Source organism: Carya illinoinensis, chromosome 1 (assembly GCF_018687715.1).
Source record: "Carya illinoinensis cultivar Pawnee chromosome 1, C.illinoinensisPawnee_v1, whole genome shotgun sequence".
NCBI classification, from domain to species: domain Eukaryota; kingdom Viridiplantae; phylum Streptophyta; class Magnoliopsida; order Fagales; family Juglandaceae; genus Carya; species Carya illinoinensis.
Window position 1 is genome coordinate 31,393,962 of NC_056752.1, and position 72,089 is coordinate 31,466,050.

Consider the following 72,089-nt stretch of genomic DNA (forward strand, 5'->3'; position numbering starts at 1 on the left):
TTCTGATGGTCGTTCTAGAATTCCTATTGCCTCTTGCTTCAACACAGAAGTTCTCAACCACTTTGTAATCATTTACTAAAGATGACACATTGCATCCTTCAATTACCAAAATTGAAAAAATACGACTGTCCAGTTTTGATTGTAAAGATCAATAAATAAAATAAAATAAATAAATAAAAAGTGATATGACATAATTGACAGCCGGATCTTAAAAAGTAGTGCACATATCAAATTTTTGGTAGTTTCGGGGAAATGTATCTGTTTTAGCAGTTTAAGGTACACATGATCATGGAGAAAGAAGACCCAAATATTCAAAATATAATGAACATAAAAATAATTCAAAATGTTTGCATTAATGAGAGGAAAAGAAATGAGTGACAAAAAAGCGAGTGTGGTAGATAGGTATCCCTACAATGGTTCACTTAGATAAGCGATTATCAGCTTAAAATATCCCTTCTAGTAGGACTCTCCTACATTAATGGAGAACTGTCTTCTATTCATGCACAGTGATGGACCAAAGTCATTGGGGCTTGGTGGGCTCAGTCCAGTTGGTTGTGTTGGCTTGTGGCCATTTCTTTCTATTTCAAGTTAAGCTAAAGTTGGGCCATGACCCATTTAGGGTTGTTAGAGTTGTTGAATTGTCCTCATTTTACAATCTTGTTAAGATGACATATGGCCCATTAGTAAGTGAGAAGAGTAACAATATATGTAGTGGAAGGAGCGACTTGTATGGTTATCCATAAGTTTAATAGAGCATATTTTTCAGTTTCTCTCTTATTCTTTTGGAGACAAGGTCAACCTCGAATTTGACTAATTTTCTTGCACTTTCTCACATTTTCTGCTCACCCAAACACCAACCATCAGGTGTGTTACAAATTAGTATAAAAAAGACACCGATCTCTGTGCTATTATGGAAGAAATCTTTGTATCCCTCAACAAAATTAGAAAGTTAGTGGAACAAATACAAGAAAATCTTGAAATTCTCCATTAGCAAGTAATTGATGGCAGGAAGGATTTTGAAGAAAAAGTTAACCATCTAGAGCAGTAGCTTCATGTGTTGCAAGAAGAGGAATTGCAGGAAGAGGAAGAATGAGCTAAGTATTATCCTAATGAGATTACTCTTTCTTTCTTTTGCTCCCATAAATTCCTTTAGAAATCATAAATCAATTTCTCAATTCTCAGAATTCCCTCTTCGACTCTCGTTTCCTTTCTTTCCTCTTAAAAATTATTTCCTCTTTCCTTCATATTCATCGGTCATCCCTAGCAACAACTACACACTAACCGTAAAAAGAGAAGGCCTAACCAGTAGATGGAAGTTTGAACCCTAGTGGTCTCTACTTCACACCCTTACATTTCTTATTCTCTAACCTTTGTCTCTGTCGCCATCACTTTGAATCCAAAACCCAAAAATTGATCTTTGTCACAATTCTTCTCTTGTTTGTTTCCTCTTTGCCTCTAGCTCTCCCATAGAAACATGCTCCCTACCACTTGGAGTTCTATGTTCTAGGAGGACATGCAAGCAGCGATACCCATCGACTTGTTCAGTCCTCGTCTTGCTCGACGATCTCGCCAAGGTCCTTATAACTGGTTGTAGCAATAGTAACGACTGAGAAATCCCCTTCCACTCGATGATCCCAAAAGTCAACAAGCTGAAGGACATCTTTGCGCAGCTCGAGAACTAGATATAGTATTATCCTGAGCACATCGTAGATCCAATAGAGAGATAGTGGGCCATTTCTACATTTTTGCATACATTCTTGGAGCCCATCTTCAAGATGTTGGTGGGCAAATCAAGACGTGGGGTTGATTCAAAAAGTCCTAGAACCCAGCATTTGATTAGGTGATCATCTGTTGAGGTATTTGAAGCTGTCGACCAACAACCTCAAGAATATGAGAATAAATACATGATGCTTGCAATTGATGGCACAAGGAAAAATAAAGAAAGTGGGGATACCCATGATGATGTTGATGGTGCCATGGTGGGTCAGGTGGTTATTGGTGCCATTAAAGGTTCAATTGATGTTGGATATCTACTTAAATATAAGGTTGGCAACAATGAAACTTCACTCTGTGGTGTCGGTGTTCTACATGGCGATCTTAACTTCTCATCTAACCCATGCCTAGTATCTTCGACTGTGCAAAGAATTCAATAAAGAGAATGCTTGTTCAAGATCCAAGAAGGTGTCTAACGATACAAGATGTTTTGGGTGAGTCTCTTTTTTCTGACAGACCTATTTCATTTGGAATGCATTTGTGGCATGGAGTCTCCAAAATTCACCTTGAATGGTATGATTTTAGCGATTACAATTTTCTTCATCTTGCACCAAAAGTAACCTTGAAATCTACAATAAATGAAGATGCCTTAAAATTAGTTTTATTAGGAAGTCTAGGCATCTTATTGCAAGCCATATTTCAAAATAGCTCTAAAGTGGATAATGATTAAAATGGAATGAATCTCAATTTGGGAAACAATCTTCCCAAGTGGTGGACTGAATAGAAACAACACCTTATTGGCTTCCACCTTTTGTCTATCTCATCTGATGAAAATTTTTCATCAAGTGGGGGTAAGATTCAACCACCGAAATTAAAGTTCTAGTTCTGAATTTTCAAACAAAGAATTATACATTCCTTAAGTTTGTGGAAGATATTGGTTAGGGGGTAATTATGTAGTACATTTTGTTGTTGAAGGAGCAAGGTCTGGGTCTGGCAGAGGTTTTGGGTCTCTTAGAGTTCTTTTCAATGGTAGTTGTGGAAAAGCATCGGTGGACCTTTGTCGACAAGCATCTTATGAGTTCTCATTTATCATTTGGGTACTGTGATGGTTGCAAAGTCAATTTTCAAAAGAGGATGACACTGACTAGTTGTATTAGTTAAAATCTAACCTTATCTATTTGGAGTATCAAAAACTAATTGGTGGCAGGACATGTGGAGGGGACACTAGAGGCTGCAAATATATGGTGGGTTTGAAACCCAATGTTAGTTCATTTTCACTCACCTTTTGTTGCAGATAATGTCAACTTATATGATGCTATACCTTTGGCAGATTCAAGGAAGCTCTTGTCCGTTGGTGTTGGTGCTTCAACTGATGGCTCCTAAGGGCTCTCTCAAGGTCTTTAGATAACTTTGGCTATTATTGTGAGGCTGACACTTGGTATAGCCTCAAGTACTTATTCATGGCATAATATATTTCATTGCTACAAAAACACTTGAGCTAGATGATTAGTTGGAGTACATTAATGCTTTTTCTAGAGATACACAATTATTGTTGGTCTCGCCTATTCCCATTATCGATGACTATACAATGGAAGATGAGGCCTATGATGGTATGGGACCAATCCTTAATGGTGGGGTTGTTGTGAAACATGGTGTGGCTGTTGAGACAAGAAAAATCTTTGTTTTTTACCCTAGTTCTAGGACCTTTGATGTCAGTGTCTTGACAATTAAAAATAGTTTTTTAAGGTTTTTGCCCTTGATGACGACACTCATCTCAGAGGTGAGGAATTTGATTACAGAAAGACCATGGGACCTAACAAGAAGGCTAGGGAAGATGCTAGATTAGAAAAGAACTAAATTGATGTAAATGTGATGGTTGGCAGAAGCCCTACTATTCCAAAGGTTCAATAGCTTTTTAAGGTTTACTTTGGAAGTATACCCTCACTTTGTGGGCAATGTGCTTTGAAGGGGAAGGGTCTATCACAATTCTGTACATGCATAGTGATGGACCGAAGTCATTGGGGCTTGGTGGGCTCAATTATGTTGGTTGTGTTAGCTCGTGGCCATTTCTTCCATTTTCAAGTTAAGCTTGAGTCAATCCATAGTCCATTTAGGATTGTTAGAGTAGTTTAATTGTCCTCGTTTTGCAATCTTATTAAGACGGCATCTAGCCCATTAGTGAGTGAGAAGAGTAACAATATATGTAATGGAAGGAGGGACGTGTATGCTTATCTAGAAGTTTAATAGAACATGTTTTTCAGTTTCTCTCTTCTTCTCTTGGAGGTGAGGTCAACCTTGAATTTGACCAATTTTCTTGCACTTTCTCACATTTTCTATTCATCCAAACATCAACCATCAGGTGTGTTACAAGTACCAATCTTTTCTGGTTTAAAGGCCTTGACTTGTCCCTACCAAAGAAGCACTCTTTGTTTGAAGACCTCTTTTAAGTTTAGGGTCCTCTCCTTGCTCAAGGTTTCTTTTAAATATGAAACTGAGTTTTCCTCTAGGTGATATGCATTATTTTGAGGGATTATCTTCCTTGTATATATTTATGGCAATTTTCCAGCTCCTTGGATTCTTTTATAGATTATCACTCTAATGAGATGTCATGACTTGTTGTCCTTTTGTTTATAGGCTTTTTCTCTTTATAAGAATTGTTCAATATTAAAAGCTTATGATGATTATGTGAGTAGATCACATACTTGAAAAGAATATATCCCTTTGGTTCCTTCCTTTCTACATTATTTCCACAAACATGTAAGGTGATTGAATAGACTAAGACTTTTCAATGGTATACGATATTTAGCACTAATGAGGGGTGATTAGTTGAACTAATATAAGTTTAGCTAATAAGCCCATTGTGACTTTTCCTCTTTCAATAAGATGACCCATGGGCTTGGCCCATAAATGTTGTGGCACTTGATGCAGAGAGAGAAGATGATGTTCCTCTAGGTTGAGTCTTGTCTCTTTGCCTTAATTATAGGGCACTTTTGACCATTTGCTAAAGGTCTTGTGTGTACATGAACTTTTTGGCCCTTGATTTTATGGGCTTTGATGTTCTCTTTAGGGATGTAGGGGCGGGGTAGCCCCCTCCCCACCCCCCACCCCCCCGCACATGCTGAGGTTGGGATTTTCCACCCTAGCACCCGCCCTCAGTGTGCACGGTAGGGTACCCCGTTCAGGTGTTGGGGTGTGGCCCCTTGCCTACTAGGATTGGACCACAGGCCCAATTAGGATTTTAGGCTCAATTTCTTAGCCATTTTGAGCTCAGAATTGAAGTAAAACAAATTAAAAAAATACAAAATTTAATAATAAAAATAACAAAAAGCAATTTACAATGATAATTTACAAAAGAAAAATTCTATACACTATACTATCATCCAACTTACATCTCACTAAATAAGATGTGATACATTTACAACCATTGAATGATTATTTATTACATGCTTCTTTATCCTCAAATGGTGATAAATGCGCCACATTATATATAATAAGATGCAAGTAAGATGGTTATGTGGTATATAAATTACTTTTTACAAAATTATCAACTAGTATACTACTAAGTTGCAACTATTAACTAATAATCATAACTAAGCTATTAGTATATTATAATGATAATTAAGAGAAAACTATTAGAAAATTACAATTTCATCTAAAAATAGTACAAATTTTACTATTGTATCAACATTACAATTAACAAATTTAACAAAAGAATAACATTTCGTTCTTCAATGGAATTTGGGGTGGCCAATTGGTGGTAGAAAAGTAAGTTGTGTTGACTGCTATGAGACTGTGAGAATCAAGATCATAAAATCTGAAATATTAATAATTTAAAAGGAAAAAAATTAGAATTATAAATATGAAACAAAAAATAAAAATAAAAAATATATTAGAAATGTAAAAATTACAAATATTAAAAGTACTAACTAAGATGAGATTGGGATCAAGATGAGAGTAATTATTAGGTCCTTAGGAAGTTATGAGTAGGATTCAGCATATGATATTGAGATTATAAAAGCTAAAAAAATACAAGCAAAATAATTAGATTCAAAAAATGATATAAAATATAAATACAAAAAACAATCAAGGGACAAATTGTGCAAACCAATGACGGATGGCAATGGTGGGTCCAATATACGTGAAGTCATACTATAGCAAAGCTAGTATGACTAAATGGCAAACCATGCAATAATCACTCAAGTCTCAAAAGTCAAAACAGATCGAGGTTTCCATATTGAAACCCCAAAACAGAAAACATACATATGAAATATTAACTAAATGGCAAATATGAACCTAAAATCACTCAAGTACAAGTCTTGCAAATCCATATAAAATATACAAGCAGTCATGTTTCCAACATTTAACTGTCATATTTATTATTCTATCTAACATACATTTATCTAATCTTCTAAAATAAAATGAAGCCAATGATTAATCAACATACAAAATAAATTATATATTATTACAATATAACCATAGGTGTTCCAAGATATTTAACATTGTTCCAAAACTATAACATGAAAGATATATAAACATAATAACATTGTTCTAAAATAATTTAGTTCATACAAAGACAACATTATCCAAGCAATAATATTGTAATCATTTAACCAAGATACTAACTAAAGTTTGCAAAAAATAGAGAGGGTTTTTTTAAACTTCTAAATTAATTTAGGGTTTCAGATTAGAAATATAAATTAGTTTAGGATTCCAACCCTAGAGAATTTCACACCAAAGATTCAAAGAATTTACAAATTACAATCATACAAACACATGCACAAATCAATCCTCCACAACACACAATTCACAATCCCATCCTCCAACTCGTCAATTTAATCCCCCCATCTTCCATAATCCATAACTCAAAAATAAATAAATAAAAATAATAATAAAAAAGCAATTTAGAAGTTTGAAACTTCAAACTAGCCATGGGGAAGGGGAACTTACCTTCGGCGACTAAAGGACAGTGATGGATCACGACTGAAAGAAGCAGTGCTGAGGGTACTAGTAGTGTGAGTGGGATTAGGTTACACTCGTTAGAGAGAATATGAGAGAGAGAGAGAGAGAGAGAGAGAGAGAGAGAGAGAGAGAGAGAGAGAGAGAGAGAGAGAGATGAGGAATTAGGGTTGCGGGAAGGGGGCCTTAAAATAAATATCAAAACGATGTCGTTTTGCGATTAACAAAATGATGTTATTTTGATATTGGTTGTTTTAAATAAAACCCCATACATCAAAACGACGCCGTTTTGTTATTGACAAAACGGTGCTATTTTGATGTATGGAGTATTTGTTTATATATACTTATATATTATATATATGTGGGGCAAGGGTCCACCCTATCCGGCCGCCATCTCTGCTATGGGGTGCCCCAACCCCTGCATCTTATGAATGAGTGTTCGTCTTGCCTATATGGGGGTGGGGCAGTGGGGGTTGGGGCCCCGCTGCCCACCCTTAGTTCTCTTTGAGACTTTTGTGGAGGTATGTTGTGATAACCCAAATTTAGCCAAGTCTTCATCTAGTTTTTTATCACCAGTTTATATTTAATTTTTGGGCCGTGCAAGATGTATAGAGTACTTAGAAACCTTGGACCCTATTCAATTCTAATGCATTAGACATCTAAACCCATAAGATAGGCCCAACAAGGCCTTAGGAATTCGGCCAGCCCATTGGGTTAAAGCCTAAAACCCTAGTGGAAAAAGGGAACACATGTCTAACACACCAAACCTTTAGGCCACTTGTCACACATTCAAGGTCCATTGAATCTAGACAAGATTGTGAGAAGAAGGGGTGAGAGACTTAGGGTCTCAATAACCTAAAAACTTTAGCACGCCAACCCTGACAAAGGGCTACCTGTTTTTGATACTTGTGACACATGAAGAAGGGTTCTAGAAGGAAAGCAAAGGCACCTAGGGAAGACAAAGGATCACTCGGCCAATGCACCCACTCACCAAACACCCACTTTTTCATACCACTTGTCAAAGTCATGTGAGTTCTAAGAAGATTTGCATGGGAAAGTGGCGCAAAGGGGAGCTCAAGAGACTAAGGCACATTCCACCAAGAGATTAGGGTTTTGGCCAAAGAGAGGTTCATGCCTACTTAAGAGGTTCCAACCACCTTTTTGCCAAGTGCCATTCATGCAAGGGACGTTTTAGAAGATTGATATAATTAGAATTGGAAGAGGTGCAAGGGATAAAACAAAACCCTAGTCCCTAGGTTTCAGCCACCACACCACTCTCCCTCACACACGACACATGTCACTCACTTGAGAATTTTGAAAGAAGTTTCATGGGGAAGAGGAAAGGATGCCTAGAAAATGTGCACTACACTCCACACAAAGTATCTAGAAAAGAGAAAAGGTCTTGTAGGAAATTGAAATGGGTGGGCAACCAACACACACCCACACGCCCTTGCCAACTGGCAAGCATGCACATGCCCATTCTCCCACAAAGGGATGAGGGTTTTTGTGAAAAGACCTTTAAGACCCAAAGGTTCATTGAACTTGGACATAAAGGAGGGACACGAAGAGGCATTAGGGTTTCAGTTTCAAGCTTTACACGCCACTTGTCAAAAGATCTTTGAGTTCCCAAGGAAACCAAAGATATGGGAAGATGAAGAGAGGAATTCGGCCAAATGATGAAGGGCATGCCACATGGCGCACATTCATGAATTTCATCAATTTCCAAAGTGAAGTGTGAGAGGAAACTGAAGGGGCATATTAAAAGGATAGGGGCTAACAGTTAGAAGGTCTTTTGGATGCCATGTTGTTCATGCTTTGCATTTTTCTTCTCCCACATGCCCAAGACAACTTTCTCTATATTTTCTCTCCAAACAAACACCATCTCTCACTCTCTCTCTCTTAGTCATGAGCAAGGAAGAAACTTGGAGCCACGTCACATGGTACCACTCTAACCCTCACTACTCACAAGTCATGCACACACAAGGGTGATGGGAACGCTAGTATTCTGGATCCAAGGAAGGCCGCCACCATCATGCCCAATGATCGATCTTTTCTTTTGAGAAGTTCTCAAGGGAAAACTAGCATGGGGGAGGCTGAAATTACAGATGGAGATCTCCACCTTGTTTCTAGGAGTCCCAGTCACCATCAGGGCCAACTCAATAGGAATGGGGGCCTAAGGCCAAAATTTTTATTGGGGCTTTTTTTATTTTAAAAAGTAAAATTAAATAAAATTATTTTAATTTTTACATTATATTTTTATTTACAAATAATTCCAATCGTTTGTCAAGTAAAATTATTATTTAAGATTTTATACTACCTTTCACTTTATAACCGACTTAATTTTTATTAGAAAATTTCCGATTTAGAGAGGATTTTATCAAATCTAGTTTAACAAAACGTATTTTAGACTCTTAGGAGTTGTTTGGGAACACTACTCTTAGATATTCTCAGATATTCTCAAATTCAAATTTTTTTCTCTCAATTCTCAAAATCAAATAAAACATCTTAAGTCAAACTATTTCACTACTATGCACATATATTCTTAGTATATAAACTAAGCCCTAAAAGCAATTATAATTATAATTGTCAATAAAGTTCTATAAATAACCTACACATTTAGAAAAAAGTAGGCCCTTGCCCTTTCAAAGATCATACTAAATTTTTTTCAACACTCAAAAATTAGATTTTGCTATTTATAATTTTTACATTATATATTAAACTAATAATGACAAAAGAGAAGTGTATTCTTAGAAGAAGAATACTTGAAATAATTATTATGTAAGATATTTTTAAAACTAATAATGACATAATATATATTTAATACTTTTGATGTTATCTTATTAGATTAATTAATTTTTTAATTAAATATTTTTTCTTTTAAAAACAATTCTACTTTAGACTTTTTTGAAAGGAGGCCTCTTCTTCCACTGGGGCCTTAGGCAATTTCCTAATTCGCCTTAGGGAAGAGCTGGCCTTGGCCACCGTGCATGACATGCACCTTACCATGCACACATGCACCCACCCCAAGACCTTGCCAAGGTCAAGAGGGAAAAGCATGACCATCCGCGTTGGATTTAGATTACGTCTTCTTGTTTCTAATATTTTGAACAAACACTTTTTACAGCTTGCTTGATCGCATTTCACTGCTTTGGATTTTTGTAAGTAAATTCTCAACCTACTTTGGATAATATTTGTATATGTCGTGTGAATTTTGCATTCTTATGTGCTATTATATGAACTAAATGATTAATGATAATCTATTGCTATGTAATGCATTGTAATCGAATTTGCATGATTTTCTTGCTATATTTACTTGTTTATGATGTTTTCAGATATGCTTAGAAATATCGGTTCAAGTTGTTTGCAACAACATGTTTGTATAAGTCTCGTATGATTCGGCCATGCATATGTTTTCAAGTTTAAGTTATTGCTCTTCTACTTTGAAATGCCACAAATGCTTTTGCCTATGTTTGTGAATTAAGTGTTCAATTGTTCTAATATTTTCAAGTTATAACATGAGATGTTCATTGTTGTGTCATATGGTTATATGATTCTCGACATTTACATGTTTGCATGATGCTTTAGAAGAAAAGTGTCACAAGTTCATGCCAGATGCATTTGGGTTGTGTACTGTTTTTCAAAGAAAATAGTTTGGCCATATTTTATCATGACCCAAATGTTAGACGGGGGAATGTCCTGGTGGAACTCTTTTGTTCACTCTAGAGTATATAAATTAAAATCATAACCCTGAGTCAATAAAGTACTGTCAGTGGGCCTCAAATGGATCCTTGTGGAAAGGCTACGAAACCGGGGTAGTACCTAAAACTAGTGGGTGTCACATGTGTTATATATGGTAAAGGCAAAATATCAAATTACCGTATGGTAAGTACTATGACATAGTCACCAAAGTCAAGTGAGCCATTGAATGATGCGGTAACTAGCGAAGAATCAACTGTGCATTAGGGAGCCAAAAGGTATCCAACTACATATTACAAGAAGTGAACAAGGCAATGAGTTGAAGAAGTGTTATATATGTATGTTGTTCAATGTGCAAAATGAAAAAGATGCTTATTGAAAATTGAACACGTGTTTGAAAAAGTCAAATTGCATGAACTAAGTTTTGTGTCAAGTACATGTCCATGTATTCATTTCATGGTTTGCTTGTATATGCCTACATTATCTATTGTATGTTATTTATTTACTTATTAAGATTTTTTGAAATCTCACCATAATAGTTTCCACTACCATTCCTAACCTGGAATGACAGAAGTTGTTACAGAACAAGAGACTAGATATAGGGAAACCCATGAGGCCAGCACCCTTACTAGTCAAGGAGGACCCAAAGATGCCTAAGCGCTCGATGGAGCCATCCTTAGTGGAGAGGCTAAAAATTGCTAATCAATTGATAACTGAAGTGCTATGGCTTTTTTAGGAGGTGAGGAAGATAATGAACAAGGACAAGGCAAAGTAGAGAAGGCCTTGTAGAATTTTAAGATAGATCTTAAGAATTTGTAATAAAAATGGAAGTATGGTTTACTTTTGGGAGATCCCTAATGTTTTTGGGATATTTAATAACACTATTTATTTTAGGATGTTTAAACAATGAAATCTTTTTAGGATATTTAGTTTTTATAGTCCCATGAAATTTTGCAAATTGTTCTATATCTTATTTAGATTTACATGAATTTTCGCTGCAACTTATTGCATACTTCTAAAATTACAACAAGTGCATTGCATCTTAATTGTATGGAGTATATAACATTGAGTTACATGTCCCGACTCTTCAGTTACTATCCAATCCCAAGCGGGGCCTGAGAGCTTCACTTATTTTCTAGCTTGTGCTTTGGGCTTTCCAGGCTTTAAATTTTTATCAAACATGCAAAATGGCCTTGATTCTTGACACATTACTCTTATGATGTTGTTGATTTGTAATGGGTCCAGCTGGTTACATCTTTGCATGAAAGTGGCTGATTATTATGATATGAGAGTGTTATCTAGTCTATAAGATATTAGTCTATTCTTGGCCAAAACCCAAATAAATAATGTGTGAGAATGTTATCTAGCTTATAAGTCTTTCACCTTTTCGTAATCAAGCCCATGAGCCTTGAGATGTAATAAGTAAAGTGTTATTCAATACATGAAACATTCACCTCTTTGTAGTCATGCCCTCAATAAAAGATACATCAGAGTGTAATTCAGTCTTGCAAAACATTCACATTTTCATGGTCGAGTTCCTGACATGTAATAGGTGGGAGTGTTATCCAATTTGTGTTACATTTGCCTTTTCATGGTAGGACATCTAATTTAATATATAAGAGTATTTTTTGGTCTATTAATAGTAGGGCTCGGTGTCAAAACACTGAAATACGGCCCACCTGCTCCATTTACCTAGTTCACAATAGTAATGACTGAAAAATTACCCATTACTTCAGGTCACTAAATGAGCAAATGAACATCCTAAAAAAAAGTTAAATCAGGAGTTCTAGTAGGGTTCAAACCCATACATATGGAACCACCAACCCTACCTACTGCTTATTAAAAAAATAATTTTGTTAGGAGCAGCTAATATTTTTAACACACTGGCCAACCCAGTAGTGTATACAGTGAAGTGGGTTTAAACAAATAAAACATGCTTTTTATTCTGTTTTCCATCTTCAACATAGAGCAAAATTTCTTCTAAAAGCCATAGCAAAACCCATCACAAAGCCACAGTAAAACCCATCACCGTGATTCATCTTCAGAAGCCATAGTTGTAGCATCTTCTGAAGCCATTCCCATGTCTGCGGTCTAACAGATATATATATTTAACTTATTAAAATCAATTCTCCCTACATCTTGGATAAGAACAATTAAAGAAATCAAAGTGTACAATCTAGTTTGAAATCAAGATAAAATATTGCTAAATTTCAAAACTAAAAAGCAGATGAAGCTGTGCCATAAGGTGAGAGCTATATGTAATTGATATTTTTAGATGGATGAATAAAGCTAATATAACATATCCAAATTATAATTATTATCATATTAAAGCAATGATGAAAGTAATAGAAATCAGAGAATGGAAAAATGGTTCGATTAGGAAAATAAACCTTACATGGTCATGCTTGAGGTTGTCCTTGAGGATATTTGAATTTGAAGACCAAATATTTGAAATCAACAGATCAGAGGCCACCATTTGAGGAAGGGTAGAACTTATTGGGTTAATTGCTTGATCCTTTCTCATCACAGTCAAGAAGAGCAGCCACGCTTTGTTATGGGCTGGACTCTTAACCTATTTATATTTACAGTATTATGTTGGTTCAGTTTGTATGTTAGATCGGTCATTAGAATGACCAGTAGTTTGGGTATGTTATTGAGTCTAGTCCATTAGAAATTACATTCAATAAAGTGTTGTTATGGGTAGTTAATCTTAGGACTCAGTCTCTTACAGCTGAGTTTGAAGTCTTAGGTTCATGTCATTATGGTCATGTAAGTAGGTAATGTGGTTGTTAGTTTGTTGTCTTGTTATCTTTAAATATATGTTCTATTAATGAAGTAAACTAGAGAAATTTGCAACAATTTGTTATTTGGAGATTGATTATTTCAAGTTGATCGTATTTTATCCGTTTTTTGGTACGCATCACTCGAATCCTCCTAAACAGTGGTATCACAAGCCGATTGTTTCCATAGTTAAGGGTAACAATGACACATGCTATTCTCATCTAGCGAAATCATTCGTTTCAGATAGGCAAATTTAGGAAGCACAACATAAAACACATGAGTCTGTCCCTACAACAAGTGGTTGATAGTTTGACATAACATTAAAGGTAGTAATAAGAAATGTGGACACACTTCTTTGGCAATATGGTAAACAGACAGAATCTTCTACAGGTTCCCTTACACAATGGTAATCCTTTTTTTGAGGAATTTGGTGGCATTCAAACTAATGCAGTACGTTTAGACTTTTCCAAGCTTGATGGGGAAGACCCAAAGGGATGGCTTTATAAAGCAAACCAACTTTTATTATTATCATCAAACCAAACCCCATCGTTGTATCCTTTCCTTCCATATGGAAAGGAAGGTCTTAACTTGGTTTCAAGATTTGGAGTCTGTAGAAGGATTTTCGAGTTGGGAAGGTTTTTTTATTGCCTTGCTTACTCATTTTGGACCATTCTCTTAAGAGGACCCTATGAAAGCATTGACCAAGTAATAGCAAACCACTACTGTGAAAGCATACAAATGTGAGTTTGTACTCCTCTCTAATCAGCTCCGAGGTTTGACTGAGCTTTACAAAGCTCAGTTGTTTCCTTGGTGGATTACTTGAGGAAATTCGCTATATGGTCTGAATGTTTCAACACCAGACATTATTGAGTGCATTTGGCATAGCTAAAATGCAAGAGGTGAAAATTGCAGCATTACGATGGGTTAGTTCTACCACTGCGATGAGCTCCACGGCTTTCTTGAACTCGACTAGGGCACTCACAAGCAAAATGCCCCGTCTGACCGCATTCAAAACATTGGTTACTACTCAGACGACACTCGCCTCCGTGAACTCTATTACATTTGCCACAAACTGGAACTCGGCCTCCCATACGCACACCAGGGGCTGCCAACGATCGGATTCCTGTCCTCTGCATAAACTTTTGTGGTGATCCAGAACTGCTTCCTTCACCATCAATGTTTAGCCTTTTTTGACCTAGAGGGGAGCCCACATTCAAATTAACCTCACACTCTGCTAGAGTGGCCAAATCAACTAATTCCTGAAAAGTTGTAATCCAGTGGCAAACTACCATTTTACGTATATCTGGTCGCATACCTTCCTGAAAATGCTCGGCCTGCATCTCCTTTGTGACGATGAGGTGGGGAGCAAATCGCCCAAGCTCTATAAATCTTCGGGCGTACTGTTCCACGGTCATGCTTCCTTAGACCAAGCTTAAGAACTCTCTTGCTTTTTGCTGCCTCACGGAAGTGGGAAATAAGCGATCATTAAATTCTTTCTTAAAGTGCTGCCAGGTCACAACGGCAAAAGACCACAAACCTTAAATAAAATTCCCTTAAACATATCCTTAAAGTTCGTTGAACCTACACTCTCCTATACTATAGTCTCGTTACATAAATTCTACGAAACCTTGACCTCAATCATCTTAAGCGACTTAAAGCTAATTCCTCTCCTCATTGCTACGTAAGTTCCCACCTTACAAAGATTGCCTAAACCATGATATTCCCTACAGACCTCAACATCATACAAGCAAACCACATCGCTAAAAAAATTCAAGCCTACTACACTAAATGTTCATGCCTAATAATAGTATCATCGATTATACCGTCTTCCTGCCACAACACAACCTTTGACCCCCTTTAAGAAAAACAAATAAAACTAACAACATAAAACCAAAAACCCAAACCAAACCACATAACAAGAAAACAAAAAGAAACCAGCATGCAATAACACAACTAAATAAATACAAACAAGTTAAATCAAATAAATTCAAATCAAATAGCAACTATACTTAAAATAAATTTTAAAACACAACTTTAAAAAACTTTCTGGTACTACACCTACGGGACATGTAGTTTTTACCCAAAGCCGAAAAGCTCTGATACCACCTGTGACACCCCCAAATCCCACGTAAGGACACGAGGAAATCGAGACGTTCGGATGATGACAACACGGGTCACCAACCTATCGCCAAGTGCCAAGTGTGTGTATAAGCAACAAATATGCACGAAGAAATACGCAGCGGATAGCAAAGTCATAAACTAAGTACCAGAATTTTTTTCTTATAAATACAAAGCTGTTCAAAATATACATATTAAAATATTACAAACTACAAATATAGATTCAAAGCCAAATACAAAGCATAAACTCCAACTCAGAACTCCGGCGGAGCCGCATCCTCGGGCTCAGCCTCCTCCTCTTCCTCGAACTCTGCACTAAAATCTACGATACCAAAAATGGTACCGCAGGTAAGTAAGATCCAAACACCACTAGATAAAAATATATAAAACTCAAACAATATGCATGAAAGAAAAGCCAATGCACATGACCCGTAAAACCATATTTTTCCACGCACGCCAAAAACTCATTTGGCCCAAAAACATTACCATTAAAACCATTCCTCGCCATTATCCCAGATAATGGCCCAAATAAGAAACCATCATTTTTTCAGAAAATGGATTACATAGCCTCAAACCAAACCTCGTCATTTTCCTAAAAAATAGCCCGTAACCAAAACCATAAAAACCGATCCAATTATGCATGCACCATGATCTCCCCTAGGGATCATCCGCACGCTCTGACTCTGTGCCACACCGTAGGTAACGTCTACACGTGTGACACCTAAACGAGTGATACCCAGTACTCGCACCCAGCGCGTCCCTGGCCAGGCCATCCTTTAGTCCCCGCCACTCTAGGGACCACGGAGTCGACACAACAGCATTACCGTATCGTGCGATCCAGTCGTCGCAGAGGATATCACTCAGTATTATCCACTCCCGAGTGACCAAAGGAGGTCCACCGAGATAATAACCCATCCCGGCTTGGGCTCGTGAGACACACGCACCTGAAAATCCATTTATGCCAACAAAACATGATTTTTCTCAATTAAATAAAATGCACGTGAATGCATCATGAAATGCACAACTCAAGGCATAAACCAACCAACCAATCACAAATCAACAAATCAAGCAACTGCGTCCTCAATCCATACGACCCCCGAACTCCTCGGACTCAGTCTGGAATCAACCAACCAATCAAATAATATATTGTAAGAGCAAAATCTATTTAAATCTAAAAGTAGAGTTTGGAAAATACTTACAGAGCTATACGGTATTTTTTGAAAGCTCGCGGCGTTGCAAACAGAGGAGAAAAAAATATAACAGTGTATTTTACACTGTGGTCGTGGGTAATAAATTACCCACTTTTGAACGGGGATAAACCAAGACACGAAATTGATAGGAAATGGTCTAGGGATGTTTATGAAGCTAATGGAAGTGAGCTTTGACCGTGGGTGGCTGCGCACGGTGGCGAATCAGACACTTGAAGCTAATTTCAGCTTTGGAGAGTGAGGAAGAGTGAGGGCTATACACAACTCCGTTGGTCATGAAATTTCATGGGGAGGGTCTTGGTGATGAGAGGAACAAGATGGTGGTGGTGAAACACCATGGGTGGCCGTGTACGGCGGCGTACAGTGGTGCAACCGAAACTCTAGCTATGGAGACCCATCGGAGAAAAAGAGAGAGTTGGCTGGTAGCTGATTTGGCTGTATATGGTAGCTCAAAGAGGAGAAAAATACTAGAAGACCCATTTGTTTGGAGGAGAAAAGAGAGAGAGTGGGTGGCCAACGTAGCACACCACCAGTGCAGTAGGGCTCGCCAGTGTGGGAGGGACATACCGGAGGTGGAACTGGGTCATGGCGGCTGGAGGTGGCACCGGCTGGGAGCTTGGACTGAACGGTTGAGGGAGAGGGAGGCCGTGCGAGCGGGAGAGAAGGAAGAAAGAAGAAAGAAAAGAAGAAAAAAGAAAAGAAAGAAAGGAAAAAGAAAATGAAAAAGGAAAAAAGAAAAAGAAAAAGAAAAGATGAGGAAAAGAAATTAAACACCACATCAAACAAAATAAAACCAATTTAAAATACAATAATTTCAAATAAAAGAACTACTATATTAATTGATTTAAAAACACCTTTAGTGAAAATACACGTAAAAACGGGTCATCACACATTTGCAGGATGTGATGTATTTTAGGTATGCAATGGTTGAAAATGCTTGGACCAATCTTGTGAAATTTTTCTCGCCTATCAATGGCCTGCACAACCCATAGCAACAACATCACTTTTCAAGGTCTCACTCCTACTGTATTGTCACTAATGAAAGGTAAGGAATTTGGGAGTGCTACTGAAGCTAATAAAAGGGGGATTTTATTACAACTTATTGAAGGTTTTGATTCTCTAAACCCTTTTATCAATTCTCGTCTTATATTACAAGCTCTCTTATATCAATTTCAATATGTTTTTGAGACTTCTACAGGTTCACCTCCCATTAGAACACAAGATCATCATATTGAGTTTCAAGAAGGATCCAAACTTGTATGTGTTCAACTCTATAGGTATCAATTGAAATTGAAAAATTACTTTAGGAGATGCTTAGCAAAGGAATTATTTGTCCTAGTCAAAGTCCAGTTTCTTCTCTCATTTTCTTAGTTTGTAAATAAGATGAAAGTTGGAGATTATGTGTCAATTATAGGGCTCTCAATAAAGAGACAATTAAAGCTAAATTTCCTATTCCCATTGTTGATGAACTACTAGGTGAACTTCATGATGCTTCATCGTATTTTAAGTTGGTTCTTAGATTTGGGCATCATCAAATTTGAGTTTGTTCTAGTAATATTCCAAAAATAGCATTTCGCACCCATGATGATCATTACGAGTTTTTGGTCATGCCATTTGGTCTTACTAATGTACCCGCTACTTTGCAAAGTTTATTGAATGAAATATTTTGTCCTTATTTGAGAAAATTCCTATTAACTTTTTTTATGATATACTCATCTATAGTAAGAACTTTGAGGACCATGTGCATCATCTTAAACTAGTCTTGGATACACAAACACCAATTATTTGCCAAAAATTTAAAGTGCAGTTTCGAGTGTTCTGAAATTGACTATGTAGGGCACTTAATCACTCTAAAGGGTGTTAGAAATGATCCTTCTAAGATTGAATCTATGTTTAATTGGCATTTTTCAACTACTCTCAAGCCTCTCCATGGGTTTTCAGGTCTAACGAGTTATTATAGGAAATTTAGAAAAAAAACTATGGCTTAATTGTTGCCCCACCTACAACCCTACTTAGAAAAATTTCTTTTCATTGGTCAAAAGAAGCAAAGCAATCCTTTCAAGCTCTCAAACAGGTTGTAACAGCTGCACTAGTTTCGGACTCCCTAATTTCATTAAAACCTTTACAATTTAGTGTGATGCATCAAGTTGTGACATTGGAGCAATGTTATTGTAACTAGGAAGACCAATTGCATTCATGAAGGGGAAGGGCACTAAATTTTTCTACCTATGAAAAGGAGTTCTTAGCACTAGTTTTGAACGTTAGGAAGTAGCAGGCCTATATTATTGGCCAAAAGTTTATTGTGCAAGCTAATCAACAGAGCTTGAAATATCTGTTAGATCAGAGTATGAGCACACCAGGTCGGCAAAGATGGCTCACCAAATTATTGGAATATGACTTTGAAGTACTCTACCAAAAGGGAGGGACAATTATGTAACTAATGCACTATCTATAAAACATTAAGCGGAGCTCTTGACCTTGACTACTCCAGTAGCTACTTAATTAAATCAATTGAAATTTGACTATGCTACTTCTTCAGAGTTAATCTCACTGCAAAATCATTGTGATAAAGGCTTGCTTGATCAGAACAAGTATACCAAGAAAGATGAAATTCTTTTCTATATGGGAAGAATCTATGTGGGGGCTAACACTCCTCTAAAGGACCAGCTAATGTAGTAACTGCATTGCAATCCCCAAGGAGGCCATTCGAGCTTTTAAAAAACACTTCACAGAGCTTAATCTGATTTTTTTTTTTAAAGTAATGCGTTATGATATCAGAACATTCACCCGACAATGTGATAATTGTCAAAGGAATAAAAGTGAGAACATCTACACTCCGGGACTCCTACAGCCACTACCAATTCCCACAAAGGTATGGATTGACATTTCCATGGATTTTAATGAAGGGCTTCTGCTATCTCAGGGTTGCAGTGTGAATATGGTGGTGGTAGTTTGACTAATTAAGTATGCATAGTTTATATCTCTCACTCATCCCTATATTGCCTCTAAAATTGCTCACATTTTTATAAACAATATCTTCAAACTCCATGGAATGCCTTCCTCTATTTTCACGGATTATGACCCTACATTCCCTAGCATATTTTGGAAGGAGTTATTCAAGCTTCAAGACACTTCCTTGCAAGTTAGTTTGGCTTGTCATCTCCAATTAGATGGCCAAATTGAGATTGTCAATAAATGTGTAGAACAATATTTGAAGAGCTTTACAGGGGACAAGCATAGGAACTAGGCAAAGTGGATCTCTTTGGTTAAGTGGTGGTACAATATCAACCTTCACTCTTCAATCAAACTCGCACCATTTGAGTCTGTGTGGGGCTACACACCACCTAGATTGCTACCATATTCAAGCGCTACACAGGTACAAGTAGTAGATGATGAGTTAAGCACAAGAAAAAAACTTGATAAGCTACTTCAACACAACTTACAACTGGCTCAAGACTGTATGCATTTGAAGAGAGCAAAGCATAAATTCAAAGTTGGAGATTTCATTTACCTATGATTGTGGCCCTACAAACAGCATTCTATAGTCGCTCGTAGAAATTGTAAGTTTTTTCTAGGTCTTATAATCCTTACAAAGTGTTGAAGTGGATTGGGTTAGTGGCTTACAAAGTGTTGCTACAACATTTATTCTTCTTTTTTGTTGTCAATCGCTACTAATGGAACTTGTAAGCTAGAAATGGAGCAGATCTTACAACGACACATGTTGTAGAGGCAAAATCATGCAGGGATGAGATGCTAGCCAGTTGGAAGGGTCTTCTCGATGATGAGGCTTCATGGGTTGATTATCATAACTGGCCTTGGAATTTCCTGAGCTTGTGAGCAAGGTCCTCTAAGGGGAAGGAAATGTTATGGGCCTAGCCCATAACCCATTTACATCTATACTACTCATATACATCTACAGTATTGTGTTAGTTCAATTCATATGTTAGATGGGCCATTAGAATTACAAGTCGCTTGGGTCTGTTATTGAGTCTGGTCCATTAGAAATTAAATTCAATAAATTGTTGTTCTGGGCAGTTGCTCTTATAACCGAGTCTCCTATAGTTGAGTCAAAAGTCTTAGGTTTATGTCATTGTGGTCCTGTAAGTAGGCAATGCAATTGTTAGTTTGTTGTCATTTTATCTTTAAATGTTAGTTCAATTAATGAAATAAAATAGAGAAATTTGTAGCAATTTTTTTTTTTTTGGGATATTGATCATTTCGAATTGATTGCATTTTATCCATATTCTATTATTTATCACTAGGATCCTCCTAACACGCTTGAGGAGAATTAGGTTTGAGGAAGGTTAGATCACGGGAAGGCAAGATCCTCTTATTTCGAGTTTTAGGGCTTTTTGGTCATTTCCTATCATACCAGCATGGAGTTATGGCTAGTGTGTTGAAATACAGGATAAATAAAAGAAGTTTTTTTAAAAAATTGTAACTCTCTCTCTCTCTCTCTCCTTATTTTATTCCTTATAGCTGCCTCCTCCTCCATGCACATTGATGGTTAGTGCAAGACCCATAGCCACAATCGTGCATCTGCAGGTGTAAGTTAACTAGTCCGAACCGAAAAACTAACCGAACTGAAGGGTTAAGATCGGTCCAAACTAGACCAATAACACTAATTGCCTAGTCTCAATCCATTAATTTGCAAAAATTCAGTTTTTGGTATGGTTTTGGGTTATGGTTTTTTTGGACTGGATCAATCGAAGTACATATATATATATATATATATATACTTCATATATTAGTTGTATAACTTAATTTTGTCATTTTCATCTAAACTATGATCATTGACCATATATTTTAAATATAATATTAAATATGAACTAATATGATATTGACAATTAACTAATATATTATATGATACATAATGTAGTTACCTAGTATCTACACTTAATTAAAATAGTTAGATACATTTTTTTGTAAGATACCTAAATTACAAGTATGAAATATTCGTGGAGCAATTATTCATTAATATATAAAATATAAAATTTTAATATAGGTCATTATGTGTTAACTATCATAATTATACACATACTACTGAGTACTAAGTTAGTAACATTATTAATATAATTATAATAAATAACTTTATTAATGAGTTAATTAGATAATCCACATTAAAGAACTCACTTAGGTTTAATTTTACTATTTTATATAACTTTTATCATTTAATTTATTTGCTAAGAAAAGAAAATGGAAGAAAAATGTTGGGCACTTTTGCATGTTAGGCCAAAATAAACATTAGATTGTAATTTTGGACTTTTTGTGTGTTGGCCCATCTTGCACTAGCGCAGACCGAATGGATAGACTAGATTGATATATAACTATCCAGTTAGTCTATAGGTGTAATCAGTTTGATCTCGGGGTGGAAAATTGGAGACCAAAATTTTCGATTCGATTCAAAAATCTCCCCATAGACCGGCTAGAGCAGACCGATTACACTCCTACATTCGTCTCCATATATAGAGACACAACCATGAGTGTCCTTGTATATAGACTCATAGCCACCAAATGACATTTGAGGCATGTTAGATTTTTGGAGATGGATAATGCTTCTTGGTCCCCCCTACATTGTACCAACAAGTGCAAATGCACTTTTTTAATTTTTTTTTCTTTCAACTATTTTTTTAAATATTTTTAGAATTTTTAAAAAAATCAATTCACTAATAGTCATTTTCTTAACTATTAAGTAAAAGAAAAATAAAAAATACAACTGTCAACTTTATTAAGCTTCCTCAGGCATGCTAGGGGTTTTTTTTTTTTTTATTATTGATATTTTGTTTTCTCAACAACCATACAACTAGTTCGGGCTTTTTGGTGATCTATAAGGAGGTTTTGGAGACATATCTTATTAGTTTGGTTTTGTAGATCTAAGACTAAGGCCAACGTTTCATATGATCAATTCTTTGTTATTTTTGCTTTGAGTTCATCTTCACATCGGTCTATCCATTAAACCCAACATAACAAATTCTCATAAGCTATTACCACGTAGAGCCCACAAAGGGCCAAAGATGCACTGCAATACAGAGGAACAAAAGAAAATTTCTACCCTTCTCCCTCTCTCCCCATTACTTTGTAAAGGGCCATGAAATTCTGCTTGGAAGTGAAAATTTTGAACAATTCCAAGCTCACCGCGTGGGATTTTTCCATTGTTTTCATCAATCTTGTGGCTTTCTGGTTGTTCAGGCCTTGTTCTTGTGATCAGTTTTTCATCTTCCTTCTGTTTTGGAGGCTCTTTCTTGAAAAAATCCTACATTTTTTTCTTTCTTCTTCTTCTTTTTTTTTTTTTATCAATCTAAACTGAAAAGTGATCCTGATCATGGAAATAATTCACTCTCAGTTTCTTCTTCTTTTTTTTCTTTTTTTTTTTTCCGTTAGTTACTCATAGTTTTTTATTTTCTATGAAGGGGTAAACACAGATGGGTAAAATGGAAGTAATTATGCTAAGAAATCATTGGGCTACATCTATTTGTAAATTGAGGCAAGTATCGATAAGTAAAATACTCTTCAATTTTTCACTCTCCTTTTCTAATTCCTTTTTGGTCTTGGCCTTTGTTATTTATCTAGACAATCGTTGTTTTCTAAATTTGAAGTGTTTTCTTTATCTTGGTCTTTCTTGTTTTGTGCTTTAGAATCCCTCCGCCAAATCTTGGCTCTACGAGGAAGAGGGAGCAAGAAAACCCTTGTGGGATTTGTGGCCACTATCATAAATATGAAGAATGAGTTAATCGCAAGGGGGAAGAAGAAATGAGAGAGGGGGGGAGTCGAGAAGCAAAGAGATTATATTAATCTGCCAAATGCTGTGGTGTGTTCAGGTGTAGACAAAAATATTGTGAAATGCTGATGTGGAAATTTCTTATTAGTGTTCATTAAACTCCATCTATAGGATGGCACTGCCCAAAGAGGAACTGTTTTGCTTTTCATATCGTTATACAAGTTGGTTGGCTACATCTAAGCAATTAGGCAAGATGGAAGAAAGAGTTGTGATCTCCTCCAATCAGTAAGTTGAGAGCATAAATGAGATATTGGAAGAGGGATTTCTCTAGATAGTGGTTGGGCTTGAGGTGTGTGAGATGATAATAAGGGCATAATGCTGGAAGCTCAAATTTGAGGTGTTATACATGATGGTGATGGAGCTACAACGCAAATTTGAGGTGTTGACCATGATAGTGACAACCAATATCTAGGGTTTGTGCTATTGAGCTTGATGGTCATCGAATAGGGCAATGATACTTTGCTTAGAGCATTCACATTGGCTTCATCAAAGCCATCTTCAAATTTTGATGAAAAGTATAAATTTTCCATAATTCTAAAATCTTCCTATCCACAATCCCACATTAGATTAGCCATTGGATTCATTAAAATAATAATATAATATTATTTTTTTAATAATATTTTTTTTCATATTTTGCAATTAAACCTACTATATGTAAATTAATAATTTAATTTGATATTTAAATTATTGATTTCCATTTAATTTGAAGGCAGTATATATTGTGCCTTTTATTAACTTATATGGACCTACACACATACATATATATATGTGTCAATATTGAAGACAGAGACAATTGTGTCTTTTATTAACTTATATGGATATATTTATATTTATTTATATTGAAGGCAATATCACAAATAATTATATGGAGCTAAATCTCGTATACAGCTGCAACATCTTCTTAAAAATAAGACAAATTCAGCAGGTGGCATCAATACACATCTCTACAAATTCAGCTCCATAAAAGCTACACATCTCTACAAACTATACTATTACGTTAAAAAATACAGCTACAACATCTGGAGCTAATAAAACCTACACAAATTCAGCTTCTTAAGTTAAAAAATACAGCCTCAAAATAGAAAAATCCATCCACATAACAGCTGTAACATCTTCTTAAAAGCAAGACAAATTCAACTGCTTAAAAGCTACACATCTCTACAAATTCAGCTTCTTAAAAGCTACACATCTCTACAAACTATACTATTAAGTTAAAAAATACAGCTGCAACATCTGGAGCTAATAAAACCTACACAAATTCAGCTTTTTAAGTTAAAAAATACAGCCTCAAAACAGAAAAATCCAGCCACATAACAGCTGCAACATCTTCTTAAAAGCAAGATAAATTCAGCTGCTTAAAAGCTACACATCTCTACAAATTCAGCTTCTTAAAAGCTACACATCTCTACAAACTATACTATTAAGTTAAAAAATACAGTTGCAACATCTGGAGCTAATAAAACCTACACAAATTCAGCTTCTTAAGTTAAAAAATACAGCCTCAAAACAGAAAAATCCAACCGCATAACAGCATACAAAATCAGCCTTACTAAATGACATCCATAAACAACTTACATTATCATTTTAATGTCCACTTTACAGATCCAAAAGACAAGTTTAAAAATACAACTTCCATTCACCAAATACTTCCAGCAAATACAAGTTGCATCACATACAATTCAGATTCACAAACACTTCCAAAAAGATGGGTACTTCACAGATTTTCTATCCACAAACATTACCAAAAACTAAACTAACATTCAGATTTGCAACCACAAATTCATCCAAAGATTTCTATTCAAAAAAAAAATAGAACAAAATCCATTCATAGTGGCTGCCCAACCACATGCTTTCTCAGGAAGTCTTGTGGCTAAGCAGCCACTAGAAGCTGGATAATTGTTTGGGTCATTCGGATATACCATCTGAATCACTCATTGACTATTCCCAAATTTTTTTCTGAACTTTATGGAAGTAGGCTTACTGCATGGCATTCATACTAGAAAGATCCTTGCTCATCATCTCAGCATCGAACTTTCTTTTATCAAGCTCCAGTTGTGCACCTCTATCACGATCAGCCTTCGTCTGCCATTCTCTTCTCTCCGCCATGAACAATCGTCTATCCGTGGTCATTGCTCCTAATGCCATGTTGAACTCAGCATCAGATGATTCTTGAGCCTTTCGCTTCCTCAAGTTTTTCTTTTCTGCCTTTTTTCCAACAGGCCTTTCAACATGCTCCTCCACAACATCGCCCAAAACTTCAATTGACTGCTCATTGGAAGGACATTTATCATGTGGCTTTCTCCTCGTATTCAGCGTATTCATATGTTGATGCCATTTGAGTTGGTGTCTCAAAAGATTCCAAGAATGGTCCATTGTGAAATTTCCTCGTTCCATCTCTTTGTACAATATTTTTGCCTTTTCAATCTGAAAAAAGTTTTAAAGAATAGTGTCAAATAATAAATCTTTGAATAAATAGACCATATTATTAAAGGAAAAGTGTACATACCTTATCTTGTTCGGTTGCACCACTCGGGTGCAATGACTCTACTTGAGCTAGATATGCACAAAACTTATTTATGCATTTCTGAATCATGGACCAACGATTGATCAATGATCCAACCGAACGGTTCATAGTTTGTGATTTTTTATATTCGTGATAAAATTCAGAAATCCTCTCCCACATTTGAGTGGATTTCTGATCAGTTCCCCGAATGGCATCAATACTAATGTTGAGCCAACCAGAGACAAGTACATTATCTTCCTCAACAGTGAAAGAAGCTCCTCTTTGAACTTTTTTTGTTGGAGGCCTCTTTTCACCGTGAAGTGGGGTTGAAGTGACCACAACATTAGAATGTTGTGAGAATGTTGGAGTGGTAATAGGACCTTCTCCTCCACTTTGTAAGAGAGTGGTGAAGAATGGGTCATCATCCAACAGATTGTCCATCCTAGGAGAATTATAATTATTAAGTTGTCAGACAAAGTAGTACAATAAACAAGACAGTACATTTCAAGCTTTTAACATCAGCATATATAGCAGTATATGACTGCAATTGACACGAAAAAACCTACTAGTAAGACACAAAAATAGTATAAATATACAGAACACTTTTGAGAATTTAAGTCTGAAATTCTACTTAAATCCCACCTCACAGAGATTTTTGACTAATAAAAACAGAACACCTCATTGAAATTCTACTTAAATCTGAAATTCTACATAAATAGCAATCTTTGAAGTACATTTCAACTATAACATTTTTATTTTTTAAAGTCTAAAACAGGTTTACCATTTATTTGCATGAATTGCAATCTCATACCAGAAAGAATCAATACTAAATGTTATAACCACACATCAGTTGGTTTTCAAATGTTATGGAACCAGAAAATACAATACCAGAATCTGTGTGGTTGCTAGAGCCAAAAGCAAGACTGAGTGCACCTTAGAAAATCACAAAATTAATAAAACCAAAGTCAGTCATATGCATTGGAAGCCACCAAAGTTAAGTGCAGTAAGATAAATATGATATTTTTATGTACTTGGTATATTGGAACTCTAAAAATGCTTAGCCAAATGGTTTTATGTGGAGTGTACCCCACAATCTGACTGGCCTTGCCCGTGACCCAAAATAGAGAGGAAATAAATACTTAATGTGTTGGTATAATGAAATTAGTACTAGGCTGTGAGATGGTTAAAATGCTTTACATACTTTTCTTTTTCTCCTCTCGGGCTTTGTATCCACCAAGGACCCCCCCTTCTCTCTCTCTCTCTGGTTTGGAAAGTTACACATCTCTTTTGACCACAGGTTGTTCTCTCTCTCTCTCTCTCTCTCTCTCTCTCTCTCTCTCTCTCTCTCTCTCTCTCTCTCTCTCTCTCTCTCTAGGTTGGGAAAGTTAAAAAACTCCCATTGACCACAGGTTGTTATGGGTTAGACTTCGAGAAGTACAACCCCACCAAGCTTCTTTTTTTTTTCTTCAAATATGGTTAAAAAAAAGGAACATGTTCTGTTATTTTAAAATCGTAAACGTTCATTTTTACATTTTCGACTTTGCAGAAAGATTTCTTCTTTTGATTATTATAGATAATTGAGGTAATAAAAGGCTTCAGCTCTACAGGATCCACCTGAAAGGCCAAAGGGCAATGACACTACAGATACAATGGCAGAGAGCCTGCAGCTATGGACACAATCTGGCGAATCATGCCCAAAGGGAACTATTCCAATTAGAAGAACCACAGAAAAAGATATTTTGAGAGCAAGTTCTCTTAGGAGATATGGAAGAAAATGAGCAAGAAATGTGAGAAGAGACTCTACGGGCAGTGGTCACGAGGTTAGAATCCTGAAGAAAATTAGTTTACACACAAGCATAGAGAAAAGAACACCAAAAGGGTGAATGAAAATGGAAACTGGATTCTGAAAATCTGTCCTGGGAAGTAGTTTTCATTACCACTTCAGCAAAATTCTTCTAAATTTCATTTTTCGTTGTCATCATTTGAAAGGTAAACCTATTCTGTCATTTACGATCTCTCTCTAATTCCTAGGATCAAGGCAACAAAAGAGCTAATTTTCAGCCTCCTCTCTCAACCTCACCCTCGCTCTCCGATCCATAGGCTGAAAAGTGAACATGTTCACTACATCATGACCCGCTCTCTAACACCCCATTATCCCCAACCCATCCTCTCCCAGACCCACCACCACAAAAACCACCCTCCGCTCCACCTCAAAACAAAACAAAACAAAACAAACAAAAAAAAGAAAAAATGAAAGATAGACCTAGGGTTGCAGAAATTAGGAGAGGAGAGGAACCTGAAGGGAGCAAAAGGTTGGGCCAAGTGCTGAAGGAAGCAACCCAGTAAATCACTCTGCTTCTACGTGAAGAAAAGAGAAGGGGAAGAATCGGTGAGGAAATACCGTTACAGAGAGAAATAGAGTAAGGGAGAGAGCAAAAAACATGGGAAGAAAATAGAGAAGAAGATCGCACCTGATTTGAGGAGAGAAACCATGGATTTGCTTTGATTTTGCGTGGAGGAGAAGAGTCCCTTTCGATTTTCTGAGCTCGGACGAAAACGAGAGAAAGAGAGAGAGGGGGGGAGAAAGACGCGGGGAGGGAAAGGAGAGAGAGAAAATTAACCGGCTATGTATTAAAATTACAATAAAATATAAGGATGAATGTGATACAGTAGCCTTTCAAATATGAAGGAAGTGAACGAATCACTGTAGCTCAAAACTTGAGCGAATTGCTTTTACCGAATTCAATGCAGGTCAGTTTTATGTATATTCATCAAATTTTAAAGATGCATTGGCTTTTGATGAAGCCAATGCCAATGCTCTTAGGTGCTTAAATATCAGATTTAGGTCGAGGCGGTTGTGATTCACCCAAAGTAGGCAGATGTATGTCTCACTAGTTCACTCGCACGACAGGGGTGAGGTTGATACCCCTCCCTTCCCCCTATCCCGTGATAGGGGCGAGAATGAAGTTGTGCTCAATCTACCTTGTAAGAGTAAATAGCACTCTTAGGCTACGTTTGGATGCTGAGGTGATTTCGTATGATCTGTGAATAGTAGTAAAAGAGTAATTAATAGTAGCAAAAAGTAGTTAATTGTTTCTAAATAATAGTAAACTGTTTGTAAATAGTAGTGAAGTAGCCTGAGACTATTTCACTTACCAAACACAACCTTAGTCAATGAGGACTCTCTTCTTTGTGTTCAGGTACTAGATGTAAAATGTAGAATTGTCATCCAACCTCATGAGTATCTCATTTATGTGTGACTAACTCCCATTGCAAAGACAAGGTAGTGATATCATTTAGCTTTTGGCTCAGCACCTTGCTTTTGTGCAACCAAACCTCTAGTCTTGTATTGGTGCTCATAAGAAGATATTGGTGTATTGCCCAATCCAAGTGCTGGATGGATGGTTGGGTTTTCTTTAATATTTTTTTAGATCATTCTATCATAAAGAATTAGGGTTGCTACTTGCCCCACATTCCACGCTTGGGCAAGGGTGATCTTATGCTACCCCATCCCAACCTTTGTTCCCCACGATTGTGCAGGTGGACATTAGAACATAATCTTTCATAAATCTACCATAATAATTATCTTTTGAAAAAAACTCAACAAAAAAACCAACTAAAGTCTATAGAACTGTAAATGTACCAACCAACATCGAAAATTTATGAATAAACTAACCAAACACTACAAATTTGCAAAAAACCAAGCAAAGTTGAAAAATCTACAAATAATCAATAAATCTAAAAATCACATATAGCACTACACCATGTAGTAACCGACAATGGTATGGCACATTGCGCTGCATAGCGAGAGAAAGTTGCTCGCTCACACAACAAGAGGTGAGGAAGGAGAGGCGTTAACATAGTTTCATAGAGTCACAAACCAATGAATAAGATAACTAAAAGGAAAAAAAGGAGGAGGAGGAAAAGACGACAAAAATTATAAGAAATAAATGAAAAAGAAGATGAGTCAAAGAGATGAGAAATGAGAGGCGTGAGAGATGAAAGGTGGGGAGGCGAAGGTAAGGAGGAGGTTAGACATAGGCCTAGGGGCCAGGTACCCATACCCGGCCTACCTAGGCCCCACTTGGGGTGGGCAGGAAACCCCACCCATGCACAAAGCCAGGGACAGGTGCAGAGCTAGGCTTTGGCCCTGCTCAAGTTTCACCCACATGCCCGGCCAATATATATATATATATATATAATAAGTTTTATTACAAAACATTGTCATTTCATTTTAGGTTTAATCATCTCTCTCTCTCTCTCTCTCTCTCTCTCTCTCTCATCGTCATCATCATCGCTAAGTTCATTTTCTCTCCATCTCACCTATAAGTATCTCAAAGCCCTAAGTTCGAAATTCTAAAATTCAAATAGTTTTATACTTTTAGTGGAGGATGAGATTGTCTTCAATGGAGGATGGGATTGAGTTTTGGATGCTATGGAGTTAGATTGTGTGGTATATGTCATATTGATTTTGGGGAAAATTTTAGGGTTTTAATCCAAATTTAATCCCTAGATGATTTTAGCTTTTTAATCCTAATTTAGGTTAGAGTTTTGGATTGAAATCCTAAATTAGGCTATGGGTTCAATTTGAAACCCCTAACCTAATCTATTTTGGTGTTTCAAAATTGAAACCCTAAACTATGTTGGATCCATTTATGAGTTTATTGTCTCTTAGCACTATGGATGCTTTGATTTGCACTCGGAATTGAATCAAATGGAATCCAATTCAAGTTCAAGAGGTAGTGGACTTGGTGGAGAGCTATGAGGAGGAGAATGTTGATCACCCTATAAGTGGCAATTGCTCTTATTTTATTCTTGGCTTTTGCTTATAATAGATCGTGTTAGATTTATTTGACAAACTTAATTTTAACTTCAAATGTTGTAGGTCAACTTTGGGAAAAGAGTCCATCCCAATCTACATCAGTCGCACATTGATAGTTTGATTTTGATACTCCATTGGTTTGTTAATTAATTCTTTGTAGTTTGTACTTATGTTATTGTTTTTTCCTAATTGATGTTCTTTTCTTTTTAAGACATCTTATGATTCATATCCCCATTTTTATTTCTGTTTTCAGGTTTTAAGATGTCACTTGGAGTTGGAGGGAGTTGTAAATGATTTCTTATGTTGTTACATTTATTTCCTTTTTTTTTTTTTTAGTTCAATATTTTTGTAGCATTTTTATTCATTCAAGTTATCTGACAATTAGTAATATTTTTTCAATTAATTTATAATAGTTGTAGATTAATGCGTAATAATTTATACTACTTTGTATTAGGGTAGAATTATTAGTTAGCAACTTTATCAGGTTTATTTATATTTAGAGATAAGATTTAATATATATTTTTAGATTTTCAAATTTGGATTAATATATGAAATTTTAAAGTGAAAACCAGGATTTGGGCTAAGATTGGCCCAAAAACGACAAAACAGATTTATGGGTCCAAAAATAACCCATACAAAGGTTCTAGGCCCATTGAGACCCATGGGTAGGGGCATCCACACAAGTAGGTGAGGGGCTGGGGTCCGTGAGCCAAACTCACCCCCACCCATGCTAGGGCTGGGAACCTGGCTGCCCACCCACTAGGAGTGGGTGACAAGCCTAACTTGACAAACAAAATTATAAAGAGACATATTAGTTTATATATAAATATATATATATATATATATATGTACACACTTAAGGAAATCTTGGGTGAGTGCAAACCCAACTCGCTATCCATCTATCTATCCTTATTATTTTTAGTATCCGCTCATCCAACCCGTGATATGGACGAATTTTTTGTCCATTACCCTTGCGAGTTGGGTGGGCGAGCCACATTGTGGGGGTCCGCCACCAATCCCTACAAGGAGTATGAGTTGTGACACTGATATCATTTATCCAAGCAAGGCCCCAAGTCACTTTTGGGGTTATATACCTAATGAACAAGAGCCTCTCATTTTTCTATGTTTGTTATGGGCCAATCTGGCCTTGCGTTTTTATGCGAGCCTTCAATCCAACTCAAAATGTTTTCCGATTAAGTCGGCCTCTTTATGTGTTGCTGGCTATTTCTCCAGGACTTGTTGGTATTCCATATCTATTCATGGTAATTGATAAGCCTAATCAAGTATCAATGACCATCTAGAATCCAAAGTCTCTTTCCACAGGTGTTAACATGATTTATTCAGCCGAGCAAAGTGGTTTTTTTGGCAGCCAAGCTTACTTGGTGGAAGAAGTTTCAACTATACCTAGCAAATAGCAAGTGTCGTACTCATGACTGCATGTCCTTTTGTTCACAAAGCAGTAACAATTATGAAATCCAAAACGGAACGGACTTAAGGCATACAAAATCGTCAACATCAACCAACCGAATAGCAAATCCAATACAAATCCAAAACGGAACGGACTTATGGCATGCTCTAATCTAATTTTCTGCGCAAAGATTTGTTACAGCAATTCAAAGTGTTACTGCAAATCCAAAAATTTTCAAATAAAAAATAAACTCTATAAAATCAATGACAAAAAGCAATCCCTTTCTATCTGTACAATGACAAGTATAATCTATAACTCACCAATAGTCCAACAGAGCAAACTTTACATGCAAACCAATCTTACCACCCCGGGTCACTAGCTTCGCTCCTACTACCAACCAGTGTCCTGGAGCATCTTGGGGTCCCCGCAACACCTCTGCTGTCTCCACATATTTAAGCAGCTTTGTAGAAGAAACCGTTTTAGGTGGACCATCCGGATATATACCAGAGTTAAGTGCATTTGGACTCTGTTTCTGTGGACCAGTAGCAGTTCGCTGAGTGAATGTAAATGTTGTGCTCAGATTCATGAGGAAATTCGTCTTGCGAGAGCCTTCTGGTGGACCAGACCATTCTGTCTTCCGGATGGAGCAATTAGGTAATTCGGTAAAGAGAAGGCGTAAATGCAGTACCGTCTTGGGCCACTTCCCTTTGCTAACAAGCTGAGCACCTGTTACAATATAAACATTGCTTGAATCTCCCAGCTTCCAGTTGGGATCATGCTTAACCACCGCTGTGCACACATTTGTGAATCTCTTCCATTTGACTGCTTCTAAGAACTGGTCACTATGCTCATGATCATCAGAACCTCGCCAAAGAGATAGCCTACTTGTGTAACGAGCCATTGTATTTGGAAGGCTTGAGAGATGCTGTACATGTAATGCTAACCGGTTGCTTTTCTTCCCTTCTAAGAACAGGCGTAGACCAACTACTGGTTTGTGACCAGTGGTTATCTGAATAGGTATAAAAATAGACAAATAAAAAGCCAAAACTAACTGCAATTTCATATTGCATCTTACCATCAATAACCTCAATGTACATGATCTATGACCTATATTATAATAGAAGGGCCATAAAACTAGTCTGGAGAGAGAGAGAGAGAGTTCCACCAACTCAAGAGACAGATAAAGTGGTTGAAATAGTCCCATTTATTCTTTTTTTATAGGTAATCAGATAAAGTCCCAGTTATTCTATGGAAAGGGGGCTGTAATTTTAAGTAGAATCATAGGAGACAAGGAGCAAAGACAGCTTCACCCAAAATGTTCACTCGTAAACTTAAACCAAGCTCTCCCTTCAATCTATTGTATTAGAAAAATTCTATTTGCAAGACTGCTTATTGCATGCCAAACACACCACTAGTGTAGAAGCTTGCCACATCAACTAGCATTAAAAATAAAATAAAAACATTTTTATTTTGAATTTTTTATGACTGATATAGTCCCATAATAAGCAGTGCATTTACACACTGACTTGTAAGTAGCATGACTTCTTGTATTATGGCACGTTAAGGAAATTTTTTTGGGGTTAATCAGTAACATTGCAGCCCCAAATTGTGGTTCTGCAGGGAACTGGTATCTAGAGGCAGGACAAGCTAATATAAGAATAGACAACGTGAATGTTGAGCAGTTTCAACTTACCCCATAAAGGAAAAAATCAGGCTACCCACCAGAACTGTCAGTAATGGAAGTGTAACATATGATAGCATCAGGTTTCTACTCAAGTGTGACACAGAAAAAGTTTGGCCAACCAATTATGTCACATATGCATTGTAGACACCCCAATTAGGCTCCAGTTTTTTGTAAATAACTAATTTAAATTAGTAATGTGAATTTGAAACACTATGCTATGGCCTGGTTTGGATAGCAAAATCCTCCCAACTCATCCCATCCCATCCCATCACAATATTCAAACACCGCAAACATAAACACTTCTGAATTTCAAATTTTCAACTTTTTCATCTAATCAATTACCTAATCATTACAATTTTCCCAAACTTCCAAACAAAATACAAAAAACAATTCAATTTTTTCAAATCCCAAAACAAAAATATTTTTATTCAAATTTTTCTCTCTCCTTTCCCAAAACCCCATAAAAAATTTATCTCAAATCATTTCACTAATATTCACAGATCATCTCATCTCATCTCACAAACCATATCTCATTCAATTTTACACTGAATTCAGTTTATTTTCCAAAATACTTCAGTTGGTAAACACAAAACAGACAATATAAATCTAAATATTAAATAAAATAATAAGAAATAACTAGTCCATAAAACAAAGAGGCAACCACTGTTCTCCAACATTAGGCCTTGACGCTAATCAAAACCCTATTTGTCTCCACAGGTACTGAATCCTTATGTAGTCTGATCCCCCGAGATTGGACCTTGGGATGGAAAACTTGGATACAATCCTACAGTTCAACGAGTTTTTCATTTCTCGCATGAAGCAGCCACTCAAAAAATCTCAAATTATGACACTTAGCTAGGCATTCTGGGACTATACCATTGCAAACAACGTCCCAAATTTTCCTCAGAAGTATGTATATCATGTTAGTCGTGTGTGTATTCATTTGGATTTGAAACTGTGAATAAATTAAAACATTGAGGTACCAATATGATATTGGTTACATAATCAGGAAACAAGCAAAGGTAGGTAACTCAAGGGACAAGTGTTGATACACAAACTCTTTGAAAGTTGGAACTTCAAAGTGCATTACCAAAGGGGTGGGTTTGATTTTTCTTTTTTCTTTTTTTATGAGTAATGAAGAATTGTATTCATGAAAGCAATAGGCATGGCCCCATGTACACAGGACATATACAAGAGAGACACCTAAGTATGATTATAACAAGTTTGATTCGTTATAATAATTGATGGAAAAGAGATAGGCTCAATAAACTCATGCACATGAAGCATATCTTACCCAGGCACTTTGCTTCACCTAACTATATCTAAACAACAGGACATGGATAAGTTTATGGGTGCCAACTGCCAAGTGTACCACATGCTACATATTATTGATGTATGCATGAATATAATAGTTGGACATCAAACTACACCTGGCATACCTAATCCAAGTCCATGCAGAATAGTATTAAGTTTAATTCAGTTTACAGAAACCCTAGATTGTAATTTACAATAACATTGAATGAGGTTTGCAGTCTATTACTGGAACAAGAGAATGTAAACATAAAAGAGCAGTAATAATGAAAAAGTGACCTAAAAAGTTATTGGTCATGCATAAACTCATCAGAATAGTCAACAATTTTAAGTCATTACTTATATTATATGGTAAGAGTTACATAATTTACAAGCCTAGTAACACATCACTCACTGTGGGGCCCACTATATTCAATATATATATATTTTTTTTTATGTAAGCTAAACCAGTAGGCTTCCACATTGGTGGTGTATTTGGTGTGCTGATAAAGAAATTGCAAATAGATTTATTCTATTAATAAAAATGTTTTGCATCCTGTATGACTCAATTAATGTCAAACTTAAAACAAATAAAATATTCTCCTAAACAAGAATTTCTGCATGAGTTTTTTTTTTTTTTTTTCTTTTATTCCCCTAAAATTGTGCGTCATATGGACCATTATTAAGAAAAATCGAAGACCTAATAACTGATCAACTATAAAATGGTAGAAAGGAGTCAACATGTGTGCCAATAGGTACAGATATATATATATTTATATATATATATATAAAGGGTGAGAATACCTGGGTGGTACTGACATAAATCTTAGGACCCATGAAACTGAATTGAAGGTTAGGGCAAGAAGCCTCTCTCTGTAGATGCCGAAGTGGCAGCTCACAAAACATAGGTTCCCATTGCCTAGGAACTTGAAACTCCAAGAAGTGCTGTAAATCCTCAGAAGTGGGCTTGTCTGGAAAGAGAATAAGTGAATCAAAGTTTCACTTTTAGGTTTTAGGATAAGCCAAAGCTCCACCATTACATGACATAAAGGAACTGAAAGCGATTTAAAACAAATACATCATGGGAGGGGAGTGGAAACACGCAATTTAGGAACTTAGGAAGCAAAGGTACCCAGATACGTATCAAAATATATATATATATATGATGTGAAAGTGGATTATACTTCAACCAAAGTCCAGTGGGGAAAGATAAGCAAATTATCTCTTATACTGTAGCAATCTTGTGTATCTTGTTTGAAATAATAACAATAAACTAATAAGGGGTTTCAACTAGAAACAACCATGTGTGAGTTATGAGATAGTGACAGCTGTGCAATGGATGTTAGCCAATAACTAAGAACTTTGTATTATCCCACTGGAATTAGAGCACTTACAGCGTAGATACAAGTTGATTGCATGACTAAGATAACCACTGCCTGGAATCCCGGTCAGAAGAGAAGTGATAGGAACAAACTTGAACATGATTGCTTCAGGTTTAGCAGGCACTGTCTGCAACCAATTGGAGTGACCATGCAAGAAAATATCACCTCCCCTTTTCGAACAAACGATAGTGAGGCCCTGTTCCAAGTTGAAAAGATAAATATGCATATAGACAAAGGCCATAATCATCCAAAATTTACACTAGATATTTATTGAGTTCTTGGCTTACATCCTTGCTTGATGTTTCTGATATACTCGACAACTGCATGTTGCTCGACTGTAATACTCGATTGAAGACCTCGGGAACCTAGAGTATTAAATCTCATTAATAATTTAATAGACAATTAGAAAAATTGCAGATTAATTAAAAATATGAAGTGCAATACTTTCTGTTTGTCATCTATTGTTTTCCTCTGTAATAGTGAAGGGCTTCTTCGATCTGAAAATAGAAAATCTCCAAGATCTTCCAAATATCTTCTGAGATCGGCAGGAGGAATTGGCGAGGAATGTTTCTGCTTAATACAAATTAAATCTTGTCCTCCAACAGCCATTCCTACAATTATATGAGTCCCATATCTCTGGATGAACCTGCCTAATAAAATTGATCAGCATCCATATACCACAGCAACCCTAGGTAACGCATGATCCATTCACATGCTACAAGGACTGATACCCCATATATGGCAAACTATTCAATATCAAGAAACCAGTAGAAACCCAAAATAATGGTACCAATGAATATCCAGGTTAAAAATGTTATGTCATAGAATCGCTTTCAGTAATCTGCAACAAAGATTAAATAAAAACGATTTCCAAGTTGTCCAGTCAGTCTTACGTGAGGAATAACTCGTAATCCATCACTCACCCACCCACCCACCGCACACTGAAACACATTAACAGAAAAACAGGTAAAAAGACAAGACGGAAGAAAATAAGCTTCAATCTGACAAGTATGAAGCAAACCAACTTTACTCGAAATCCAATTAACACTAAAATTAGGCCAGGCACCTCTTTATTATGCTCTGTATTCTCCTTCAACTCAACTGAACATGATATTTCAATTTGAAGGTAAAAAAAATGAAGGAAAACCAGAACATGGCTTCTTTTGTTTGATAAGTCAAAACATGGCTTCTTTTCTAATAGAAAATAATACATATTTTCCTTTCAGTTCTTCACCAATTCTTTAAAATAGAATGAGTCACTTCATGCTAGGAGAAGTTAAAATTAATCACAGAAGAATGAAAAGAATGCTAATAACTTCATTATTATGGTCTAATTACATGCATGGAGCCTTCAGTGAGAAGTACCGTCATAATTCTGAGTACAGCGGAAAAGTTATTTTCATGTCCAAGTGGCCTCTGTAATGAAAATTTTTTATTTTCCAGATGTTTCAAACATAAAAATATCATAATAGACATTATTTCTATCAGTAAGAAAAATCATAATAAACGTGTACCGGTAATAAGTGTCAGAATTTGCCGCATGTATGAACTATTTACTTTTTTTAAACACAAAATAAAAACTTTCAAACCTTTAAGTCGCAGATATTAAAGAATCACTAAAAAATGCAGACATTAAAGAATCCCTAAAAACTGGAGGGGAAAAAGAATAATGATTTAAAAAATCAAAGGATTACAAGTAAAAGGTCGGCATCACAAGGCAGTCAGCCAAATAGATCAGTATTTTCATTCTTCAGGGATAAAAAAGATGCCTGAAGATATTTTCCAAATGCATTCACCTCCAAGATAAAATCAATATATTTGACTTCCTGGACTCTTCTATATCCCATAACTTTAAACCTCAGATTTGTCAAGTTTTGCGAAGACTAGAATTCAACCTACTTCAAACTTGAGACAAGCTCAATAACAAAATTTATGACAGGGTGCATGCGCACATATATATACTGTGACAGTGTTACTGATTTCTTCCAGCATAAGGAAATACCCTAGTCCCACAGAGGTAGGATCGGTCCACAAATGGTTAATCTAGATGTAGTTCTGAATTACAGGATTCATTAAGCAATCTCTTTTTCAGTGTGTTGTAATTAAAGCATAGTTCTTTCCATGAAATGTACAATTTCATATACCTAATGAGACATCTTTATGTCAGGTGATAATTAGATATAGTTAAAGATGGGAAAACCACCTGGACAATGAAGCAGGATCCCAACGAGATGGAACAGCCTTCTTTACGTCATCTTGGAGTACTAAGGGAGATGCTGTTAGGTGCAGATAATACAAAGAGATGAAGTAGCCGTCAAAAGCAAGATATTTGGTGTCTGCAGCATCATGAATCCAGTCCCCACTTAACTCAAAAATAGCATTAAGATAGCCTGATGGAATTTTTCCTTGTACTGAAGATTTCTGATTAAGCAATTCAGACATCTGCAAGGAAAGAATAATATGGAGTGAAAGGTATAAAATATGTGCCATAAATAAGGCTTAAAAATCGGAATATCTTCACAAGTTTATACAATTTAATACCTACGAGGCATCCAACCACTGCAAATATATTTGAAGTTACTGAAAGAATATTATAAACAAAAATCCCAAAAAAAGAACATAACAAAGTTAAATTTTACAATTTTACAGCCAAATAAATGTGTAAAAAGAAAAAGAGGTCGATTTTCACAGTAGCCGTTGTATATATTAAGGTATTACAACCGCAATTTGCATAAAAACAGATAGAAACATAATGAATGATAACATTGTCAATTGTCAAATAAGTAATATGTATATTGAGATAAATGTCATGTATCGTTGAAATACTTATGACGTGTTTGAATGATAAACATAACATCAATAGGTGTCAGGTTCAAGGTATAATGCAAACACATGGAAAATACATGTTATCCTGGACACAAGACGACAGATATCACATACTGACTGTGTCTTACAATAAATGACACAAAACAACAAACATCTCAGCCTGACAATTTGGATTCTACAGAAAATAAATTTAGAACCCTTTTTCTAATTAAATGGAAAAAAAGGAATGACAGAGATAGTTTAGGATGCTAACAGTCAGATCTTAACCGAGGGTGTAAATTACCAAAATTTGATAGTTTAAGATGCTGATTGCAAGTTATGGTAGTTGATAGGGCAAATTGAAAAAAGAATGTGATAGTTTGGGGTACAAAAATGTAATTTTTCTTAAAGGTTTTCCAAAGTTTTCCTCCAATGCCATACCATACTAGAAGGGATATCCTTACATATCCCCTTCCGGAGTATGAGAGATGCAAGGATACTAGAAATGCAAAGTCATGACCACCCTACATGCTTGGGATAAGACTATCTTTCTGTTTCTAAGTCAAACCCAAACTGTTATTGTGTATCAATCCGCCTTAAATTGACCAAACATTGCCTATGAATCCAACCTATTCTCCTCTTAAAAAGACTACTACTAGTATGTGAAATTGTCACTTGTCCCAAAAGCTTAAGTTGATAGGAAGAGGTAGATTTAATTATTTCTATTATATTCTTAACACTCTGATGCAAGAGAGTCCGAATCAGATGGTGCTAAACTGTCAGATTGCATTTTGATGGCACTGAAATACCTAGGGATGGCAGATCAGCGCAAGCAAGGCAGAAAACAGTAATCTTTCCGTGATTTGGGGCAGTTTTGGAGATGTGTTGGTATTTTGGCCATAACTTTGGCTACGGGTATCGGAATCGTGCATATGACCCTAATTCGTAAAGCTCTTTTCAGCATGCACGTTGTGGTTACCAAGCTATGCTCAATGTGCATCATTTTTTAGGCTAGAATCCACTGTTTTCCCCTTCGAATCTCCATTTTCAGATATTTTTTGTCTTTTACGATAATATTTCAATTCTTGTTTAGGAAATGATTTTGAACTGGATTTGGGCCATATTTTTGGTAGAATACTTCTTTAATTACTTATTTATTTTTGGTGTGACTATTGGGATTTTGCTATTTTTGATAAAATTCTTATATTTTTTATATACAGCTATTACAACCTGGCTTGTGGGTTGATTTCAATATTCTTGAGTTTTGACAATTTGAATTGAACATCAAAGTCATTTTCTCTGTGTTTTTGGGCAAATCTAGTCTTTTTTTTGTGTTAATCATCTAATGGAACTAGCCACCAGAATTATCTCAATTTTGTCCAGCGTCAACTGGCATCAGAGCTTAAGTATCTTTCTTGAGGTTATATCTCATTAGTCTCCATGGCTCGTGGTCGTGGTTGTCGTGGGCTGGTTCCAAACGAGAAAATCTCGCACCGTGATTGTAGCGTTCAGGATGTAATGATTGAGGATTTGCAGAGACAGGTTATAGAGCTAATTTGGTGTCTAACGATGCAAGATATCAATGATTGTGAGATGGAAGATCATGATTCCAATTCCAATTTTGAGAACCCGTATCACAATCGTTCTATTCTGGGAGCACCATGGTCGGGCAGAGCATCATGGGGATCTCAATTTTAGAGTGGATTTGGCCGAGCTTTCTGGTATGTTACAGGCTGAGGGGTTCATTGATTGGTTGCATGAAGTGGAACGAATTTTTTATTATAAGGAAGTCCCAAATCGTGTGAAGGTGAAATTGGTTGCCATCAAACTAAAGGGTAAAGCATCTGCTTGGTGGGAGCAGTTGAGACAATCCCGAGACAGGCAGGGCAAGGCCAACATTACTGATTGGGAGAAAATGAAGGGTCACTTCCTTCCTTTCGGCTACACTCAAACCTTGTTCCAATGACTTCACACTCTGAGGCAAGGCACGAGATCAGTTGATAATTACATAGAAGAGTTCTATCAATTGATAGCCCAAAATGATCTGTCTGAAACAGAGGAGCAGATGGTGGCACAGTACTTGGGTGGCTTACGACAACCCCTGCAAGATGTTCTCAGTCTTCACTCTCTGATGGCAGTTTCTGAAGCATACCAGCACGCACTCGTTGTGGAGAAACAGCAGAGCAGGAGGCCAATAATCAGATGCGATCAAAACAATCGGGTTGTTCGCCCTCAGGAGTCTCGTCCTACCCCTTAATCATTGCAAGGCTAGAGTTCTAACTCCAATATCAGTGTTTCAGATATGGCGAACAAGGATGCAGAGCAACTGAGTGTAGAAAACCTACTAATCAGAATGGCAAAACTCTACTAATGGAAGAAGAAGTGGTAGAAGAAACTGAGGAGTTGGGAGAACCTGTGTATGGTGACAATGAGGACAGAGATGTGTTGTATGGTGATGGCCATGAGACCCTAGTCATTCACAAGAGTCTACTTGACTCCCAAGGGTGATTCAGGGAATGATTGGTTGAGAACCAATATTTTTCACACGACCTGCACAGTTGCCAATAAAGTTTGCAAGATGATCATTGACAGTGGCAGTTGTGAGAACGTGGTGTCTGAAAAGACTATTCAAAAGTTACAGTTGAAGACAGACCATCATCCAAAGCTGTACAAATTTTTATGGCTAAACAAAGGCAGTGAGGTAACAGTAGATAGGCAATGCCTAGTATCTTTTTCTATTGGCAATAAATATTTTGATAATGCTTGGTGTGATATCGTCTCTATGGATGCTTGTCATGTACTTTTAGGCAGGCCTTGGTAGTATGATCGCAGTGTTATTCACAATGGGCGGAAGAATACGTATTTCCTTAGCATCAAAGGGAAGAAGATTGTGTTGGCACCTTGCCAAGAAGGAACCACTCCTATCCCAGTAGCCAATCGTACTAACCTGCTTTCTATGTCCAAGTTTTTTGAGAGATTAAGCGTGAAGATGTGATTTATGCTTTACTGCCTTGTGGGAATAGTGCAGCAGAAGTAGGCCCAGATTTGCCACCAAAGTGCAACAACTACTAGTAGAGTTTTCTGATCTAATGCCAAGAGATCTCCCTCCTAGATTGACACCTATGAGGAATATTCAGAATCAGATCAACTTTGTTCCAAGGTCGAGTTTGCCAAATTGACCTACGTATCACCTCAGTCCCAAGGAATCTGAAGAGTTGCAGCGTCAAGTTGTAGAGTTATTGGAGAGGGGCTATATATGTGAGAGCATGAGCCCATGTGCATTTCCTGCCTTGCTGGTACCAAAGAAAGACGGTTCTTGGTGTATGTCCATTATAGCAGAGCGATCAACAAGATCACAGTGAAGTACAAGTTTCCAATTCCTTGCCTGGATGACATGATGGATCAATTGTTCGGTTCTAAGATCTTCTAAAAAATTGACCTTAAAAACAGATACCACTGAATCAGACTAAGGCCTTGAGATGAGTGGAAAACAATGTTCAAGACGCAACATGGATTATATGAGTTGATGGCTATGCCTTTTGGACTATCCAATGCGCCCAATGCATTCATGAGGTTTATGCATTAGGTTTTACGACCTTTTATGGGAAAATTCGTTGTTGTTTACTTCGACGATATCCGAATTTATAGTCCGACATGGGCATCACACTTCGATACCTCCGAGCTATTTTTGATATGCTGAGACATGAGTGGTTGTTAATCAATAAGAAGAAGTGCTCTTTCTTTACTACTTCTGTTACTTTCCTTGGTTGTTTTGTGTCTACTAACGGTGTTCATGCAAATCAATCAAAGGTAGATGCAATTCTGGAGTGGCCCACGCCTAAAACATTGCACAATGTCAGGAGTTTCCATGGATTGGCATCCTTCTACTATTGATTCATTAGAAATTTCAATACCTTGATTGCTCCTATCACCGAGTGCCTCAAGGGATGTGTGTTCCAATGGTCTGCAGAGGCAGAGGTCAGTTTTCAATTGGTCAAACAAAAGATGATAGCGGCACCAATTTTGGCACTTCCAGATTTTGAAAAGGTGTTCGAGGTCAATTGTGATGCATTTGGGGTTGGCATTTGCGGTGTTCTGAGTTAGGAGGAGCACTAATAGTCTTCTTCAGTGAGAAGCTACCAGGCTCCAAGAAACATCATTCCACTTATGATCTGGAATTCTACGCTATAGTTTAGTCCCTGAAGCATTGGCATCACTACCTGGTACAGAAGGAGTTCATCCTTATCACTGACCACGAGACCTTGAAGTACATCAATGGTTAGCTCAACTTGTAGGCGGCATGCCAAGTGGGTAGTGTACTTATAGGAGTTCACAATTTCTTTGAGGCAGCTCTCAAAAAGTTTGAACCACATGGCAGATGCCCTAAGCCGTCATATGTTACTCCTCACCACCATGCACACCAAGGTTACAGGATTTGACACTTTCAGTGATTTATATGCAATAGATCCTTCATTCGGGAAAATATTTCGAGAGGTAACTAATGGTCAACGAACTGATTTTGTTTTACTTAATGGCTATTTATTTCATGGATTACAGTTGTGCATCCCAGATTGTTTACTGAGATAGCAGATTATCAATGACCTTCATAGTGAAGGTCACTTTGGGTGAGACAAGACTTTGGTCATGATCTCATCTGATTACTATTGGCCCAAGTTGACCAATGATGTGGCTCATTATGTGGAGCAATGCTTTGTGTGCCGGCGGTCCAAGGGGGTTCTCACTAATGCAAGCCTATACACCCCTTTGCCTATTCCTAAAACCCCTTGGTTTAATGTCAGTATGGTCTGTGTTGGGCTTACCCCGAAGCCAACGGGCCATGAATTCTATCTTAGTTGTGGTTGACAGGTTTTTCAAGATGGCCCATTTTGTAACTTGCAGGAAAATAATAGATGCTACACGGATCACTCATCTATATTTCAAGAAGATTGTTCGTTTACATCATGTTCCACGGTCCATCACTTTAGATCATGACACCAAGTTCATGAGCCATTTCTGAAAGAGTTTATAGGAGAAACTGGGGATGAAGTTGAATTTCAGCAATGTCTACCACCCCCAGACAGATGGTCAGACCGAGGTGGTGAATCAGAGTTTGGCAGGAAATAAACCAAAGCAATGTGATCTAGCTCTATCACAAGCAAAATTCGCCTATAACAGGTCCAAGAACAGAACCACGGGCTGAGCCCATTTGAGACTATCTACAGCTAGAACCCGTCGGGTGTGCTTGACTTAGCTCCTATTCCACGTATTGGTCGTTTCAATCACAAGGCAGATGAGATGGCAAAACATCTTCGGGGCATCCATGAGCAAGTGAAGCTGGACATCCACAAGAGTAATGCCACGTACAAGGTTCAGGTCGATACTCATCGTCATTAGGTACTTTTTGATGTTGGTGATTTTGTTTGGACAGTATTAACTCGTAATTGTTTCCTTGTTGGAGAATGTAATAAGCTTAAGGAGGAGGAACATTGGACCCTGTGAGGTTCTTCAAAAGATCAAGGATAATACAGGGTTAGCCTCCCAAACCATTTGAAGGCCTGTAATGTATTCAATGTGAAACATTTGAGTCCTTGTTTTGTGGATCCCAATGAAGCAACTATGAACTCAAACGCGAGTTCTTTCCAACTTGGGGCGACTGATGCAGGAGAGTCCGAGTCTAATGATGCTAAATTGTCAGATTGTATATTGATGGCGCTGAACTACCTAGGGATAGCATATCAGCACAAGCACAACAAGAAACAGTGATCTTTTCCTGATTTGGGACAGTTTTGGGCACGTGTCAGTATTTTGCCCATAACTTTGGATACAGGTATCGGAATCGCATATGACTCTAATTCGGAAAGCTCTTTTCAGCATGCACGTCATGGTCACCAAGCTATGCTCGATGTGCATCACTTTCGAGGCCAAAATCCACTTTCCCCTTCGAATCTCCATTTTTAGATATTATTTGCCTTTTATGGTAATATTTCAATTCTCATTTAGGAAGTGATTTTGAACCTGCTTTATGCCAGATTTTTGGCAGATTACTTCTTTAATTATGTATTTATTTTTGTGTGATTATTGGGATTTTGTTATTTTTGGTAAAACTCTGATATTTTCGATTTATAGCTATTAGAGCCTGGCTTGTGAATTGATTTCAATATTCTTGAATTTTGACAATTTGAATTGAACATAAGAGTTGTTTTCTCTATGTTTTTGGACGAATCTCTTGTCTTTTTCTGTGTTGAGGTATGTTAGAACTAGCCTTCATAATTATCTCAATTCTGTCTGGCGTCACACTCCCTGTCACATGTGTGCAAGACTCCCCCCAATGAGTGAGCCTAATATGTAGAATATTTAATTAAATGGAGTAAAATGTAGAGTCAGGGTTCGAACTTAGGACCTCTACTCTGATACAATGTGAAATCAGTGAATCACCACTTGTACCAAAAGCTTAAGCTGATAAGAAGAGATAAATTTAATTATTTGTATTATATTCTTAATACAATTATCCTCATATTTGTAGCTAGAAGCTTTCCTTTTGATGAAGTTATAGGGCTTTAGGATCCTTCCAACTTTCTCTTCCGCAGCTGATATATCATTAAAAAGCTCCAATAGATGACCATTGTTTGAAATTTCTGCAAGACATATTTTATCTTCTCCAATAAGTTTCACCTGAGCTTAAAATCTGTGCACTAAAGATGGCTCATGTAACTTTTTCTGTTATGAGAACCTGACTACTTTTTATCATCAGCTAGAGCCTTAATACAACTTCTTCAGTTCAAAGTGAATGGCATCAAGCCCATAATTCTCCTATCAATATCTACAAACTCTTTCGTAATGTTTGTTGTGGTCAATGGTGAAGAGCAACATGAGAGCCACTCTACTTTACAAATGACCTTTTCATCCTCTATACCATGGTGATGACCCTGTTTGCAGTAGCTCATCAAGTCTTATTAAACGCTTTAATTTATTTTAATTTAAATGCAAATCCTAAAATTCACTTCGAGGGAGGAAGCTAATAAATTAGGTGCAGATAAACTCAATGACAGATTGGAGAATCAAGGATTTGTGGCATTGGGTATTTCTGTCACGTTATCTTTACAAGGAAAATTGCTTTTCTCAATCTCTTTCCGGTATGATAGCCTGTTTATCATCGTTAAAAATTTCTGTTTCACCAACAATACTTGGTCCTTCCAACTATATCTTCTGACTGAGAAATATGGTCCAAACGCTGTCCTCACAAGTCGGGCATCCAATACAAGACTCAAATGACAAAGTCCGCCGCCTGTTAATCTATTCTAAAGAAAAAAAAATCAAATGACGACATGATCGATGTAAGACTCCAACTAATGACCAAACTCCCCTGCCAATGGACATGGTAATCCACCTCTATGACTTTGGCCAACCCCTTTCCACTTCGCGGTGTATAGTTATACTTGGGTTGAACGCTAAGTTACTTCTGTTTGGCTCTTTTGACCCAGAATAGGACAGAATTTCGTGAAAATTGAGTCCCATCCGCAAACAAGCTGCCCTCTAAAAAACAACAGTCTGCAATTCAAAACTGTTGCATTGCTTTCAACTAGACTTTGTTCATAAAAACAAAAAATAAAAAACACTGCCACGTTACAATAATGTTATGAGTACGAGCAAGAAACAGAGCACTCAGATTCATCACAATCAAATCTCAAGCATCGGATAAACGGAAAGGGAGGGGGAATAAAAAAAGAGTAAGAAAAACCATAACCTGGTTGAATTGAAGCACATCGGACTTGAAGCGGAGTCGATCCCCTTTATCGCAGCGAATATCCTGTGGAACACCACGAATGGTGGGCCCACCAGGAATGACAATGTCCCTCTTGTTATCCTCATCCACCACCACCAACCTAGGGCTGCGCTTGGTGAACTTGAGCTTGAAATCACTCGCGAAATCGAATCCTCTTCCGAGCGCCTCCAAAGCCCTCATCTCAACGCCCGTCTCTGCACTCTCTTCGACCATCGAAGAAGAAGAAGGAGAAGCAGAGGCAGAAGAAGACAGGATAGAGTTCATATTCAAAGATGTCCCATGCATGCCTTTCATGGACTATAATGAACAAATATATTAAACGGTCGCCATTTCCGAAAGGAGACTAGACTGGGTCAATGTGTTTGAGTTTTGGAGGAGAGAGAGAGAGAGAGAGAGGAAAGGCGGTTGGAGAGGGTTTTAAATACTACTTTTTTGGGGTAAAACTACAGAAGACGAGATAGGAGAGAGGAGGAAGCTTCGTGGAAGAAGAAGAAGCGGACTCCCTCGCTGGCGCACGCCTAGAGGAAGCAACAAAAAGAGGAGTAGGAGTAGGAGTAGGAGTAGAAGCAGAAGCAGATACTGAGAAATTAAATTAAAAAAAGAAAAAATAAATTCAAATATAAACAATCCGTGATTAATTATCATTGAAGTTTGTTGGGAGAGAGAGAGAAATTGTGGGAGTGGGACCCACGTGGTGTTGACTAATGTTACCTCTCTGATTCGGAGGTCAACTTCGACAACCTACTGCTTACCTAATCCCTCTTCTTACTTATTCTATTACTGTTGTCGGTCCGTCTCTTTTTTTTCGAAAAAAAAAATAAAAATTGTTAGACCAGTCTAAAGAATACATAAGAAATTATTTTATAATTTTATCTTTCTTTAAACAATTTTATTTAAATATTTTTATACGATTCAAGTGACATAATTTAATTAGAAAAATATAATATAATTAGTCAGAAAGTAAATTTTATTAAAAATAATACTAATTTAAATTTTAAATATAAATAAATTAATATTAATATACAGATTAATACGTAATTTTACTTGTACGTAATAAAATTCTTTTATAATTATTTCTACAATTTTTATTTTGGGTTGAGTTGCATAAGAGAAAAAATAAAGGATATGCAGATGATGCATTTTCGTATATATAATTTTAAATCCATCATCCTCATCCTCTAGGTTGGTATTTAATACTCTTCATTTCATATATTGAGTATTCATTTAATATGATACATTTATTTTGTGATCGCATTGAAATAAATATTATTTATATCCTCTTAACCATTATTTATTTATTATTTTTTAACTACGTATGAGGTAGAAATGATTGACATTTAATTAAAAAAAATATTATTTGTCATTTTTCTAGTATTTTGATAGGGATGAAAGGAGAAGGCTTAAAAATAATGATAAACAGTACATTTTAATTACTTTTATAAGTAGAAATGACCAAACATCTTTAGCTAGTTTGATTATACAAAATCAAACTATCTCATTTTATCTTATATAATTATTATAAATTTTAGAAATTTTTATATAAAATATAATAAATAATTTAATTTTTTCAAATTTTAAAATAAAATTAATATTAAAAAAATTATATTATAATAATATTTTATTTAACTTTTAATAAAAATATTTCATTTCATGTGAACTGTATAATCAATTGAGAAGAGAGAATAAAATGAATAAAATTTTGATAAGAATTCATATGATATATCTCTTTATATTTGGTTCTACCCTAACTACCTGTCATAAAACATTCAGTTTGAGCACCTCTTCACTTCATCATTATATGTTTATTTTAAAACATATATTATTGCTATTTATTATAAAAATAATAATAGAATTTTGACCACTCTATTGGATTTACGTAATCATCACCAGTATTAATATATATATTTGGTTTCTTTAAAATTCATCATTCCTACCATTACATTTAAAATAAGAAAAAATCTAATTATAAGTACAATTAAATATTAATATATGAATTAATTTATTATGATTGAATAAAAAATAAATTTTATTAAAAATAATACTAATTTAAAATTTAAATATAAAATAATCAATATTAATATATAGATTAATACGTAATTTTACTTATTAATAACAAAATTCTCAAAAACAATATCAAAAAACAACAAAAAATTCTGTCATATGCATGAAGCGATGTAAAACCTCCTAAAACGTCGACACGTGTTACTTTCTCCATCAAAATATATGCAAAATCTAGACGCGTGTTCCACTGGAACCAAAATTAATATTTTATAATATACATATATATATTTTTTAAAAATAAACACTCTAATTTTATTGAAAACAATGAATACTTCACAAGAAATTACAAAAAAAGCTTCCAAAAACCATACTATTAAAAAATATATAAATCTAACAAAGATTAGTATAAACAAATCATACTAAAAGTTTAAGAGCAATGCTATATATAGTCTCTAAATAGGGGCTGTAATATAGGTTTAGACAATTTTATTTTTAAATTTTTTTTAAAATTATAAAAACTGTCTCTTCTAAAATGATGATTTTTCTCATTTAATAAAAGGTCTATATATACAGTTTCCATTTAAGAATTACAAATAGAATTTCACAAAATTTAATGTCCAAAAGAAGAGATTCATGTACAGAGATTCATGTACTATACATATAAAAGAAACCATATAATATATGTATTTATATTATAATACCTTTTCTACGCATAACCAATCCTTCTTGTGGTTCTATTCAAGATTGTTTATCTGCGGTGGAACCAAGAATTACCATGAATATGTAGGGGGACTTGGACAGAGTTTTTGTTAGAAAAGAGGTTGTAGCTGCTTTGAAACAAATTTCCCCTTTCAAGTCCCTAGGGCTTGATGGATTTAGTGCAAGATTTTTTCAGAATCATTGGGATGTGGTTGGCACAGATGTGATTCAAGCTGTCATGAGTTTTTCAGGTTTGAATCACACTCTAATTGCTTTGGTTCCTAAGGTTGCTTCTCCCAATACTAGTCATGAATTTCAACAGATTAGTTTATGTAATATGTGGTACAAGCTCATTTCTAAAGTTTTAGTTAATAGGTTGAAATTAGTTTTGATAAAAAATTATATCTTGGAACCAAAGTGCTTTCATTCTTGATCATCTCTTTACTAATAACATTATGGTGGCTTATGAACTTCTCCATACCATGCAATCTAGAAAGAAAGGCAGGGAAGGTTGTATGGCTATCAAATTGGATATGTCAAAAACATATGACTGGGTAGAGTGGGGATTTTTGGAAGCAATGCTTATTAGATTGAGGTTTGGTGATCATGGCACACGTGCTAGATTATGAAATGAATAAAACAACAGTTAAAAGTAAAGAAGGGACTAGGGTGGGGCTCGGTGGGCCTAACATCAAGAACTTCAGTAGTAGCAAGTTGACAGTTTCCCAGCAAGAAGAAGGTGAATATAGGGACCATGGTACGGCCAGTTTGAATAACAAGACTAAGAAATGGAAAAGAATTGCAAGACAAGGAGGTTATTACAATGAAGTGAATGCAGAAGAACTGTTGGCAGATATCTCAAACCAGGTCTCGAGGACCAGCTATAAGAGGGGGTGTAAGAGGAAGGTGAATGAGAATATCCTTGGTGAAAAAAGAGCTAAGAGAATCGATGGCAACAAGGAAAACCAAGATGCAATGGCAGAGGCTGGTTTCCAGCCCTGCCTGCCCCAATGAGTATACTTGTTTGGAACTGCCGAGGGCTTGGGAACCCTCGGACAGTTAGTGTCCTTAGAAAACTAGCTAAGGATAAGTGGCCCAACTTAGTTTTCCTTGTGGAAACTAAGAGCAGAAAATCGAGACTTGAAGAGGTTAGAAGAAGTTTGAAGATGGAGGGCTGTTTTGCTATGGATTGTGTAGGAATGAGTGGAGGCATTGCATTACTATGGAGGGACACTTGGCAGATCAAAATAATTAACTACACAAGGTGGCATATTAGTGCACTAGTTCAGGAAGGTGAGCCTGGACCAACTTGGCAATTCACTGGATTCTATGGACACCCTGAATCAGCTAAGAGGAATGGTAGTTGGCAACTGTTGCAAATGCTAAAACCCTCTAACCCCATGGCCTGGCTCTGCGCAGGAGATTTCAATGAGATACTGCACCAAAGGGAGAAGGTGGGAGGAGCAAGTAGGCCTTATCGACAAATTGAAACTTTCAGAAGAGCTATAGATTACTGTGGTCTTAATGACATCCATTCACAGGGACTAAGGTTCACGTGGTCAAGCAATAGAGGTGGAAAAGCTTTCATTAAGGAAAGGATTGATAGAGCATTAGCTAACAAGGAATGGTATGACCTTTTTAAGGATGGCTCGAGTACTGCACTTCCAGCAATCCAATCTGACCACTCCCCTCTAGTAATTGAAAAGTACACAAAGGGCCTTAAGGGAAAGAAGAGGGGAAACTGTTTCAGATATGAAGTGGCCTGGGAAATGAGAGAAGACTGTCTGAAGACAATAGCCGAGGCCTGGGGGAAGGATGGAGGAGGAGAAACAAAGGCAAAGCAAGTAAGGCAAAAACTTGGCTTTTGCCAAAGAGACCTGCAGAACTGGAACAACAAGAGGCAACAGGAAGGCCACCAGGCAATCAACAAAAGAATGACAAGAATTGGTTACCTCCAAGAAACTGGAACAGGTGATCACCTGGTTCCAATGAAACAGCTTCAGAGGGAAGTGGAGCAAAACTTGGCAGTGAATGATTTAAAGTGGCGGCAGAGGGCAAAGCAACATTGGCTCAAACTTGGTGACAGAAATACCAAGTATTTTCATATGCAAGCCAGCCAAAGGAGGAAAACCAATACTATCAAAGCAATAGAGGATCCAAGTGGGAGAACCATCACTGAACAGACAGAGATTGGGGCAGTCTTCACAGGGTATTTCTCCTCTCTTTTTACTACTTCTCAACCTTCTAACCTTGATGAGTGTTTAAGTGCCATGGATACTAAACTAGCAGGGGATATGAAGACCTGGCTTATAACTCCCTTCAATAGAGAGGAGATTAGAGCTGCTGTGGTACAAATGAATCCATTGGGGTCTCCTGGCCCCGATGGCTTTCCAGCCCATTTTTACCAAAAACACTGGGAAGTAGTGAGTGAAGATGTGTACAGGCTAGCCCTCCAAGTCCTTAACCATGGTGATTCCATTTCTGAATTAAATGACACATTCATTACCCTAATACCCAAAGTCAAGAGCCCAAAAAGAGTGACTGACTTCAGACCTATCAGTCTCTGTAATGTAGTGTACAAAATCATATCCAAAACACTTGCCAACAGATTGAAAGTAATCCTCCCTAGACTAATCTCCCACAATCAGAGTGCCTTTGTACCTGGCAGGTTAATTTCTGACAACACCATTGTGGCTTACGAAATCTTACACTCTATGAACTCTAGAATGAAAGGGAAACAAGGCTTCATGGCTCTCAAGTTAGACATGAGTAAAGCCTATGATAGGGTTGAATGGGGCTTTATTGAAGCTATCATGACAAAGATGGAATTCCCTAGTCACTGGATAAACATCATCCAGACTTGCCTTACTTCAGTGTCCTATTCAATCCTCATAAATGGAGAAGCCCAGCAGTGTTTCTGGCCTTCCAGGGGCCTTAGACAGGGGGACCCTTTGTCCCCCTACCTATTTATTCTTTGTGCTGAAGCCCTTACCTGCCTACTTAATAGAGCCGAGATTTGTGGTAACCTCAAACCTGTCCCAATTGGAAGAGGACCAGTCACTGTGAACCACCTTTTCTTTGCAGATGACAGCCTCCTTTTCTTCAAAGCAGACCCTGAGGAACTCAACTGTGTTCTCAACATTCTTGGCCAGTATGAGAAGGCATCTGGACAGGTTCTGAACAAGGAAAAGTCATCTATCTTCTTTAGCAAGAATACAAATCAATCGACACAGGTTCAGCTGTTACAAGTAGCAGGGGTTAAATCTCCTAGGACCTTTGAAAGGTATCTGGGCCTTCCTGCACTGGTGGGTAGAGCAAAGGTAGCTACATTCCACTCCCTCATTGACAGAACCTGGGTACGAATAGCCAACTGGAAGACAAAGCACCTTTCTGCAGCTGGGAAAGAGGTCCTTCTAAAAGCTGTCCTGCAGGCCATCCCTACTTACACAATGGGGATGTTTCTTCTACCTTTGTCCATCACTAACAAGATGAACCAATTGCTTAGAAAATTCTGGTGGGGATTTGATGAGGAGACCTCAAAAATACATTGGGTCAATTGGGACAAGATCAGTACTGAAAAGGGCTCAGGAGGGCTTGGCTTTAGAGAGTTGAGGCTCTTCAACTTAGCTTTATTGGCCAAGCAGGGGTGGCGTGTTATTCAACATCCATCCTCCCTGATGGCCAGGGTTCTTAAGCAAAAGTATTTCAGTAGAGTGGATTTCACTGAAGCACAGATGGGATCAAGGCCTTCCTTCGTGTGGAGAAGTATCAAGGCTGGAGCACATCTGTTAAAGAAGGGTCTCATGTGGAGGATTGGGAATGGAGCCAAGGTGAATATATGGTCTGACAGATGGCTACCTCATTCACATAATCACATGGTACTGTCAACACGAGGTGAAGACTGCTGGTGTGAAAAAGTGAGTGACCTCATAGATCTCCATAATCGGAAATGGGAAGACTCCCTTCTCCAGGAAATTTTCAACCAACACGAAATTGAGAACATCAAATCCATTCCTTTAAGTATAGGGGGCAGGGAAGATAGGTTGGTGTGGGAATTTACCAACAATGGCTTATACACAGTGAGGAGTGGATACCATTTCTTTAAAGAGCTAGACAGGGAAATGGAAGGGGAGACATCAGCTAGAAACAAGAATAAGCTGGTTTGGAAGGCCATCTGGCAATTAGATGCAACTCCCCAAACAAAGATGTTTTTATGGCGAGCCTGCAATGAGGCCATTCCCACCCGAGCCAATCTGAAAAAAAGAAAGATCGTGGAAGACAACACTTGTTTGATTTGCTTGCAGGAGGCAGAAACTTCAGGACATGCCCTATGGGGGTGTGGTGCAGCCAAAGATGTGTGGAATCAGGGGGGAAAAAGGGTGCAAAAGATGTCCTACCACAGTGACTTCTTCTTTGATATCTGGTCTTTTATGGTAGCTTCTTTAGACCCACTAGACCTCTCGGAAATGGCCATTACTGCAAGAAGAATATGGACTAGAAGGAACGAGTTCATTCATGGAAAAGGTTTCACACATCCCACGTATGTGTATCAACAGGCAAAAACAGAAATGATTGACAATGTGGAGGCTAGCAAAGATCCAGCAAATCCCCATGGCAATGGCCCAGTAAGGATCCTTACCTGGTCAAGACCTGATGCTGATGGCTTCAAAGTCAACTGGGACTCAGCCGTAAGCTCAAGGGAAGGAAAAGTAGGCATAGGTGTTCTTGTCAGGGATCATCAAGGTTGGGTCATTGGAGCTCTTCGTGCAAACAGGCCACTTAAGGGTTCTCCCTTCGATGCTGAAGCTTATGGTGTACTCTTAGCAGCAGTTTTTTGTAGAGAGCTTGGATTGAACAGCATCTACTTGGAAGGGGATGCAAAGCAAGTGGTGGACCTTTTGAAGAGTTACAAGTTGAACTGGAGCCTAGGTGGGTGCCTCATCGGTGATGCAAGACAGCTCCTCAATGCCTACAGCGTCTGGTCTGTATCACATGTTCCTCGGGAGGCCAACTCAGCAGCCCACTACCTAGCAAGAGATGCACTGCTATGCTCTGAGGATGTTTATGATATAGAAACGTGCCCATCATGTATCAGTACTATTGTTACCAAGGAAATGTCGTATACTCTCTAGCTTGGTTTGTCTATTTCATGCTATCTTGGGTGTATTTGGTAACTGGTTTTATTAATGAGATCAGGTTTTTCTCTTCAAAAAAAAAAAAAGGTTTGGTGATCATTTAGTCAAGCTACTAATGACTTGTGTTAAAATTACCTACTAGAAACTTAAGGTAAGGGGACCCATTGTGACGCCCTCAACTCTCACATACGGAAACACGGGAACCGAGGCGTCCGGATGATAACAATATAGGTCACGCATCCCATTGCCAAGTGTCAAGTGTGTATACATACAAAAAGTGTACAACAAAAAGAATGCAGCGGATAATTAAAATCAGTCAATTATGTACCATAATTTTTAAAATACAAACTCGCTCAAACACAAGCATATAAAAAATGTTACAAATATCCAGTAACAACATCATAAAAACTAAATTACATAATTTCAAAAGCAGAAAAACAATTCCCAAAGTATACAAGCGAAAGGCACCAATCATTCCTCTGGCATAGCCGCATCCTCAGACTCAACCTCCTCATCATCTGCATCAAAATCTACGGTACCAAAAAACGGTACTGCATGTAAGTAATAATCCAAACAGCACACAAGATAAACATACATTCAAGTAACAACAATATCCATGAACATGATTACAGATGCATGAGATCCGAAAATAATCATTTCCCTAAAAATGAATAATTTTCCACGCACGCCAAAAATCTCATTTGGCCCAGAAATCCAATCCATTAAAACATATCCGCCATTTTTCTAGAAAATGACCCAACATAAAATCCATTAATCAAATCTCATCATTTTCTTGAAAAATGGTCCACATATCCAATTTTAACCATATGCACCATGATCTCTTCTATGGACCATCCGCACACCCTGTCTCCCTTCGCTACACCATGGGTAACGACCATGCATTTGACTTCGTAACGAGTGATGCCTAGTTCTGTGCTCAGTGCATTTGTAGCCAAGAATCCTTTAGCCCCTGCCAACAGAGGGGTCACAAAATCGGCATGAGAGCGTTACCATCCTGTCTGATCCTGTTGTCACCCAGTGACAACCCAAGAGACGTCACTTAGTATATTCCGCTCCCGAGTGACCAGAGGAGCTCCACCGAGATAATACCTCATCTCAGCTTGAGGTAATGATATACACGCACCCAAAAATTCATTTAACACATGAAAACCCAGTTTTCATTTCCAACACATGAATATGCATGCAATATGTGAAAACCCAGTTTTCATTTTACAAACATGAACATGCGTGCACATGCAATGTACACAACATACAAAAATATCCAACAAATCCCAACATCATCCAAACACACAAGCAACTCCATTTTCCATTCCATATGACCCCCGACTCCTTGGACTCGGTCCGACAATACCAACTAATTTACAGAATATTTGTTAATGCCAAAATATATTTAAATCTTAAAGGTTATTTAGAAAATACTTACAGCGCTTTAAAGACAATATTTCTAAAAGATCACGCACCTGATTTAACTCGTAAAAGCTAACTCGAAAATAAACCACTAAAAATTACAATTTTTATGACTAAAATGGGTTTTGAAAATAAGATGATTTTGGAGGAAAATTTTTCAGAATAAAGGGGCTGATTTGCTAGGATAAAATTAGAAGATTAAGGCTGGAAAGAGAGGATCACGACAAGGCAAAAATCAACAAGGAACACAAAGTGAAACCCACAATTCTAGACCAAAATAGGGCACGGTTTGAGTCTTGAAAAAAAAAACACCCAAAAATCAAGGTTCAACCCACAAGCTAGAACACGAAAAATAATAGAGAAAAGGAAAGGAAAAATCGAGCTTCAAGCTTCACGGTTTGAAAAAAAATAGAGCATGTTTTTCGAGTACAAAATAGGGCATAATTTCATCAGAAAACAAAGAAGAAAGTAGGGGTTAACACCACGTTACCAAGAAATAAAGAAGAGGAAGGAGGTGCACAAGGCAGCTCAGCCAGACGTACATCAATGGAGAGAAACCCGTGAATTAAAATGTCAAAAAATGACACAAAGAGAGAGGGTTAAGTTTACAGCAAAGAGGAAGCAAAAATGTAAGGTAAAATAAATGCAAGCTAACCATAAAAAGATGAGGGAAGAAATGCAGCACAAAAGAAGAAGAAGGAGACAGTTGCGACAAGGGAAATTTCAAAATAAGGAGAAGATAGAAGTGAACAGCATTGGAGAAGAAAGAAAGAAGGAAAGCCTTAAGGGCTTAAGCCAAAAACGACGCCATATGAGTTTCAAGGTTGGTGGATTGGGTTTTCGTGAACTAAACTGTTTCAATATGGCTCTACTTTCTAAACAAGGTTGGGGGATTATCTAAGATCCTTCCTCTTTGGTAGCTCAAGTCTATAAACAAAAATATTTCCCAAACAGTCAATTTTTGGAAGCTACAACAGGTTTCTATCCTTCTCTTATTTGGAGCATCATCTGTTCTGTTATAAACTTGGTACAGAAGGGGTATGTGTGGCGTGTTGGGAATGGAAAGAGCATTAAGATTTGGAAACATAAGTGGGTTCCTATTCCCTTTACTTTTCAAATTCAAACACCAGTGTCTATTTTGGATGAAAATGTAACTGTGATGTGTTAATTGATGAAGAAACTAAGTCCTGGAAAACTGATCTTATTAACTTAGTTTTTAGAAGTGATGAGACTGTTGATAGTCCTTTGTGTCCTATTTGTCACAATGAAGATGAATGTATTATACATGTTCTTTGGCACTGTCCTGCAACTATGGATGTATGGGATGAGTAAAACAATCCTCTTAAGAAATGGCATCAAAATTATAGTCATTTTCCATCTCTTTGGTCTGATCTTTCATTAAGATTAAATGCAGTTAACTTGAATATAGTGGCTATGTTTCATGGTATTTGGAGGAGAAGGAATGATTTTGTGTTCCAAATTAATCAGTTTAAAAGTCCATCTATGTTGTTTCATTTAGCAACACAGATTGGTACAGGTTCTACTTTGGACTAGGTTCTTATTGATAAAGGTCAAAATAGAGCTACTCTTATGCCAGATAGAAAAAGCATGGACGCCTCCTAAAGTTGGCTATTATAAAGTCAATGTTGATGCCACTAATGTAAAAGAGAAGGAAATGATGGGCATAGGTATTGTGGTAAGGGATCATAAGGGTGAAGTTCATTCTGTTTTAGTTGCTCCAAAATTTTCTATCAAATCAATTTTGGTTGCAAAAAGTTGTGCTTTTCTTCGAACTGTTATCCTTTGTAATGAACTTAGTCTAATGCATGTGGAATTGGAAAAGGATACTAAGCTGGTAGTGGATGTAGTTAATAGTAGTTCTATTGATAATTCTTGGGAGGGTCAAGTTGTCGAGGACATCAAAATTATAATGTCTTCTCATCAAAGTTGGTCTTTAAAGCACATAGGCAGAGGAGGAAACAAACCAGCTGATGCTGCAACAAAACTAGGCCTTTCTTTAATTTCTAAATTTGTTTGGTTGGAAGAGGCGCTTATTGAGGTCCTCCCTTTCATTAACTTTGACAATCATGTATTGGTTGATTTATGAATTGAAGTCTCATTTAAAAAAAAAATACTTGTAAAGGACGTGTCCCACCACCTAACGTAATTGCCAATTTGCAAATCAAGGGTTGATGGCGTTGGACGCCTACAATCACTCTAATGCTTAAGTAAGTAAAGAGTAGTGTATAATAACTCAAGTATACGGTCAAAGATGTTTTTGGATTACCTGATGCTCATATATATACATGTGGAGAAATATTGGATCAGTACTATGACTAGATTATGTTCATGTGATGATCATCTCTTCATTCTTCCCCTAGATGGTAGGGGTACTCTGTTTGCCATATTAATGACTATCAGTTTTATTAGCCAATGGGATATTAAGCTTTTGTGGGCCTTTAACCTCTAGTTTGGGTCAGGCTCATTACTATAATTCACAATTGGGCCGAGTTACTAAATGGACCCTCCAGTTACCCTGCTTATTCCTTTCCCTTGTAGGCATGGGGCATTTGTATTTTAGTAAATCCATCCTTACGAATGTAATGACTTGTTTCCGAGATGAAAATGTACTTTTCAGGCCATGAGTGACTTGTACTGGGCCTTGGGTTCCAAATACCCTTCTAGTGTCTTTACCGAAATTGGTGGGGCACCCCGCTAGCCCATTAAGTAATTTATCCCGCCGTTTTCAATTTTGAAGAACCAAAAAAGAAAATTCATGACGTGGTGACGGTTACTGGTTAACATGCAACTGTTCCCATTTTGTTGCATTTTGTTGTTAGATCATGATGTTTGAGCAAGTAGCCCCTCGCATTCTCCCATTCAGTTTGTACACTGCCATATTGCCCCTTTTTCTCTTCAATTACTTCTGCCTTCCTTCTTCTTGCTAGTTCTCTCTCTCTCTTGCGATTCCCTAATGTTCCTTGTTTTCCCTTACAATTTCTTAGCTTCTTTTCCTACCTTCCCCTCGATCCTTGGTGGCTGAACACGATATTTCTGCCTGTCTCACTGACGTGCAATCTTCCCACATTCTAGACATCCCTACTTACGAAAGGTTTGCATGGCATTCTGTTCTCTGGCCCCGGGACCTAAAACCTCTGCGAGAGGATTTTCGCATCCCAGACGCTACTTTCTTGGAGATTCCCGCTTGCGGATGTGTAGACGATGAGGATTTCCATGGCAAGATTGCCCTCACTGGCACTGCCCTGACCCATGGGCTGAGGGTTCCATTTTGGCATCCTCTACGTGATATTCTGGATCTCCTTCAACTTGCTCCTACTCAACTTCACCCCTTCGTGCTGAGGGCTTTTCTGTGCCCCTACATTGTATTTCACATGGCTCTCAGGCCCTTTAGAGAGGTATACCCTGACCTAACTCTCCGAGAATTCTTGCATTTCTATCACCTGTGACTCTTTATTAGGGGTAATATTTTGAGTTTCTGTAAAAAAGATAAGGGACAGACAATGGCCCGGTTCGAATCTCGCCATTCAAACTCTAAGAATTGGACGTTCAAGTTCTTCTTTATTAATGGTAAGGGTTGGGATTTTCCAATTCGAAGACTCCTCAATGGGATTTCCCCATCAAGGCCAATTGGGACAAAATCCCAAAGGAGAAAGGCTTGTTGGCAGGAATGGAGCCCCTGCCAAGAGGGAATTGGCTCGAGTCAAAACAGTTCATGCCTGGGTAGTAGACCACCCAGAAGACCTTTGGACTGAATATCTGCTAACTCATGAAAACATAGACCACTTCTTGATGGCCCTTGATTGTTTACATGTTAAAGGCCGTTTGATCCTGACCTGGGCCATGGTGCCACCCTCTCCACCAAAACAGTCTTTAAAGAAGGACAAGAAGGATAAGTAGGACAAGAAGGATAAGAGGAAACGAATCCATTCCAAGGATGCCCCTTCTCCCTCTAAAAAGAAGAAAAAGGCTTCGAGGGACATAGTCGATAGCCCTCTCCAAGCATCTACCCCTGAATTTGTTACCCTCCCTTCTACTCTCAACACTTCACCCGAGCGTGCAACTTTCCCAAGCCTCGGTGATACAGAGGGTTTGGCCAATCTAGCCCTCTCCGACCTAGTTGCCACCTTTCAGTTTGAGATTCCCTAACAGGCGCCTACCTTAGCGTCTAACCTTGTCTTCGAGTTCCTTGTTCTTGAGAACTTGGTGGGGGACGGTGAACTGAGTGTTGATATTGTTGCCACCCTTAATTTGGATCCAATTGTGGGCACAGAGGCTCGCATGGTCGAAGCAAAGGATCCTGCCTACCAGATGAATACTGATAGGCACAACAAAGAAGCAGACACTGACTAAAAGGAATTGAGTGAAGAAGCTAAGGCAGAAGGCTCCCTTCCTTAGATGTCGCCAACTACTATCTCTGGGAGGCCTACCCCTTCTCTGAATGTGAATGGTGAGTATATTTCCATACCTTCTCTCTTTATATCCTCCTTCGGCGGGGAGACTGGATCCTCTTTCTTGGAGGGTGGTATTCCCTTGGGCGGCCTTGTAGATGAGGGCACCAACTTGATCGATGTGGACCTGGATTACACTAGTGCTACACGCCCGCTGGGGAATCTTGGTAAGGGGGGTTGACTCAGCTGTTGTGCCTCCTAGGCCCCATTTGCTCGAAGGTGGCCATGATCCCAAGGAGGTTCGAGACAGCACTTTCTCTTCTTCCACCAATGCCCAAGGTGAAGCCATTGCCATAATGGTTGGCCGTCTGAGGGCCTTTCTTTCAAGCATAAGTTTTGTTGGTTATGGCTTCTCCTTCTTTTAACATGTGCATTTTAATAATTGCTTACTATGTTTTGGTGTCTGTCTTTTACAGGGTGTTGATGACTTACCAGCTTGGATCATGGCAGATCGGGCTGCTTTAGAGTAAGAAGTTCAGAAGAGGAGTAAGTTTGGCTTTTAATGCCAAAGCTGAATTGAGAAGTGGAATTTTGAGAGGGTGAAGATGGAGGTTTTATTGGAGCGGGCGACTATTGAGAGGAAGGAGCTAGAGGTTTTATTGGAGCAAGCTGATAGTTGCTCTTGCTTCCTATATGGCGATTTGGAGACCCTTGAAGATGAAGTTTCTAGATTTCATGATGATGTGCGCCTTGCTAGAGAGGTTAAGGCCAGAGATTACTTTCTCTGAGGTTACTAGAGTCGAAGGACTCTGTTAGAGCTCAACTCTCACTTGTCCAAAGGGATTTTGAGTTCAAGCAAGGTCGCCTCAAGTCCGACATTTTGGCTCTCAGGGGAGAGTTGGACTCTATCTGCCAGGAGCTGTCCAATTCTTAGGATCGTAATTAAGGTTTCACGCAAGAGCTGGCAGTTTTACTAGAAAAGGGGCGGCTAACTGAAGTTAACCCTTTTGAGGCTCAGCGATCCCTAGCAGAATTGCAGCAGCAAAACAAATAGTACAAGAAGAATCAAATAGACTCTGACAAAAGAGCAAAGGAAGCTGCACTTAGCCGTCATGGTGAAGGACACTCGCCTAAATGAGAAGAAGGCCAACTGGCGAATGCCAATGCGGAGATCATGCGACTATGTTACCAATTGACTTCTAACCCCACCACTAGAGATCGTGCATTTGCTTAAGACTATGGTGCTGGCGTATTGAGGCTCAGGTCCCACCTAATTACCGATCCTTCTACCGACTTGGCATGCTTGGATTGGAATTTATTCAAGCCTAACGTAGCTTCCCATCCTTATGCTGACAAATTTGACCTTCAAGGACATTCCTCCTCCTCCCCACCTAAAGGAAGTGATGCTACTTGAACTTCTCCTGTAACAATGGCTCTTGTATTTTTTCCTTGTAATTGTAGCTTTTGCAACTTTTTGAAATATAGGTTTTTGTAACTCTTGAGAACAATTTCTCTGACTATAATCGTCTAGTTTTAGTTTTGCACGGTTGTATATAAATTGGACCGTGCTTTTCCTTTCGTGATTCACCACTTTTCCTTTTTCTTGCTGTTAGGCATCCTTTCTTTTTACTTATGCTAACAATCAATGCCTTTTTTTGTTGTTGGTGAGGAATTGAGTTTGGACAGTGGCGTCAGCCTTTGCGCCCTTTTTCTTTACAAAGGAGTAGTCTGTTGACCTTTGCACCCTTTGCCTGGCGTGCCATGAGTTGTTTAGGTTCATTGTCGGCGTTTAAGGGTGGTATGGTCAAAATACCTCCATGTCCTTTTTATATAGCACCGCGAGTCGTTAAGGCTTGTCATTAGTGTTTAAGGGCGGCGTGGTCTGATGATCTCTGGACTCTTTGCACATGGCATCACAAGTCGTTAAGGCTCGTCATTAGTGTTTAAGGGTGGCATGGTCAGATGACCTCTACGCTCTTTTTACATGGCACTGCGAGTCGTTAAGGCTCGACATTGGTGTTTTAAGGGTGCGTGGTCTGATGACCTCCCTGCCCTTTTTGCATGGCACTACAAGTCATTACGGCCTGTCATTGGTATTTAAGGGTGATGTAGTCTAATGACCTCTACACCCTTTTTACATGGCACCACGAGTTGTTAAGACTCATCATTGGTGTTTAAGGGTGGCATGGTCTGATGACCTCTACATCTTTTTTATATAGCACCGCAAATCGTTAAGGCTTGTCATTGGTGTTTAAGGGTGACATGATCTAATGACCACCGTGCCCTTTTTACATGGTCCTGCAAGTCATTAAGGCTCGTCATTAGTGTTTAAGGATGGGGTGGTCTGATGACTTTTGCGCCCTTTTTACATGGCACCACAAGTCGTTAAAACTCGTCATTGATATTTAAGATTGGTGTAGTCTAATGATCTCTACGCCCTTTTTCATGGCACCCGAGTCGTTAAGTTCGTCATTGGTGTTTAAAGGTGGCGTAATCTGATGACCTCCGTACATTTTTTATATGGCACCGCGAGTCGTTAAGGCTCATCTCTAGTGTTTAAAGGTTCCAACTAAGCACAGCCTCTTTGGGCAAGAATGTGGCTGGAAATACCACTTTATTCATAATACAAAAGAATAATAGCAATCATGTAAAGATAACGACATAGTTCTAATGAATAATAAATAAACATCTAGTAGAAAATATAACGATGTAAGAATAAAGAGGAAAATGTCATCATGGGTAAAATCTCTTCAAGTGCTATGATTTCCAGTGATGCGGAAACTCTCTGCCTTGGCTGTCTTTTAGGCGATAGAACCCTAGACTCTTGTTAGCCACTACCACGTATGGTCCTTCCCAACAACGCCTTAGCTTGCCTTCTACTTTGGTAGTTACACCACTCTCATTTTTAAGACCACATCTCCTACTTTGAACGTTCTAAGCTCCACTCTCTTGTTGAAGTAGTTCATCTTTTTTCTTCTTGTGTACCATTCTGATCTCGGCTGCTTCTCTTTCCTCTTCCAAAAGGTCAAGGTATTCTTCCATCACTTTGCTGTTTTGGGGCATCGATAAATGGAGGGTTTGAAAACTCGATAGCCGCACCTCCACTGGGGGTGTAGCCTCACCCCGGTACACTAGTGTAAATGGAGTCTCTCCCATGGGCTTTTTCACTGAGGTTCTGTAAGCCCATAATACTCCTAGTAACTCTTCCACCCACTCTCCTTTCTTCTCTGTGAGTTTCTTCTTCAGAATTGACAACATTGCCTTGTTTGTCGCCCCTGCTTGCTCGTTTACTTGTGGATGTCCTAGAGAGCAGTAATTGACCTATATCTTTAGCTCTGCACACTATTCCCCATAGTGGTCTTAGTCAAATTGATGCTCGTTGTCTTAGACTATATTTTGTGGAATCCCATATAGGTAGATGACGTTCTTCTACAAAAATCTTATAAAGGCCTTACTTGTTATAGTTGACAATGGCTTTGCCTCCACCCATTTAGTGAAGTAGTCAACTGCCACAATCATAAATTTTGCACCCCCTTTTCCTAGCAAGAAGGGTCCCACTAGATCCACTCCCTATTGGCGAATGTCCAAAGGGCAGTCATATAGGTCAGCTCCTCTGGGGGGCTTGGGGAACTGGCACATACGTCTGGCACTAGATGCATTTCTTCGTGAACTCTCAGGTATCTTTTAGTGTGTTAGGCCAGTAGTACCATGCTCTTACTACCTTCTTGGCTAGGGCCTTCCCGCCAAAATGGTTCTTGCATACTCCCTCGTATATTTCAGCCAAGACATATTGTGCTTCCTATGGAGAGATGCATCGAAGTAAGGGTTCACAAATCCCCTTTTGTAGAGAACCTCATCAATAAGCATGAACCTTTGCGCTTTCCTTCTTACCTTCATCGCCTCTTCCTTCCTTTTAGGGAGTTTGTCTATATCAAAGTACTTGACCACGTCACCAGCCCACTCAAGGATGCTTGAGCCATCATGTACACTTTTGCCCCGATGGTTGGGACTTTAATAATCCTCTTTTCAACTTTCCATCGAAAGGGAGCATCCTCTATCCCTGATCCTGCGCACACCAGCTTGTCCGCCACTGCGCTGTCTTCTTGAAGTATTTGGGATATACTAAAATACGAGAACCAGTCTCGTGCCTCCAAAACCCGAGCTAAATACTTCTTTAACTTCTCACCCTTTGTGGTATAATGGCCCAGTACCTGGTTGACCACCACTTGCAAATCTGACTTTGATTCTCAGTTGCTCTCAATACCATGGCTATCGAAAGTCTTGCCACCAGTGCCTCATATTCCGCTTCATTTTTGGTCATTTTGAAAGCAAGGGTAGCCATGTAATGGCGTTCCTAGCCTTCAGGACTGACCAAGTGCACTCCTATTCCTCCCTTAGCTAGACAGGAGGAGCTGTCTATGAAGAAACCTTATGGCTTCTCTGTCGGAGCTACCACATCCTTTACGAGGAAATTTGAGAATTCTGCTACAAAATCCGTTAGTGCTTGCCCTTTTACCACCTTTTGTTGACAGATACTCTATGTCAAATTTGCTCAACTCAATCTTCCACCCTAATAATCTTCTTGAGCTGTCTAGTTTTTGCAACACCTTTGCTAGTGGGCTTTCTGTGAGCACCCTTACTATGTGAGCCTAGAAATATGGGTAAAGTCTCTTGGCTGCTGTCATTAAGGCAAAGGCTAGCATCTCCACCCGTAGATACCTCGCCTCTGCTCCTCCCAATGCTCGGCTTATGTAGTATACAGGCAATTGGGCTGCTTCTTCTTCTTTTATCAGGATGACTGAAACGGGAAACCACCAAGTATGCACGAAGTATATCACCTTTTTTTGGTTGCTTTAGGAGTGACGGGTTGGCCAAGTGTTGTTTTAGTTTCTCAAAAGCTTTGTCGCATCCCTCATTCCAAGGGTGCACCTTACACAATACCTTAAAGAAAGGGAGGCACTTATTCGTCGACCTACACAAACCTGTTTAAGGCGACAACTCTCTCGCCAGTCTCTGAGTGTTGTTTAGGCTTCTTGATGGCTTTATGTTCAGGATGGCCTCAATCTTCTCAGAAAAGGCTTCAATTCCTCTTTCAAATACAATGAAACCCAAGAACCTTCCTGAGCCGACACCAAACTCACATTCACTGGATTCAACTTTATTTTATACTGGTGCAGAATTGCGAACATCTCTCCCAGGTCGACTAGGTGTTGGGCGGGCTCCTTGCTCTTTACTAGCAAGTCATCTACATATATCTCCATTGACCTCCCGATCTGCTCTTTAAACATTCGGTTGACCAACATCTGGTAGGTCACCCATATGTTCTTCAAACCAAATGGCATGACTTGGTAGCAATAAAGTCCCCGATTTGATTGTATTCAGATTTGATTGCAGCCTAAGTAGGCATCCATGAAACTCAACATTCTGTGCCTTGCAATGGCATCCATAATAACATCAATCCATGGTAAGGGAAAATTGTCATTCGGGCAAGCCTTGTTCAGGTCTGTGAAATCCACACACATTCTCTACTTCCCATTTGCTTTCTTCACAATGACAACGTTGGACAGCCACTCCAGGTAACGAGCTTCTCTAATAAAACAGGCAGCGAGCAAGCATTTTACTTCGTCCATAATGGCGGCATATTTCTCAATACTAAATGACCTCATTTTCTTGAATATTGATTTGTACATGAGGTCTACACACAGGTGATGCTCGATAATGTTGTTGTCTATCTCGACATCTCTTCATAGCTCTAAGCAAACACGTCTTTGTGCTCTACCAGCAACTATTTTAGGGCTTCTCTATCCTTAGGGGGAAAAATTGGGTCCCAATGTGTGTGATGGTGTTGGGGCAGCCAAGATAGAGAGTTATGATTTCCAACAGTTCATTAGCTTCAGCCTGTTGTAGATTTTGCTCATCTCCAACCTTTACCCCCCTCTCAAAGGACAAGGCTAGAGGTGGGGGTCAGGGTGGCGGAAAGACCTCCTACTTGCTTCCTTGGCCATTCTTTCCACCATCGTTTGCAACAGTGCACACCTCGCCTTTATTACTCTTTAATTCTTATACATAGTATTCTCGCGCTAAGGTTTGCCTGCCCTTTGCTTCCCCTAATTCGACATTCATTTGGAACTTCATCTTGAGGTGATATATGGATGCAACCATCCTGAGATTGTTAAGCTTCAACTGCCCTAATATGGCATTGTATGAAAATGGGGCCTTTACGACCAAAAAGTCAGTCATGGTGGTGGTTGTGCATGTTCCTGTCTTGGCTGTCACCGAGAGGGTGATAACGCCTACTAGTTGTATTGTATCCAAGAGAAGCCCTTCAACGATGTCTTAACTTATTTTCATTTATACCCATTTTTGTGAGGCCTCCCAGAAAAATATGTCTGTTGAATTGCTGTTGTCAATAAGTATCTGCCTGGTCATATAGTTGGCAACTAGGAGAGTGACTACTAAAGCATTGTCGTGTGGTATAACAACCCTTCTCGATCCTTCTCCCCGAAGGATATGGTTGTCTGAGGATTAAGCTTCTGATACTTTGGGGCCCTCTCCACCACATATACTTCTTCATACGTTACTTTTTGTGCATGCGCCTTTAGACTGGATGAAGAGACGAAGCCTCTAGCAAATCCTTCTGCTATCGTTCGGATCTCCCCTATGAGCATCCTGTCCCTATCATTCTTTAGGGGCGCTCTATCTCTATCATTACCACAGGTATTATCCCGATGCTGCTGCCGCCTAACGAAACTACTACTCCTTTTGGGATTGTGTGCTGGCTCATAATGTCGTTTAGGCTTCGAACGTTCCATGACCATTTGCTCTAACGCTCCTGTGCCTGCTAATTCAGTAACTCTTTTCTTATAGTTATGCAATCTTCCATCCAATGTGAACTTGTTTGGTGGTACTTGCAGTAATGACTACCCATTCTAGCTTGGTGATGTTCCCTGACTGTCTCCTTTTTTTCTTGTACATTCATATTGTTGTGTATCAATCTGTTGTGATGCTCTGGCTGCCTTTCTCATCTTCTATCTTGATGATTCGATGTGGGTTTTTTTGTCACCGTGGTTGCTTTTCCACTCAGTTTTGTGTTCCCCTTTACCCAGATCCACCAAGGCTTCTAGTGTGTCTTCAGCGTTAACGAAGTCGTCTGCTCTATCCATGAATTCTCTCAAGGTAGAAGAGGTCTTTCTGGCCAATTCGGCCATGAAGGGGCTGTGTGGCCAGATTCCACCCATGAGGGTGGCAAAGGTAATCTTCTCGTTCTAATCATTCTTTGTTAACCTTTCTTTGTTGAAGCGGGTGAGGCACATATTTAGATTCTCCTCTTCTCTTTGTTTAACCGTCAAACGGTAAGCGGTTGGGCGCCAATGCCTTATATTCGGCATGAACTGAGTTAAGAATTGCTTGGTTAACTCTTAAAAAATTTCTATAGTCCAGGGTTGAAGTGTTCCAAACCATCCTCTCACCATCCCCTTCAGGATTAGAGGAAAAACTCGGCAGGCAATATCTCCAGGAAAGCCGTGTAGCATTATGTGTGCCTTAAAATTCTCCAAGTCATCCCCTGGGTCTTTGGATCCATCATACATCTCTATCTATGGTACTTTGAATTTTGGTGAAAGCATCATGGCCATAATCTTCTCACTGTACAGCAAATTGGTTCCGTTTAGCAAGCACTCTACTGATGAAGGTCCTTCCATCCTCTTCACCATCTCTTCGTACTTCTTAGCCAAGCTACGCAATTTATCATACATCTCCTTCTTCTCTTCATCCCTCTGGTTTGGGCCCCCATTACTATGTGCTTCTCCCTTTCCCTGTTCACTGTGGTTGGGCATGACTGTGTCACTAAGTTCTACATTCTTTTGCCTTAGATCTTCGTTTTCTTTCTTTAGGGTCTCCATGGCGTCTAATGCCATCTTCAATTTTTCCTCCGTTATTGCCAATTGTGCTTCCATGGCGGTAAGTAGCATCTTTGATTCACGGTTTACTAGAGAACAAGTTACAGTTGGCATGTAGGAACCACGTTTTCGTCTAATGAGAAATTGAAATTAAGGAAGTCAAGATCCCACAAACGGCACCACTGTAAAGGACGTGTCCCACCACCTAACGTAATTGCCAATCTGCAAATCAAGGGTTGATTGCGCTGGACGCTTGCAATTACTCCGATGCTTAAGTTAGTGAAAAGTAGTTTATAATAATTTAAGTATATGACCAAGGTGTTTTTGGGTTACCTAAAGCTCTTAGATATAGCGTGGAGAAATATTGGATGAGTACTATGACTAGATTACTTTCTCGTGATGCTCATCTGTTCATTCTTCTCCTAAATAGTAGGAGTAATATATTCACCATATTAATGTTTATCTGTTTTATTAGCCAATGGGATATCAGCTTTCGTGGGCCTTTAACCTCTAGTTTGGGTCACGCTTATTACTATAATTTACAATTGAGCCAAGGTATTAAATGGACCTCTAATACTAATCCACAATATCCTTGGTTTGAAAACGGATAGTAAAAGTGTTTCATCTCATCTCATCATTACAACTTTATTAAATTCTTATATAAAATATAATAAATAATTCAACTTTTTCAAATTTTATAACGACGTCCAATTAACTCATTATCCAAACGGCATCTAATTAACAACTTGAGATCAGAATTAAGACAAGCTTGAAATCGTATGGCATAGTTTTTAGACAATGATGATAAATTGCATTCTAAATTGACTATTTTATCAAATAAAATAAAATTTTAAAATTTATTATTTCCGTCACATTTATCGATATAATCGACACTAGTGGTCTTTAAAATATATAAAAACAAAATCTGAGGCTAATATTCTTCTTAAAACAATTAAGTCCAGAACTTGTTCACGTTCCTCATCATCATTCAACACGCAAATGGTAGGGAAAGTCATCACTGCGGGGCTACTTGCAAAGGCAGAATGATATGTGACTTGAAAGTCCATGGGAATAAAATAAAGAGAAGTGTTACGGTTGTCAAGAGAATTTATAACATTAAATTCATAAATTGAATTGATTTTATATTACACATTATATATGTATTTTATAATAAAAATAAATTTACAATATAATATATATATATATATATATATATGATATTAAGTCATATCAATCTGTAAATTTATTTTTATAAAATTATTGTATAATTAAAATATTCCTCCAAAATAAACCTATGAGTTAATAAAGAATAATTTAAAAAGTGGCATAAAGGTAATATTGTTATAAAAGTATTAGTTTTCCTTTATTTTTATTTAAAAATGCTATGCTCAAGCATTTTGGGAACGAATTTGCGTAAAAGGGACGTCGCCTGATCCTGTCAGCATTTTTTTAATTTAAAAAAAAAAAAACCATAAAGAAAAAAAAGAAAGCATCGGCTTCTCATATCCATTTTCGATCCTTCTTTGTTTCCCCTCTCCCAAATCTCATCTTTCTTTTCTTTTTTTTAATTTTTTTTCCCACGCCTTTGAATAAAATAGACGACTCATCCATTGTCCTCAGATTATTCTAGCTTGAATTTTGTTATATACAAATAAAATCGCATACTAATCTACATATTAATATTGATTTTTTTATACTTAAAATTTAAATTAACATTATTTTTAATAAAATTTATTTTTTAACCAATTATAATAAATTAGTGCACATATTAATACAGAAGTATATTTGTAACTATACTTTTTCTTCTAATTTTAAGAAGCAAAATCCTAGAACTAGAAACAGTGAGCTTAAGCATAAGATCACAGAAGCCAAGAAATACAACATCATCACAATTTCCTAGGAAAAAAGCTACTGTTGCTCTAAGATCCAAGAAAAACCAAACAAAAACTCAAAAAGATCCATGGACTCGCTCCCAGAATTAATGGAGAGTTCCAACTCATATTGATTCTATTACCATCAATAACAGATTAACTGCCACAAGCTCTTCTTCAACAGCTTCTGCTCCTAGCAGCTGTTATGAAAACCAGAAGCACACCACGATCGTGTCCTCCCTGGACTAAAGAAAGCCCTCATGTAATTAAACCATGCATTGATCTTTCTACTTTCACTTCTTTGGATTTTTCTCTCTTTGTTTTGGGTTCTCTTTTTCTCTTTTCAACTCTGATGTATGGCAAACATTTGTGTGTATGTTTGTGCGAAGTCACTGAATAAGGGTAGTTTTGTTTGTTATCAATATCGATCACCTGTGTAGCAATCAATAGTTGGAGTACATTGATCTTTATCTCATTCACTGGCCTTTAAGCTTGCCTACGGGGGAAATTGAAATACCTCCGCAGAAGGAGGACATTCTTCCCCTAGACATCATATCTATATGGGAAGCTATGGAGGACTGTCAAAAGCTTGGTCTGGCTACATCAATTGATGTGAGCAACTTCTAGAGAGCAATTTTCGTTTTGCTCCCTCGTCTCAGCCACATGCACATCTCTGTCTCCTTTTCCAATCATTGTATATTTTTAAGAAAAATTCTATTTTTAAATTAGTGTATAGAGCACATTTAATAAACTGTTTATATAATATAATTCGAATTAAAAAATTAATTTTAAAATTTATATATTATAAATAAAATTTAATTATTTAAATTAGGTAAATGGTGTATTCTATACACAACTTGAAAATAAAATAATTCATATTTTTGATAATTTTAATAATTTCACAGTAAGTATTCTTTTACACATCACTGACTTGTAAATAGCAAACTCCAAGAATCATAATAAAAAAATAAAAAATAAAAAAATAGCCAACGTAAAATCAAAAGAAAAATTTTAAAAATATAAAAGTGATGTGCGAGTCTCAACTCTCTTCTATAAATAAACATTTTGTTTGGTAAGCCATTCAAAGTTTATTGTTGACCAGATGAGCACCACGTGGAGAGTGAAATAGTTGACCAGATGTAATCAAAATCCTCGAACCTTAGTCAAATATGAAATTAATCTCAATCAATACATGCTTATACACTTCCAACCCCATTACCATCAAAACAACAAATACAATACTCATGATTTATACGCCTATGTATTATTGGGGTTTATTATAAAATTAATGCTTTATAATTTTTACCCCTTTGAAGATTTAGGTAGGCTCGCATATTGAGCCATTAGGCTTAATTTCAGCTATAATCTCTGCCACTCACTCAACTTTACCCTTGCGGGGGGTGGGGATTATGATTCTTGATAAATAAATTTTACATTGTCTGTAGATAAGATTTTATGCATATTTATAAATAATGAACAACTCTCTCTTATAGAACCAGTTTTATGAAATGAGTTAAATTCATGAATTTTTTCATAATATCATAACCTATAACAAGACAAATAAGAGTTTATACTACTTACCTTATGACAAGAATTAGAAAAAATATTGACAAGTACATGAAGGAGAATATTAAGGAATAAATCTCACATTACCTATGAACAAGGTCTTGAGTATGTTTATAAGCAATAAACAACTCTTTCTTGTGGAACCGGTTTTATGA

The 72,089-nt window shown here is 37.6% G+C and overlaps 2 protein-coding genes across 2 annotated transcripts; both read right to left on the reverse strand.

Moving 5' to 3' along the window:
- Positions 1–25,227: 25,227 nt before the first annotated feature.
- Positions 25,228–26,194, reverse strand: LOC122283617 (glutathione S-transferase T3-like). Its single transcript, XM_043095236.1, has 2 exons — positions 25,757–26,194; positions 25,228–25,674 (listed from the first exon to the last, which is right to left on the reverse strand). The coding sequence occupies exons 1-2, from the start codon at positions 26,192–26,194 to the stop codon at positions 25,228–25,230; spliced, it is 885 nt and encodes a 294-aa protein (XP_042951170.1).
- A 5,872-nt stretch (positions 26,195–32,066) lies between these two features.
- On the reverse strand, positions 32,067–47,514 carry LOC122315167 (MACPF domain-containing protein At4g24290-like). The gene is made up of 7 exons (XM_043130957.1): positions 46,889–47,514; positions 38,543–38,781; positions 36,784–36,985; positions 36,627–36,704; positions 36,352–36,535; positions 35,762–35,928; positions 32,067–32,992 (listed from the first exon to the last, which is right to left on the reverse strand). The coding sequence occupies exons 1-7, from the start codon at positions 47,219–47,221 to the stop codon at positions 32,300–32,302; spliced, it is 1,896 nt and encodes a 631-aa protein (XP_042986891.1). The 5' UTR covers positions 47,222–47,514; the 3' UTR covers positions 32,067–32,299.
- Between the last annotated feature and the right edge of the window lie 24,575 nt (positions 47,515–72,089).

Coding starts and splice junctions, on each gene's coding strand:
- LOC122283617 (XM_043095236.1), bottom strand. CDS start 26,194: ATGGACAATCTGTTGGATGATGACCCATTCTTCACCACTCTCTTACAA. Junction 25,675..25,756: donor GTGCAACCGAACAAGATAAG/GTATGTACACTT, acceptor AACTTTTTTCAG/ATTGAAAAGGCAAAAATATT.
- LOC122315167 (XM_043130957.1), bottom strand. CDS start 47,221: ATGAAAGGCATGCATGGGACATCTTTGAATATGAACTCTATCCTGTCT. Junction 36,705..36,783: donor CAATAGATGACAAACAGAAA/GTATTGCACTTC, acceptor TTAATACTCTAG/GTTCCCGAGGTCTTCAATCG. Junction 32,993..35,761: donor TTTATGTCAGTACCACCCAG/GTATTCTCACCC, acceptor ATACCTATTCAG/ATAACCACTGGTCACAAACC.